The 68,417-nt window shown below is 51.3% G+C and overlaps 1 protein-coding gene and 2 long non-coding RNA genes across 8 annotated transcripts; 2 read left to right on the top strand and 1 right to left on the bottom strand.

Moving 5' to 3' along the window:
• Positions 1-22,140: 22,140 nt before the first annotated feature.
• On the bottom strand, positions 22,141-43,049 carry LOC109494848. Of its 3 annotated transcripts, XR_002149945.3 has the most exons (4): positions 42,687-43,049; positions 23,660-23,915; positions 22,963-23,071; positions 22,141-22,592 (listed from the first exon to the last, which is right to left on the bottom strand). It is a non-coding gene; the product is annotated as an uncharacterized LOC109494848 (long non-coding RNA). The 3 variants fall into 3 exon arrangements; XR_002738428.2 differs by having other exon boundaries at positions 22,141-23,071; positions 42,687-43,043; XR_002149944.3 differs by lacking the exon at positions 22,963-23,071 and having other exon boundaries at positions 42,687-43,040.
• LOC123382268 lies at positions 38,532-40,682 on the top strand. The gene is made up of 2 exons (XR_006590385.1): positions 38,532-38,992; positions 40,500-40,682. It is a non-coding gene; the product is annotated as an uncharacterized LOC123382268 (long non-coding RNA).
• SALL1 (spalt like transcription factor 1) lies at positions 42,543-58,859 on the top strand. Of its 4 annotated transcripts, none has more exons than XM_019819744.3 (4): positions 42,543-42,561; positions 43,580-43,672; positions 52,695-56,128; positions 57,271-58,859. In XM_019819744.3, the coding sequence occupies exons 2-4, from the start codon at positions 43,597-43,599 to the stop codon at positions 57,709-57,711; spliced, it is 3,951 nt and encodes a 1,316-aa protein (XP_019675303.1). In that variant the 5' UTR covers positions 42,543-42,561; positions 43,580-43,596; the 3' UTR covers positions 57,712-58,859. The 4 variants fall into 4 exon arrangements, with proteins under 4 accessions (XP_019675303.1, XP_023100916.1, XP_044902026.1 ...); XM_023245148.2 differs by lacking the exon at positions 42,543-42,561 and adding an exon at positions 43,156-43,303; XM_019819745.3 differs by lacking the exon at positions 42,543-42,561 and adding an exon at positions 51,348-51,716 and having other exon boundaries at positions 43,536-43,672.
• The last annotated feature ends 9,558 nt before the right edge of the window (positions 58,860-68,417 follow it).

The following is a 68,417-nucleotide window of genomic DNA, read 5'->3' as shown; positions in this document are numbered from 1 at the left end:
TATATAAGTGTATATATAAGTATATATATACTTATACATAAATACATAAAGTACATATAAATATTATATGTACTTATATAAATACTTACATTTAAATATATACTTATAAATAAATACTTATAAATATAAGTATATACACTTATATTTTATATATATACTTATATAAATACTTATATATATAAATATTTTTTAGGTTTATTCATTTATTTTGAGACAGAGAGTGAGGGAGGGGCAGAGAGAAAGGGGAGAGACAGAATCCCGGGCAGGCTCTGTGCTGTCAGTGCAGAACTTGATGCGGGGCTCAAACTCACAAACTGTGAGATCATGACCTGAGCCGTGATCAAGAGTCGGATGCTTAACCGACTGAGCCACCCAGGTGCCCCTCCACCTTATATATTTAAACTCCTTTCTGAACTCGGACATGACAGTTATTGTTTACCCCCTTTTGTTTTCCGAAGAGAAAATTGGCACAAAAGGGCTAAGTCTCTATGTAGTTAGAGTTTGGACAGAAACCAGGCATTAATCTAAATGCTTTATGTAATTTCCTCATGGAAAACTTACCACAGTCTGTGAGGTAGCACCATGGTCTGAATGTTTGCATCCCCCCCCCCCAAATTTATACGTCAAAACCTTAATCCCCAAGGTGATGGTATTGGGATCTGGAGCCTTTGGGAAGTGATCAGGCTGTAAGGGTGGAGTCCTCATGAATGGGATTTAGTGCCCTTATAAAACAGGCTCCGGATGGGGCACCTGGGTGGCTCAGTCGGTTAAGCGTCCGACTTCGGCTCAGGTCATGATCCCACTGTCCGTGAGTTCGAGCCCCGTGTCGGGCTCTGTGCTGACAGCTCAGAGCCTGGAGCCTGCTTCGGATTCTGTCTCCCTCTCTCTCTGGCCCTCCCTCATTCATGCTTTGTCTCTCTCTGTCTCAAAAATAAATTTAAAAATTAAAAAAAAAAAAAACAGGCTCCGGAGAAATCCTCTCTGTCACTCTGCCACCCCCCTTCCAAAACCCCTGTGTTTATTGCAGCGCCAATTACGATAGCCAAATTATGCAGTCAAATGCTCCACCACTGAGCTATACCCACACAATAGCCAAATTATGGAAGTGCCCATCGATAGATGAATGGATAAAGAAGATGTGATACACACACACACACACACACACACACACACACACAATGGAGTATTATTTGGCTGTAAAAAAGAATAAAATCTTGCCATTTGCTACAACATGGATGGATCTAGAAAGTACAATGCCAAGCAAAATAAACCAGCCAGAGAAAGACAAATCTCAAATAATTTCATTCTTATGTGGGATTTAAGAAACAAATCAACAAAGGGGGGGGGGGGAAGAAAGAGAGACAAACCAAAAAGCAGACTCTTAGCTGTAGAGAATAGACAGAAGTTACCAGAGGGGAGGTGGGGGGGGAGGGGTGGAATAGGTGATGGGGATTAAGAGCACACTTATCACAATAAGCACTGAATAATATACGGAATTGTCAAATCACTATATTGTACACCTGAAATTAATATAACACTGTATGTGAACTACACTGGAATTTAAAAAAAAGAAAGATTTAAAAAAACTCCCACAAACAACAGTGCAAAACAAAACAAGGCTTCAAGAGGTTAAATAAGTCAGTGCAGGTCCCATTGGGTCCCCAAGTCTAAAGATACCAGCACCCCTACCGTGTGTCTGGTTCCAGGCACCCGCCAGTTAAGGGGAGACTCCAGTCACCCCGGGGACCGGACCCCACTCAGTGGTGCACAGGAGCCAGCAGCCCCACGCATGGGTTGATGACTTAGGCTTGAAAAGCTTCCTGTTTCTTGGTTCCTCCCTCTTGGCAAGAGAGAAAGTGTTGGCACTTTCTGGTGCAGACCAGTGTGGAGAAAACATTGAAGAAAGGTGTTTGGCCCAATTCTCTTGCTGTTCTGAGCGAGTCTAGAGTCAAGCGTTGGTTAAAGAAATGGGAGTTTAAGGTCTTCTTTGCTCCAGCCCAAATAGCAATTTCTAGTGGTCTTCTGTCTGGATGACATCCTCAGGGAGCTAGGGGCCTGGTTTCTTACTAGTCATCAGATTAATTATCAAATGGAACTAGAAAAGGAAGCCAGCACACTGTTCCCCCTCTACCTCCTTTTACCCCCATGGAACTTTCTGCTGGTGGCTAAAGGTCCTCTCTCCCCACAGGACCCTGTGTATTGCACTCCGGTGTCTAGGTGCTCCTCGATGCCATTATCACATTGTACAAATTGCATCACCTAGCAAGATGCCTCTTCACATGATCAAGGGTCTGCTCCCCACAATCCCCTTCATCTTCCTTGATTGGTGCTTTTCCAAGGATAATGTAGATAAAACATGACTGACTATTACAGAATAGCTATATCCTCTAGAAAGCTTCATTCTCTCCATGGGGCACTATAAAATTACAAATTATTGACTAATGGAAAATGTATCAATTGGTGATCACTTTCAGAAAATCTCCTGGTATAGGTGCCGATTCACACATGTACCCCAATGTTCATAGCAGCGCTTTCAACAATAGCCAAATTATGGAAAGAGCCCAAATGTCCATCAACTGATGAACGGATAAAGAAGATGTGGTTTATACATACAATGGAATACTACTCGGCAATGAGAAAGAATGAAATTCTGCCATTTGCAACAACGTGGATGGAACTGGAGGGTATTATGCTAAGTGAAATAAGTCAGTCAGAGAAAGACGGATATCACATGTTTTGAGTCAGATGTGGAACTTGAGAAACTTAACGAAGGACCATGGAGGAAGGGAAGGGGAAGAACAGTTTCAAATAGAGAGGCAAACCATAAGAGACTCTTGAATGTGGAGAACAAACTGAGGGTTGATGGGAGGTTACGGGGGCAAATGCATGAAGGGCAGCGAGGAGGGCACTTGTTGGGATGAGCACTGGGTGTTGTATGTAAGTGATGAATCATGGGAATCTATCCTCAAAACCAAGAGCACATTGTATACACTGTACATTAGCCAAATCGACAATAAGTTATATATAATAAATAAGTAATAAACAAATAAATAAAATAAAATTTAAAAAGGAAAGAAAAGAAGAAGAGAAGGGAAGGGAAGGGAAGGGAAGGGAAGGGAAAGGAAAGGAAAGGAAAGGAAAGGAAAGGAAAGGAAAGGAAAGGAAAAGAAAAGAAAAGAAAAGAAAAGAAAAGAAAAGAAAAAGAAAAGAAAAAGAAAAGAAAAGAAAACATCTCCTGGTAGAAACATGTCCCACTCTCCTAAGACTTTTCTATGAAAAAATTCAGTTGGAAACTCTTCTTCCTTTGTGTGTGTGCCTGTGTGTGTTGTTGGTGGTGGTGGTGTTTGTTTTCCCATTTCTTGAATTGAATATTCAGTTCATGTATTTTCTTTCTTTTTTAGTGTTTAGTTATTTTAGTTTTGAGAGAGAGAGAGAGCACAAGTGGGGGAGGTGCAGAGAGAGAGAGAGGGAGACACAGAATCTGAAGCAGTCTCTAAGCTCTGCACTGTCAGCCAGAGCCTGATGTGGGGTTGAACCCATGAACCGTGAGATCATGACCTCAGCTGAAGTTGGACACTTAACTGACTGAGCCACCCAGGCGCCTCATCAGTTCATCTATTTTCAATCTTATGTTTTGATAAATCCCTTTAAGGCTATAAATTGTTCTCTGAGTACTGCTTTAGCTGCATTCCTTGGGCTCTGGCCTGTGTTGCCATTAATTCCTAAATAGTGCAATCACTTCAGTTTTGGCTTCTTAACCTAAGAGTTTACTTGGAAAGGTGTTTTTGCATTTCTAAGAGGGAAAGTTTGCAGCACGTTTTCTAGAAATGTTATCCACTGTAAATTCTAGAACCAGCTCCATCTCCTTCAGTTATTCTTTTCAAGTAGATTTCATAGCTCTTAAAATTCAAAGATCCAGTAAGAGTCAAATGGTATTATCCCAACCCTGTAAGGTGGAGCTGGTGTCACCCGCATGCTAGATGGATGAAGTCCGTAGGGGATAGGTAGTTTTTCCAAAGCCACAGAGCAGAGAAAGGACACGCCTTAAGACCTCTCGGCGCGTAGTGGAGTGCTTGTCCCTGCCACATTCATTCAGTCCTGGCCCTGGCGAGGGCAGTGATGAACAATATAGACTAAACTCTCTGCCCTCCCTGCCTTTGCTTGGGGAGTTTACTTTCAAGATAACACGGCCATAGGTGTGAAAACAGGGCATGGAAATAGGAGAGGATCACGGAGCACAGAGGAACCACCGCTGTAAAGTCAGAGGAACGAGTCCTTGTCTACCGGGGTCCCGGGAGTTCTTGCAAGTTCCCTTCCCCACTTCCTTGGGGGCGCTCACGGTGGTAGCAGTGCTCCACACGTTGCTTCTTTCCAGATCCCCCGAGACCTGCCTTCTTCCTGCCCTCAGACGTATGCTGGGCACCTACCCCTCCAGCCACGCTGCTGGGAACTTGTACCCAGGATCTCTGTGTAATCCTGACACCAGTTTTATGGACGAGCACGCCAAGGCTTAGACAAGCTAACTCACCCAAACTTGGTATCTGACTCCAAGGTTTTCTGACTCCAAGGCCAATGCTTATTTCAGGACCCCCCCCCCAGGGTTTGGGGTTTGGGGTTTTTTAGGGTTTTTTTTCTTATCAGAAGGAGCCCACGGGGAAGAATCTTACCAACTTGCATGAATCTTGTTGTTTCTACCTTGTTTCTGACATCACTTTCATCATGTCAACAGTGGGATAATCATCTTCATTGCTACCGTCCCATGAGCACCCAGGGGCTGTGCTACACACAGGATGGGGGTTAACACAGGGATTCGGGAACGGAGGTCCTGGGTTCAAATGCTCGTTCTGCACCTTATCACCTGGGGAGGGTGGCATTGGGCTTAAGCCCATACCCGGTCTTGCAGGGGAAGTAAATGGCAGTCTGGGCCAAACCCAGGTCTGTTGAACTACAAAACTCATGTTATCCTGCCTCCCCGAGGCTGGTCATGGCCTTCAGAGTCCTTGAGAAAAGAATTCTGACATCCTGAGGGTCACACAGCGCTCTGTAACTCTTCGGGCCCACGGATGACATTAAACGCGCCCGAAGAGTCCAAGGCGGTATCGGGAACACATTTTGCGATCGGCAGGCGACGAGGAAGAGAGGAGACGTGTAGACACGCTGGGACTCCAGGTGGACCCAGGAAAGCAGAGGCCAAGTTTTCTCGCCGGACAGAGCGTTCCTGCCCGGAGGTCAAACGACTTAGGGAAGGTTCCCGGGTAGCACAGCCTGAGACAGGAAACTGAATGCCTGGGATTTGTTGGGGGTGTGCACAAGGAAGGGAAAGAAGCAAGCTCTGGGGAAATGAAAGGGCCGAGCAAGACTGTGGTCTGCAGCCCGTGGAGGTGAGGACTCGGAATGGTCTCTGTGTTTTCCACCACCTGAAAGGATTTGCCCTGGAAACGCGTGAGGGCTGCTTGAGGTCTCGTCCTGAAAGGTTTCCCCATCCTCAGCTCCGCCCTCTCCTCCAATAAGAGAACAGGATTTGTATCCACAGGAAGAATAACTCAAGCCCCGCCCTTCTTGCAAAGCTGTGCTTTGCTCTTGCTTTTGAAAGCCATTGAGTCAGAGACCCCCAGTTCGGACCCCTGAAGAAACAGGGGGTTGGGAGAGTATCATCCGATCTCGGCCCTCAAAAAGTTCAAAAAGAGTGTCCAAATGGCACAGGGATCATCTCCCTCAGAAGACACAGAAACCTGGAAGGTGGATTCTTTTTTAATATGTTTTTTTTTTTCAACGTTTATTTATTTTTGGGACAGAGAGAGACAGAGCATGAACGGGGCAGGGGCAGAGAGAGAGGGAGACACAGAATCAGAAACAGGCTCCAGGCTCTGAGCCATCAGCCCAGAGCCCGACGCGGGGCTCGAACTCCCGGACCGCGAGATCGTGACCTGGCTGAAGTCGGATGCTTAACCGACTGCACCACCCAGGCGCCCCTGGAAGGTGGATTCTTACAGACCTCACCCTGGGATGGTCAACTCCTTCCTCTCGGGAAGGAAGAGTCTGACGCAAAGGCACAAGAATCTCCTTTCACGCAAAAGCAGCATCTGTAACAAACAGCTGGTCTCTTTTTCACTGCCCAGGGAGAAATGATGACCCGCAAGAAAAAGCAGCCAATATTTTTCCTTGTTGTCCTCCCCCCAGCATGACACAAAAGGCATCCTTACCACCCAAGCTCCGTAATTCTGCTTGACTTGGAGCCTCTTATCATGCAAGCTTACCTAGTGTTCCAAAAAGGAGGGTCTGGAAGAGAAAATGGCATTCTTTCTTCTTACAAAAATGGCTTTCCCATTTTTTAATCAACAAGCAGGAACCGTCTTCTAATGCTGGTGTGTTATTTCCTGAAATTGTACATAATGGGTTTAGAAAAGGTTTTGCGGGGGGGGGGGGGGGAAGAGTTTTGAAGTTTGCTAAATGCCCACCATCTCCATAACCGCTCAAACGAGGCTATTTTTTTTTTTTTGGTAATGCCTTTAAATTAAATATCTTTGATAATAAATGCAAATCAGGGAACAATAAATTATAACTTCTAGGCTGACCGGTGACTAATTATACATATTATAATTAACTCCAGTTTCCAACACAAGGTATTTATCTTAATAATCAGCCCATATACATTAGCATATCTTAAAGGGGTTTGTAAAACAGGCATCTGAAGATCCATCTGAACTTCCTCCCTCGGACTATGAAAGGGTGTAGATGCGAAAGAGACGAAATTACTTTAAAAAGAAGTTTGGGCTAAATATAAGTTGAGAAACTCAGATTATAGGCATAAAACCCTGACTTAAAAATATTTATCCTAAATACACCCTCTGAGCATCACCAAAGAGCCTTCAGATTCTAAAAATCTACAATTTCCACGAATCCTGCTCAATGTAGCCTTAACCCTGCAAGCCTCTTAAAATACCACCAAAATTTGGGGTTTTAAGATTTGAACTTTCTCGGAGGAGACAGATTTTTCAGCAGCCCCTGACCATGTTCTTTGAAAATCGCGGAGGAGAACCCACTTTGGGTGGGGGCAGGACAAAACAGCCGCCACCGATTTCATTCCGATGCCTGCCTTCCGTTCATTCTAGAAACTTAATTACTTCTCTGACCGGCAGTCGGCTGAGCTCTTGGGATCGTAAACAAGGCAAGGAGGGCCCGCCTGGGCTCTCTGAAGCCCAGTTATCTGCCAGTTTTTTGTAAAATTCGAGTTCTGCTTTCTAGATGGGCTACGGAGTTTAAGGGTTCACTCTAAGTGTGAGGGAGAAGAGGGGTCCGAGGTGCTCCCCGTCTCTGCCTGCAGCCTGCCTTTCCTAAAGACGATGCGAGCCTCCTCCTAGGGCTTTTTCTCCGGCGGTCAGGAGTCTCTGGGGTGAGCAGTTAAGCCTTTTGATACAGCTGGTAATCCCAGCTCTGGCCATTATCTGTGCATTTTCCAACTGTCCCTGGGTAATTGTCCAAGCGACTTAGACAAGTCGGACCAGCCAAAGGCACCACGAAGGTCAAACCGCAATAGAGCATGCCCTGATTTTATCCAGGAGATTGATGCGCAAATCACCTTGATTTCGATTTGGCACGGGGGTTATAAAACGCACTTGCAATCACCGATAACACGTAAGATCAGGCCCAAGCGTGGGACACTGTATTTTATACCCTCTGTGGAGTTTTCCCTAATGCAACCATAAATCAGCCCGCAAAGCAGGGCGTTTGGTCCATGCTAATAGAGACAACAGCGAGAGACCCAGGGTGCGTGGGGGAGGGAGACATTTTTGGAACTTGGGATGAGCTTGAAATCCTTAGCGTGCATAAGGGCTACCCACCTGTAAACTTCAAGGGGGACAGGGAACAGAAGGGGCCTCAGGGGAAGCCACAGAGGAAATCGGGGTCACCCAGCGAGACGTGCGTGCACAAGTCCACTGTGCGTGCGTCGATTTATATCTCCGAGCACTGGAGCAGAGATTCAAAATTTTGAGGCAGGAAAAAAAAAGGAATGAAAGAGAAGGCAAAAATCTTTCTAATGCACGCATGTGAGTGTGGAAAGGAGAATAAAGTATTCTAAGCAGAAAAAAAAAAAAAAAAAAAACAGTCCAGAGCAGAAAACCACACAGATTGTGATAACGTTCAGCAATAACTACCAAATCCTGCCTCTGGTATCTTTCCTGCCCGCCTCCATGAAAGGCTAGCATCAAATTAATTTAAAAAAAAAAAGGGGGGCACAGATTCTGCTTTTTAAAAACTTACCAGCACCCGTCACTGTAGTTTATAGAACCATATTATAAAGCATCCTGACTGGGAGATTTCACTGGTCTTGCGATGTTGAACTCAGTATCAGAGAAAGAAAGAAGTAACTTGTCCTCCAGACCCATCTCTCCCTTGGCATCGTGGCTAAAGTTCAGCCCCCCCAATCTGCTTATAGGAATTTCTCTGCTCCCCAAGTCTGCCTCCCCTCCCTGATCCCCATCCCCTCCCCCCATTCACCTGTGGGCGTCCAGGCCAGCAGATACCTGGCCTCGCTCTGTGCAGGGCATGGGGGGTGACGAGGAATGGGGGGGGGGGACGTCGCAAGGTCTACCATGTCTGATGGGGAGCTATATAGAAAGAAAGAGAAAAATCCAGATTGGAAAAAAGACACAGGGATGTAATTACTTGCATTATTTTTTTTTTCTGACATTTTTATTCTTCTTGAGCTTCAAGACATCTGCCTCCGTGTAAAGCGAGTTAAGAACACCTCTAGTGAAAACGATTCCTCTGCTTGGGGTTCCACAGTCAGCAGACTGAATTTGCGGGGAAGATGGACTCCACTTAACACAACTAAAATTCCCTTAAATTCGAAGCAATGCTCCTTCCAATCCTGCACATATTTAAGCCTTTTGTAAAGTTTCACATTTGTATTCCTGAACTGTTTACGAGTGAACACGATTAGGGGTGGAAATTGAAGATACTAGAGAAACCCAGAGCCCTTGTACACTTGCAAATAACCCGGAGGGTGGCACTGGCCGAGCAGGAAGCCTATTTTTCAGCAGACGATCATTCCACGTTTTACCTTTTCTTTTAATTAAAGTGGAAAACACACACACACACACACACACACACACACACACACCCATACACACACAGGCGCGTGTGCACGCTGTTTCTTTTTCATCCGTCCTTTCTCTAGTGATATCCTATCAAGGAAGGAAAATAAGTTACCAAACAAAAAATTTGTACTGAGGTTAGAAAGGGGAAGAATCCTACAAATTCTTAAAACTCCGAGGCTTGAAGGTAATTTCTGTGTCTGATACCTGGCTTCATCGTCCCCAAATGAAACTCTCCTGGCTTTGTACAGATTAAAACAATGCAAAACAAAACAAAAAGATAAGAATGAAAAAGGAAGCTCCCTGCTGCACTTTGCCCATGGTCACCATGTCAACCCTAAATAACCAAAGAAAGAAAGAAAGAAAGGGAAGAAGGGAGGAAGAAAGTTAGAGAAAGAAAGAAGGAGAAAAGGAGAAGAGAAGAGAAAAAAGAAAAGGAAAGAAAAGGAAAGGAAAGGACAGAAAAGAAAAGAGAAAAGGAAAGGGAAGGGAAGGGAAGGGAAGGGAAGGGAAGGGAAGGGAAGGGGAAGGGGAAGGGGAAGGGGAAGGGGAAGGGGAAGGGGAAGGGGAAGGGGAAGGGGAAGGGGAAGGGGAAGGGGAAGAGAAGAGAAGAGAAGAGAAGAGAAGAGAAGAGAAGAGAGAAGAAAGGAAGGAAGGGGTCATATTCTCCTTCCAGGAGGCAGAGGCTGTGCTCAGTGATTACAGAAAAATCCAAACCCCTTTCGTGCACAGGGACTCTCCTTTCTCCCTGCCGCTCTCCTGCACAAGGGGGAACCGTTTAGGGACATCTGCCCAACTGTGGGCAGGCTGGACCACCCCAAACCCACAGCCTTCTTACCGAGGGGTCCCTCCCCGACCCAGCCAAGTGGGCGCACAAAAAAATTCTTCCTTCTGCTTCCAGACAGCAGGGATCTTTCCGGACGGTGCCGCCCAGAGAATACAGGCAGAATCCCGACAAGCACAGGGGGAGCAGGCCCGCTGGCCCCGTGCTCCTGCCCTCGGCCCCCTGGGAACCCGGGCAGCCACGTGATCCCCCCCGCTGAGGGCCGGGAGGCTGACCTGCTTGTAAAACGTGTCAGCTACGGCTGGAGAAGGTGACAAGGGAAGGCAGGGGTGTACATCCTTCGAGGTGGTGGGTGGTGGGTATGAGGCAGGTTTAGGGCCAGCGGATGTGTGAGAAAGACCCTGGAGACCCCCTAATGCAGGACGGGATGTATTGTGCGACCCCCATCTTCTCATCAACGTCTCCGCGGGGGTGTTGGGGGGCCCGATCTAACCTACTCTGGTCCACTTACCGTGAGCCGTGAGGCCTTGGGAGTTAACGTGTCCAGGCCTCAGTTTCCTTGCTAGGAAAGGGGGTGTTGACCCTGTACTTAACAGTGCAATGCTGATGACCCGCCTGGACATCCTGGGGACTCGGCCACCTGCGGGCTCAGTGCCAGGGAGGCGCGGACTCCGTCCAGCACCTCCGCCCGCAAACGAGGGTACAAATAGGTCCTTTTGGCACCACTGAGATTAGGCCGGCTGGCTGAGACCCTGCTTGTAGGACACAGCTCAGCGCCTGGCACGCAACAAAGCCCAAGAGAGACAAGCTTGTTCGCATGCGTTTGCCTCCAGAAGTATCGTCCTTAAGAAAAGGCGGGCGGGGACTCAGCCTACTGGAGGGAGGGTCACAAAGACGTTCCTCCTGTGAGGGTCCCGCTACTGCAGTCAGGAGGCACGTCAACCCCCAAGGGCCTTAGTCAATGTCAGTTGCGTGCTTGTAAAGGTCACCAGATCAAAGGGGTGGGGGGTGGGGGCCAGGGCCGGCGAAGGAGCAAGAAAACACACACAGACTGTCTGGGGATGAGGCCTCACAACGGCAGGTATGGGGGGGGGGGGGCGGTCAGAGGAAAGGCAACTTTTGAGGAGGGCTCGTTAGCCGAGCGACTCGCCAATGGCCAGGGGGCCCTTGAGGCTTGCCTTCAACGGCCGGCGACAGAGTCACACACAGATTCCAGAAGTTGTACAGCAGAAACTGCATTGAGAGGAGGGCCCCGGAAGGAGCATTCAGTTCAGAGACGGTGACGACCCTGGTGATGACGCAAGTGGCATTTCTAACCCCATAGTTACAACCCAGACCGTCTTACGGTCCCAGCCGAGCTGAATAGAGGAGGCACCGTAAGGGGGCCTTAGAAACTTCCATCCTCCCGATGAAGAGTCAATACAGTCTCTTTAAGGATATTGTACTGAGGCTCTTGGATTTTTATTAGTAATTCAGAGGACTGGTGTGGGCGGGCGAGGACCTGGGGGAATTAAAGAAATGCACGCGGTGACTCGCGTGGATAGACACACGGATGTCAGTGCTGCACAGAATAAGCGAGAAGCTCCCACTCCCGCTGCTTCCGTGCTGCCCACGGAGGCAGGCCTGCCCGCCGGGTCCGGAGGGCCCGGACGTTCCAGATGCTTCCAGCTCTCCGTGCGAGCAGATGCTTGCTCCCATGCACGCTTCCTCTGCATCCATCAGGATGCGCGTGTGTCCTTCTCTCTGGCACCTTCCCGCCCCTCCTCTGTCTCTCTCTGGCCCCAGGATGCCCCACCTCCCACGGACACCATTCCTGATAATTATAGTTTATTGATTCTCCTGGTGTTTGTCGCCCCTGGCGTCGTGTTCTTCATCCGGCCGGGCCCCTTCTCGTCCATCACAGCCTGCATTTCTCGGGAGGCAAAGTGCTCAAGGTTCCAGTCCGGAGAGAGATTGCTGCTGCATCGACCAAGGCCGGGAACCTCTCAGAGGTGGGCCTGACCACCTCCCCAGCCCTCCACTCCCCTGCCCAGGCCCTGGGGGCTGAGTCGAGGGGGGCCGTCGACATAAGAATCATAGCAGTAAACACGTATTGACACTTACCGCGTGCCAGGCGGGTCGCCACTGCTGTGCACGGGCACAGTCTCCCCCTCCTCCCAAATCCCTCCTGTTCATCACCACGCATGACGCCGGCCCAGAGAGGTTCAGGGCTTGTCCCGAGTCACACAGCTGCTAAGCGGCACAGCTGGGATCTGTACCCCGAGCCTGTGCCCACAGATCCCCAGCTGCCCCCCACCCCCCGCAAAGCAGCAGGACCAATAATGTGGGTGAAGCAGATGGTGTGAGGTGAAGGGAAAACATCCCAAGATGCCAGTAAATAAAAAACAATGCCCCCTGAGGCTAGCGTGACTGGCAGATTCCCGCCCGTTGCCACCCAGAAAGAGAAGGTCCCCAGCCAGCTTGAGCCAGTGCCCCAGCTGCCGTCAGAGACAACCTGGCTCCCGAGCTGTTTACTTCTCGGCCATAAACAGGAAGGCCATAAAAGGGGCCCCTTTCGGTCAACCACTCAGGGGCTCCTCTCCCTCCTCCTCTTCCTTTTCCTCCTCCCCAGTACATGTCCCCAGGCAGAGGGAGTGTTTCCTTTCGACTGCTGCTACCTCCCAAGCGCCTTGAAGTGCCTTGAAGTGCCCCCCGTGGGCTGGAAAGTCCCTCTGTGAAAGTCACTCCTGAGTGGAGAACGGGGGAGACGCAGTGCAAGCCCAGAGTGCCCAGGGACAGGCGGTTCGGTGACAGATCGGCGGTGACGTCCCCCCGGTCTCCACCGGCCCCCCTGATCTTTTAAACTAACGGATGCCTAGGAATGACCCATTTCCTGGAAAGAGACAACTGCAATTCTTAAAGAAACCTGAAAGAAAGAGGCGAGGATATCCAGAGGTGAGGAGAGAAGCCACAAACGAGAAATCAGACAGCGGGTCTCAAAAGAATGTTCTCTATGACATGCTTTGCTAAGGGGTTCTGGAAAAAAAAAAAAAAAAGATTCCATGACAAGGCAGAGGGTGCATGTTGCCCTCGGAGACGCCCAGCACTCGTGGGATATTAAAGGTCTGAGAAGTCCTGCAGCGAAGGGGTTTAGACTTTGCCGTGCTACTCAATTTTCCAACTGTCTTTGATCACAAGATTCTATTTCCATAGATGGCTCATTTATTCTTTTTTTTTTATTTTTTAAGTAACCTCTATGCCCAATGTGGGGCTCGAATTCGCGATCCCGCGATCAAGTTCCCATGCTCTGCTGACTGAGCCAGCCAGGTGCCCCCAGCCCATTTATTCTCATGGCATTTCGTGTTCCCCTCTATGCTCTGGGAACCTCTGCGTTAACGCAGGAGGTCAGATGCTCTCGGACACGTGCGAGTCTCATCTGACCATGACTTCCCTTGTCAGAGCCTTAGTCTTAGGAATTATGGGTACAGGACCTTCTTACTCTTCACTGCCCCGCTCCCCAGGAGTAAGCTGAGCCCCACAGACAAAGCTGAAGAAGAGACAAGTCGGACGTCAATCCCTTGGCCTCATCAGCGAGCGGCCAGTTTGGGGTCCGAGCCGATCTCCAGTTTCTGGAAAGACTTGCTCCGTGATAGCCCCTTGTCTCTCTGGCTGGGTGACAACCCACCACATCCTGCTTCACCCCCCACGTTCACAGTGACAGTCAAGCTTCCAGATACTCATCATACGGAACAATTAGTGTTTCCTCAAGGACTATTCGCATGTGAGGATGGCAGGCTCGTAGAGAAATTTGAGTAACTCTGACGAGACGTTTTCTGTGTGGTTGAATCCCTGAAAACGTATGTTAGTCTCTCTACACCGGGAACACCCTTAACCCTCATCATCTTGCTGCACGAGACCTCTCTTCTCCAGGCTGCATCTGAATGCAGTCGTTCATGGCAGGTGCTATGTGGCCTTGAAGCACTCCGGGACTGCTGTGTCTGTTATAGCCCTATCATGCGGCACATACCTGTTACCAGCGTGAATTCCCAGTTGTCTTTCTTTTTTGTTTCTTTCCAAAAAAATTTTTTTTTTGATGTTTATTTATTTTTGAGAGAGAGAGACAGAGCATGAACAGGGGAGGAGCAGAGAGATAGGGAGACACAGGATCCGAAGCGGGCTCCAGGCTCCGAGCCGTCAGCCCAGAGCCTGACGCGGGGCTCGAACTCACGGACCGCGAGATCGTGACCTGAGCCGAAGTTGGATGCTTAACCTACCGAGCCACCCAGGCGCCCCTGTTTGTTTGTTTCCTAATGAGAGGTTGGATGTCATAAGATCTCAAACTGGTGAACCAAATCAAGGTCACTGATGCCTTGACCTCACATTGTTAAAAAAAAAAACAAAAACAAAAACAAAACAGACTTCAACAAGTTGCCTGTCTATAATAATTAGGATTTCACATGGAAACTCTGGGTTGACAGCCTTTCTTTTAAAAGATCCGGCAACGGGGCACCTGGGTGGCTCAGAGGGTTGAGTGTCTGACTCTTGGTTTTGGCTCAGGACATGATCTTACGGTTCACGAGATCAAGCTCCGTACCGGGCTCTGTGCTGACAGTGTGGAGCCTGCTTGGGAGTCTCTCTCTGCTCCTGAGTAGCTACTCTCTGCTGAGTAGCAGCCTCTAGATGAGACCAATATCTTCAGTTAATAAAGCCCCCACCCTTCCCTGGTGTCACTGGGAGACCAGGACACTTCATCCCAAGTCAACCACTAACCAGCTGTGTGATCATGAGCAAGTTACTAAACCTCTCTGTTTCTCGATTTGTCGTCTAGAAAACGGGAACAATGATAGTACCCTATCTATAGCAGTTAGGTGATGTCACGTTTGCTGTGGTTAAAAAAAAAAAAAACTAATCTCCAAAATCTTGGTCAATTAATATAACAAAAGCTCATTTCTCACTGAACGCTCTGTGTTCACTGCGGGTTGACGCGGGGCAGGGTAGACACGGGGAGATGCTCCAATCATTGTAATGATTCGGAGTCCCCCGGGCAGAGGCAATTCTTTCCTGTCACAGGCTTCCACCATCAGTGCAGGACCGTGAACAGGAGGAGAGGGGAGTGGAGTCGGGAATCACACACCGAGGGTAAAAACTTCCTCTTGGAAGTGACACAAAGGAAGCTCATTCACATTCGGTTGACCAGTGTGAGTCAGGCGGCCTTGCTGACTTCACAGGGGGCAGGAACAGGCAAAGCTAACATATGCCAAGGAGAAAGAGGGAAACCAAGGCAGATTTACTATAATGCTTCAGAGCCCCTCTCTTCCTTGGGCTCCTTCCAAGACCCTCTACCTAATTTTATATCCGTAACTTTTTCTTTCCCCCTTCCAAAGGACCTGCAAGATTGTATAAGCTTCAGAGCCTACAAAACCTCGACCTCCCTCTGAGCAGAAACATGTTTAGGAACCCGGATGGCTTCTCCAGGATCTCGTGCGCTCGCTGTTAGAAGTGAGTTAACCAGCAGACTTTGAAGACAGTGTCCAGCCCTGGGTCTGCACTGTATCAGGGTTGGACTTTATTATTATTAGGACAATAGTAAACACATAGTTCTGACTCATGCTGGACACACGCACACTAAATGTGCTGGGTAAGGAGCTCTACTCCATCAGGAAGTGATCAGTAACCAACATGGAGAGTTGCCATGATATTACAGCTAAGTAGAGAATGTGTGTGTGTGTGTGTGTGTGTGTGTGTGTGTGTGCGTGCGCGTGTTGGAAATAGAAACTCAGGGTCCACTGGCACCCATGAGGGGTGGTCCCAGATGACTTGTGTGCTCCGTGATGCTAAGTCAGGGACCCCTTAGAGGGGTGCGGCTGCCTAGGTAGGAACTAGAGACACAGAAGGCAAACTAATTATGCGGGCAGTCCCACCTCTGCAAACCGCCCATCTGGGAGGTCAGCCGGCAAACTTTGTTCCTCTTGGTATTCTAGGCCTGTGTGTCTTTGCTCTCAGTCACCCAAATAAAGCTTCCCAGCAGTCCGCTTCCGGCGGCCTCCACACCCTGCCCCCACACATTGTCACTGGCTCACAGCTGTGAGCCCTTTTTCCTAACAAGCTTTTCTGGTCAGACACAAGCGATGAAGAAAGGGCCTCTCACCAAGCCGCGGAATTCTTTGCCCGGTGTGTCCTTCTATGTTTTTTTTTTTTTTCACCCTCCTTTCCAAGTTCCTTCTTGCAAGGCAATGCTCGCGTTTGTCCCATTTGAAAGCAAGAGAGAGTAAAGGAAACTTCCCCACCCTAAGTCACAGGAAAAGCCCCATCCAAGCTGCCTTGTCTCCAATTACTGGCTGAGTGTCCTGGGCAGGCCCCTCGGTCTCCCCGAGTCTGTTTCCTCACCTGCCCTGCCCACACCTGATTAAAGTGCTTGCTACGGGTAAAACACTGTATAAACGTCACGGGGTAAGGACAAAGGTACCACAATTATTTCTGCTTGGATTTCTCTGCACCAACAGTCACGGGTTTTTTTTTTTTTTAACATTTTATTTTGTTTTATTTTCTGTTATTTTTAAAGTTCATTTATTTTGAGAGAGGAAGTGCAAGGGGGGGAGAACCAGAGAGAGCGCGCGAGAGAAATCCAAGCAGGTTCTGTGCTGTAAGCACGGAGCTCCATGTGGGGCTTGATCTCACAAAGTGTGAGATCACGACCTGAGCCCAAATCAAGAGTCAGACACTTGATCGACTGAGCCACCTGGGCGCCCCCACAGTTATGGATTTCTTATTGCTGTACAACGAATTAGCACAAATCTAGTGGCTTGAAAGAGCAGGCATTTAAAAAAAATTTTTTTTTAATGTTTATTTATTGTTTAGACGGAGAGAGACAGAGCATGAACGGGGGAGGGGCAGAGAGAGAGGGAGACACAGAATCGGAAGCAGGCTCCAGGCTCCGAGCTGTCAGCACAGAGCCTGACGCGGGGCTCGAACCCGCAAACTGTGAGATCATGACACGCGGGGCTCGAACCCGCAAACTGTGAGATCATGACCTAGGCCGAAGTCAGACGCTTAACCGACTGAGCCACCCAGGCGCCCCCAAGAGCAGGCATTTTTTATCTCACGGCTCTGTGGGTCGGAAATCGGGCGGGCTCACCTGTGTTCCCTACGCAGGATCTCACAAGGCCCAAAGCAAGGCATCAGCCAAACTGGACTCTTCTCTGGAGGCTCTGGAGGGATCTGCCTCCGAAGTCCTGCGGGTCGTTGGCACAATTCCGTGGCTGGTAATTGTGGGTGTGGGGTCGAGTCCCACTTTGCACGCTGCCAGCCAACGTTGTTCTCTGCTTCCCTGCACTGTTCACATTCCCTCCCGCGTGGTCCCCTTCACCCTCAAAGCTGGCGAGGGGACTTCAGATCCTTCTGACTCTTTCAATCAAGGGCTCAACTGATGGAGTGAGGCCCACCCAGAGAACGTCCCCATTGCGAGGTCAAAGGCACTTGGGACTTTAATTCCACCTGCAGAATCTCTTCCCAAGAGTACCTGCATTCGGGTTTGCTTGAATAATCTGAAGAAGAGAATGTGGAAAAGGGGCAAGGGGTATTTTTCGAACTCTGCTGGCCCCAGGGTGCTTCTTAAACTGCATTTCACGATGGCGAAACGATGACAGACATTCCGCCAAGAAACGAATTCATAGTCCAATCATCATGGAAAACACGAAGTTAAATAGTGATATCAGTGCCGTTGGTGTCGTTTTAAGTTTATTTATTTGGCGTCCACACTCCTTCCTCCAAGAGTGAGGTCCATGGAACTGGGTACCTCAATCACCCTCACCGCCTCAGAGGCGTTGCCCCTGAACTCAGTTTGCCCTGGGTTCAATGTGGAAAGCGGGAGTGAGATCCACACTTACAAAGACCAGAGGGAAGAGACATTGAGGGTAGCAATCCACTGAAACCAGGCATCTATCTGTCCATTGCCCTTCCCAGCTGGGCTTCTCCCGAAGCAGAGAGGAATGCTTCTTCTTGGAAGGTGGATGTCCCTAGCAGGCAGCCCCGCCCCCTGCTGCCCCTTGTCCCCTCCCCTGGCACTCCCTTCATGACTGTCCCAGGGCCGTTAGACCAGGGACGGTTGAAGCCAGACCTATGGCCACTCTATCTCTTAACCCTGTGCATCTGGGCACAAATTTTATATTACGTCCCCTGACATCAACTCCAAAATAATTTTGGTTTTCAACCCCATTCATTGGTAGCTATATGCCTGAATTCAAATTATGGTCCTTATTTTCCCTCTAAGGATCCCCTGGCCATCTTTTGGGTGGACAGCAAGTATGTTCCGGGCACTCTAATAAATCACAACTTCAGGTGGAAGGTTGTTCTTGCTGGAGGCAAGTGATTAAGCATCTTAATAGTGCAGCAAACTTATCAACAGACTCACCAAAAAAAAAAAAAAAAGGAAGCGATTTTATTCTCCCAGCTTGTGTTTCAGGGTATTTTACTACCTGCTTGCTGTCAAATGTCTGTCAAAGATTTTTGAAGCCCAAATTTGACTTTGAACAACCTCAAACGGTTTCTGTAATGCACCCTGCATCAGGCCCTATAAACGGCCAAGGATTCTGCCTGCACGATCTAACTATCCAGTTCAATATCACCATGGCGCCTAAAAGGTTTTTAACATAGATATTAAATATATCCATATCATCGCTTCGGCGAGAGCGTGAGCTGTGCATTTTCCTCTGGGATCTTCCGGGCTATTTGCTGCTGACATACACTATTAAAAATAAACCTACCCCGAGGAACTAGTCATTTTACACGGTATTAGGACTAATGTTATCATTTAAGTAGCTGTGGAGATTTGCCAACTACAGAGGCCCCAGATAACGATGGAAACATGATCGTGTGAGATAATCTTCTGTGCGGAAATGACTTTCATCATCTGTAATATGTCGTTTAGACGCTTATTTAAGACTTATACTATTGAACAAATATTGATGCCTTCAACAGAATAAGAAACATCAATGCCATGGTTAGATAAAGCATCAGTTTCACTTCTGGGGCCTGGGACCAGACTGGGTATGAAATGTCCTGGAATCTGTGTAGTGAGGAGGGGAAGGAGGGTGGAGGGGAGTGGAGGGGAGGGGAGGGAGGGAGGAGATTCACTTCAGTCCAGCCACCTTCCTTTTAGACACATGCCAGGCACTGACGTGTGCAAGTTTAAGGAGCCTGCCCAGTGATCTTATAAAGAAGGCAGTATTTTTATCCCCATTGTACAGATGAGGCAAAGCGATGGTCAGCAGGTTTTCCTAAACCGAAGTTCAAGCACAGTCACCGCTAGGATGCGGCAGAACCGCGATCTGAATGTGGTTCTGACCCCAAAGTCCACACGCACCATACGAGCACTGTCCCCGCCACCGGCCGAGGGGCCAAGACTCTGACAGCATTCTCACCGCCCCCCATGGGGCAGAGAAGTTAGCTCATGGTGTAGTTCAGCAGCCAATCAATATTTTTTGAGCGTCTACGACGAACTAGGCACTGTGTTAGGCACAGAGCGTACAGAAGTGAAAAAGGCCTGAGCCCTGTCCCCCAACCCAAAAGTCAGATGTCGCAGTTTGGTAGAAGCAGGTGGATGCCCATGTTGAATGCCTGCACGGCTTGGAAAAAGTCAGTGCCCGTGCTCTGTGCCTGCACAGCTTTCTAGCGCTTTTGATGGACTGGATGGACCTCTTCAACGCCTATCAGACTCAGAGCTTCGCAAGCGAGGCTCTCCCCATCACAACAGGCTCGGGGCTCCCAGAACACATTCATCCTCCACACGTACAACTAGTTTCTGTCGTTTTCTGTTGTGCGAAACCACGTCACCCATCCACTGTCTATGTGACCCTCCCGTAGCCCAGGAAAGTAGGTGATATTCGCCCATTTTACAGATGGAGACATTGAGGCTGGGGAGAGGTAAAGTGACTTCTCCCAGAGCACGCAGACGGAGGGACACAGTGGAGAGTACACTGCCTTCATCCCGCCACGAACCCCCACGGTAGAGGATCACATTAGCTGAGGCTTACGGCTTACCAGGCCCTTTGAGGCCATTTTAGGGCGACGAACCCAAGGCCCAGAGAGGTAAGTCACCGGACCTCCAGGCCCTCCTAACGAGGTGAGCCTTTTTGAAACAGGCAGCTCGGGTTCAGCAATGATTGGCCAGGTCCCCTTTGGTCCGGTCGCCACCACTCTGGGGACAGGAGCCTTCTTAAAAGGCCTAACAGGGCAGAGAGCTAGCTCTCTTCTTGTCCTTCTCTTCCTCACTTTCTCTGGGATGCGGGGATCCCTGCGGCCTCACAGGAGCTGGAGCGATCTATTTTTATGTGGACAGGACACAGAATTTGCAGGAGGGGTCCAGGCCGGGGGAGACAGAGGGATGATAGGAGACACCTGAGCTGGTTCTGGGGCGGGCACCGGCCTGATGGTGTCGCCGCTGGTTAACCTGCACCGCCGGCCTGACGGGATTTGGCCAAGTCAAGCCCTGTCTCACTGCTAGTCACTTCTACCTGCTGCATTTGCATATACATATGATATCCGTTATCCTAATTATATCTATTTTCCCAGGTATGGAGAGACATACCCCAGAGTTGGGGTGCCCATTAGCAGATCACACGGGCCTCTGCAGCTGTGTTTTGATCAGTGGAAAAGGTTCCCTGGCATCGGAGAACTGAAATCACCTTTTAGGGTATGACAAGCGCAGCCAAGCGTCTCGCAAGTGAAAAATCAGAGGTTTCTCCGAGGAAGGAGTGAGAACGACCACAAAGAATTAAAAGGAGAATACCCTTTAATGGTTTCCACTGTGAAAGCTCAGTCACGCTTAAGGCCTGCCATCCATCAGGCAGCGTGGCACTGGAGGGCCTCGGCAGCCCCCATACTCGCTTCTGGAAGGAGGGGGCGGCCGCGGGAGCCCCCAGGGGAAGCCCAACCCGCCATTTTTCCAGGCTGGGCTCCAGCAGGGAGGCCGTGAAGGTGAAGGGGCCAAGCATGGTTGCCAGAGTATTATGGATCCTGATGTATTCCCATCTGCCTCCGATGACTTGCAAAGGCTCTGCAAATCCTTATGCAAATCAGCAAAGCCGTCTTTTAGACCCTGAGGCTCAGGGACTCTTCACAAGACCACTGCGGGCTCCCACCATGGACTTGTATGCCCACGCTCCGGAGGCTTCCTTGGGGGTCTTGTGTCTCTGTGTCGCACATGCGGCTTATGGGTCAATACCTCAGGTGGGAAGCTTTGAGTCCTTCGTAATATGCGGCATGTTCCTAAGCTCTCTCCTATCTCACTCTTGACGACTCTTACAAGCAGGTTTGTGACCCCAACTGCCCTGGGCCTAAAGGCACTCAGAGACCTGCCCAAGGTCAAATGGCCAGGCCGGACTGAACTCTGTGTGTAACCCTTGTGCCCTAACTTCGAGTCTGGTGCTACTCCCTCTATATTTTCCTGGTTCAGATATTGCATACGAAGAATGGTGGAGGACAGGGGAAGCCAGGAATCGGGACAGGGGATTCTCCAGATCATCCCCAAAGGACCACACCGCAGAGGGGGAGCGGGGCTTTGTGGATTGAAGATGCTCCCCGGGTGATCATGAGGTGTTCCACCAGGTCCATCGGATTGAAAGGTATTAATCCATTCCTTCCTTCGACAAATATTTACTGAAGACCTACTATATGCCAGGCATCGTTCCACACAGCTTACCTTCAACGGGAGGCAGACAGGTATCAGCTGTGTTAAGGGCTCTACCAAAAAGGAAACAGACTGGCCAGGGCAGTCTCCCTGAGGAAGAGCATCTAAGTCACAGCTCCTTCTTCTAGAGCACGAACAAGTCCTGTGAGAGCCGCAGGGAGAGGCTCCCGGCAGGGGTGCAACATGGCAGAGGTTCAGGAGCTTCTAGAAAGGGCTGAGTTTGAGAAGCAAAAAGGAGGCGGGCTGGCTAGAGCAAGGTTGTCAGGGGCAGATAGTACGAGATGAACTTGGAAAGGGCAGCAGGTGGGAGCCCACACAGAGCCTCAGACGGTTTTTTAGGTAGCCTTTAGACTACCCCCAAACTTGTAGCTTAAAAATAAGGTGTTTTTTTTTCCAGGGCGCCTGGGTGGCTCAGTCGGTTAAGCGTCTGACTCTCGGTTTCAGCTCAGGTCATGATCTCCTAGTTCATCAGTTCAAGCCCCACGTCAGGCTCTGCGCAGACAGCATGGAGCCTGCTTGGGATTCTCTCTCTCCCTCTCTTTCTCTGCCCTTCCCCCACTCATTCCCCCCTCTCAAAATAAATAAACTTTTAAAAAATAAAGTGTTTTTTCATTAATAGATTAGAATAGCATAGTATATTATATGACAATGCAGTGGTTCTTAAGCTTTAGAATGTATCAGAATCACATGGAAGTCTTGGTAACGTTCCAAGAACCCCCCATAGAGCATATGTGGGGTGGGGCCTGGGAGTCCGCCTCTCCAACAAGATCCCGGGCGACACCTGCTGCTGGTCCGGGACCACTCTCTGAGCACCACGATGCTAAGACTGTTCCACCTCTATTCTGGGCAAGTTTTGGCTTTTGAAACCCTTGTTTCAGTGATGTGCGTGTCCATGTGTCCCAGATCCTGCTATAAAATGTGTTCTTTTAAGAGCGGGCCATACTTTCAGAAGCAGAAAGCCCCTAGATGAGAAATTGAGGACCTTTCTTTAGAAATCCTCATCCTTCGAGGGTCCCATGAACCCTGCTGGGAAACCGTGGCTTCCCTGAAAGTAAACAAACCAGCAAAATACCTGAATGAAAACCAAACATAAATGAAAGACAATCTATGTGGAATAGGAAATAGGGTTCATTCACAGCCTCACCTTGGCCTTGATTTGTCCTACCAAACCTTCTAAAATATTTGGATATAAAGCCCAGGTTCATGCTTGTCCCCTATCGCCCTGGCTCCTGACTTCAGTTCCCCGGGGGCGGGGGTTGGGGGGGGGCACTCTGGCTGCTGGGATCATGTTTTGCTGTCCTGGGGCCATCCCCACAGTGTCGCCATTCTGCAGAAGGCCCACCAGGGTTCAGTCCTTCAGAAGCAAACCCGCTCACCTGGTTCACCCTGCGGCTCAGGGGGTTTTCCACACCCACCTTGACTGGTTCCTCTGTCATCCAGCCCTCCTTCTCCTATAAGCTTCACCGGTTCCAGGTCCCCACGGGAAACTGGGGCTCAGTCCCAACTTCTTGCTCCTGGCCAGTTCTGACACCAGTTATGAAAGCATGTCTCATCCCCATTCAGGAGCAGGCCAGCCTCGGGGGGGAACTTGAGGGCCTCTCTCTGAAAGCCCAGTGGAAAGGCAGCCACCTCTGCAACCTGCGCTGTCTGGGTCGGTCCAGCCTGCTGTGACAAAGTGCCACAGACTGGTACCCATCGTGAAGGTGAGTAGGACTGGCTGGTTGGAAATACCCAGAGCACCCGGAAGGCGCGGCATGTACCGGCAGATGTTGGATCTTAGGGACAACTCGGGTTTGATGGCTGTGATTCACATAGCGTTCTGGGGAGTACGCTGGGTTGTCAGAGCCCAGGCCGGGGACAGAAACACCGAGAAGCCTGCAGAGCCGTTCAGGAGGAGCTGACCTCCCACCTCACCTCCTCTCAGTGGCCATTTCTTCCCATCTATTGGCCCCTTGTGGCACAGCTCGGTGCGGGCCGGCCACATCTGTGATGGCCTCCCCAGTCCCCGGCTCCCCTCTCACAGGCAGCCGGCTTGCACCTCTCTCTGGCAATTCGGATTCTGCCTTGAATGGGGGGGGAGGGGCGGGGGCGGGTATTCATCCCATCACTTACCTGCCACGGCGGCACAGAGCCAAGTCCGGGACGTGGCAGAGATTCTGCAGAAGCCCCCGCGCAGGAAACTGCCATGACGCCTGGTGAGTGTCACAGCTGACGTCCCCAGGAGTCCCGGTGAAGGCTCCGAAGTTGTGTGCGCATCCGTCTCCCTGACCCGTCTCTAGTCTCCTTGAGGGCGGGGACTGCGCTGCGTCCATTTGTCCAGCTCTGTCAACCACCATTTCCTGAGGGATCCCGCAGCTTCCAGAGAATCCTCCAGAGGAAGAGGGGAGAGGAGAGAGAACTTGAGTCTCCTTGGGAAATTCCAGGCAGAGCCAAAGTCCCCAGACTCACAAAGGAAGTGCCCTTCCCCCACCCTCCCCTCAATGCCACTAAGATAGTTGTGATGGAATCCATGGGACCACCCTCCCGGAACTGCCCCACTCCCCACTGGGAATCACTTTGTAAGTACTGCGTGGCTTCTGACCATAGGTGACTGGCCAGGGATTGGCACTGAGCCACACTGGACCACAGACAGCCCTTTCAGGGATCCTTGAAATGAAAACTGAAAAGGGGGCGCCTGGGAGGCTCAGTCAGTTGCGCGTCTGACTCTTGATTTTTGTCTCAGGTTTGGGGTTTTCTCCTTTCTCTCTCTCTCTCTCTCTTAAAAAAACAAAAAAAGCATCTACTATCTTGGAATAAGGCAGAGAGCGTTCCAGGCAGCCGCATTTCTGTCCACGAGGGTATGTCAGAAGTGGAGGAAGCCGGTCTAGTGGACAGGAAGGACAGTGAGAAGCAGAACATGAGGGGAATGTGTGGGGAGGCCTCGTGAGCCCCTCGTGTCATTGGTTCCCGAAGTCCGCCTGCACCTTTGCCGAGGTACTCCAGCCCCTACTCAGTCCCTCTCCTCCTTACACAGGGTCCACTTGGACCTCTGTCGCTTGCAACCCACGGCACCCCGACGAACGGCGCAATCCCGCCCTGAGAAGTCTCTCCACCGGGGAGCTGTCACGCCTTCGGCGAAGTTTCTTCTCTGCCCTACCTTCCCCCTTCCTCCAAACCACCCTTCCTCATGGACGGCACCAGTGACTGCACTGGGAGGCAAGCTGTGTTTTAAAACGACGTTGACAAATAAAACGAGCCTATAAAGGCAATGAGAGGTGGCTAGGAGAGCTCCAGGGCGGGGTGTCTGCGAGAGAATGTGCGAGCCATAGACTGGTCGGATTCTAAAGTCCCGGCTGGAAAGAACAATGAACAAATAATGTGTCTTCGTTCTTTTAATACCGCTGCTGTGTAGCGAAAGCATTTATTAACTAGAGAAGGAGATAAACCTGATCACAGGTATCAGTATGGGAAATCTAGTCACCAGCCTGGGTCCTCGTTATAAATAATGGATATTTAAATGCATTGCTATTCCCTTTAGTGGACCACGGGCAGCTCCCTAATATCTGTATCTCTCCTCCGTCATCTGGGAAAGGCCATGCGGTTTGGGGTTTGCGGCCATCTCCAGGGACAGGTCTGAGGTTAATCACACTTAGCATGTGTTTTAGTAGTGCTCATGTGACCCAGGTCTGGCCAGTGAGACTCCAGGAGAGGTTTGCCAGAGGCTTCTGAGAAAGTTCTTTCATGTACTTGAGAGAGAGAGAGAGAGAGAGAGAGGAGAGGACAGCCTACTCTCACTTTCCCCAGTGGGACATGAACGAGGGAGCAAGGAGCCTTGAGGCCCGTGACTGTCACCCTGTAGCCACAAGGGGACCCAGCCTTACAATGAGACTGGCACGGGTCCCTGATGTCATGACTGAGGCTCTGGATTAACCCACTCTGAGAAGGGGAGCTACTAAATTTCCTTACTCTCAGGTCACTTGGAGTAGACCATCGTGTGACGGTCAGCCCTGAGCTCATCCTCATCGATGGAAGGAAGTCCGTAACGGGAGGCAGACCGCTCAGTGGTTAGCAGCTTAGTGTCTGGAGGAGGAGAATTCTGAGGGCCAATCCCAGCTCTGCCATTGGAAGCCCATGGAAACTGAGGAATTTGCCCAACCCTTTGAGCCTCAGTTTATTCATCTGTACAACGGGGCCATCAATGTTCCTGTGGTGGTTATTTGCCACGTTGGGCTATGGAGAATCCAGTCCTCCCCGCCACCAACCGACATTCAAACCTCCTTTTGGGGACTCCCCAATGGGCATTATTGGTGCTTGAAAGGCAAGATCTTTTGTTCCTCCCCTGGCCCGGCCAAATGGCAAGTCTTTTTTTTTTAATTTATTTATTTAGTAAACTCTACTAGAACCCAATATGGACCTTGAACTCACAACCCCAGGATCAAGAGTCGTATGCTCTATTGACTGAGCCAGCCAGGCCCCCCAGATGGCAGGTCTTGATGTAAGCCCAGCATATCCTGATCGAGTGGACTCGGAGGGGATTGGTCAGCTGAGCCGGCACACGGAACAGCCTTCCCCTGCTGCCTGGTCCTCTGGGATCCACCGCGCCCCTGCCCCTTGCCGCAGCCTTGTGTTTCAGCCCTCCAACCACTCTGGAAGCCCCAGTGTCCTTCCCATAAACTCCGTCCTTCTGGAATAGCAGGTTGGCTTCAGTTGATTGCAGCCAAGAACACTGCCATATAAAAGGGCCTTCTTTGTAAGGCTGCTGCAAAGCCTATAACTGAGATTGTACTTGTAAAGCGTTTCAGTGAATGCCTGGCTCAGCACATGTAGCCATTGAGATTATTACGGACTCAGATGGCCCCATGAAGGGATGATCTGAGTTAAACACAAGGTTTTAATTGACCAAAAAAGGGTACACAGAATCCTAGTTGCCGAATTGGCAACCTTCCCTCCACACGCAGGCTCTGGCTGCTTGGGGTCTCCCGCCTGCCATATTCACCATGAATTGGCAACACTCGGTGAACACAACAGAATGAAGGCACAGACCATCCGAAGGCCAAAATACCACGCAAACAAGAATGCGGAGTGACGACTTCGGCGACCAGTGTCCTTTACCCAGAGTTTGCTAGCCGTAAGTGAAAACCACGTTACAGCCTCGGGGCCCCACGGCCAACAGACCGCCTGAGGAAGCCAGGGCAGCGAAGGACAGGGCTCTAGGGCAGAGGTCAAGACCAGATCTGGAGTTCAAACAATCATCCCACCGTGGGCGCGTTCTGCGACCGCTCTGCCTGGCCTCCTGGCCGCCAAGCACGCTTTGAAGTAGGAGAAGAGGCTGCTTCTTACCTGACACAGGGTAGTAGGAGTCAGGTGAGGGCATGTGACTTTACTTTGTAATCTGGTATCTCCCAGGCATCAAGTGATCCCTTGCCACCAACAGCAACGTCATCAACGGCATCGTCATCTCCCGCCTGACATTCATAGAGCCATCGCTAAACCCCAGGGACGGGCTACACGTTTTATACACATTAGTCCAATAGATCCTTCCAACAACCTACGAGGCCAGGTACTATTATAGTCATTAATAGACTGAGACTTGCAGAAACTGAGGTGCTTGACCTGGCCCTTAGCCACTCAGCTGTACAGCCCGATCGCCAGGAAGGCCCCTCTCCCCATCACCCCACTCACCCCTCCTGACTCATTTCAGGCAGCCTTATCCTCCACAGACCTTTCTCTCCCTGCAGGCTGAACAGCCACCGACAGAACTTTTGCTAAAGTGCCTTCACGTTTTTACTTGTAAGATGGGTTTTATGCCCCGGTTGCGGCCGATGGCAGATCCTGTCTCTTCTACATTATTAACTCTCATGTACATGCCGTAAACATGTCCCCTCGGGGCTGATGGCAATATATTGATCCAGACTGTTTAATCCCACACGCCAAGTCAGAGGAGCGGGTACGCGCTCTCCCCCGTGAGTGTGGCCTGGGGGCTCCAGGCGTGTAAATCTCCCCGCACACCCCACGGCCGGGGGGACCCAGAAAATAAAGGATTATTTATGAATGGGATCCTCAGGTGTTCCGCCCCAGATGAATGGCTTTCGGGCCCAGCGAATCAAGGGTGGAAAAAGGAATCACGGCCACACCACTTTGATGAGGAAAACAAATCAGAAGACGCATGCATCTTTCTGAAAGGTCACTGTGCCTGCAGACCTGGCTTGTCTCTGTGGGGGCACAGCATGGCGATCGGAGGGAGGAAGCCGTAAGGACCAACATGTATACTGTCACCATGGGGGGGGGGGGAGGGCAGCCGCAGCCCCCAATACCACACTGGGGGGGCTGTACTGCAGCCCCTGAGTTTTTCCTTTCTCTCCCCTTCCTCCAGGGAGGTGGGACACAGCCGATCAATAAGCCGCGCGGATGGAAGCGCCTGCAGCACGGTCGTTTCTCAAGTCAGACCCAGATGGCACCTATCACTCGCCGTAAAAGGCTGCCAGAGACAGAATCAAGGCTCATCCCGTCGTGGGGCCCGCCCGTCTCTGCCTCTGTGATAAACGTCTTCTGCCTCCCGCACGAGCTTGCGGCAAAGAAACCATTTCCGGGATGCAACACGCCGCCTGCCTGGCACCTGCCCGCCACCTGCCCGCTGACGTTTCCTTGTGCTGTGAAACAGCTTTCCCCGGGGGTCCCTGGCGCTGGCAGGGCCATCCCCAAGGGTTTCCCCCCACCGCCCCATTTTATTCCTACGCGTTGGCAGGAGAGCAGAGCCCCCAGAGCCTGCTGCCGGAGGGGTTCGGGGCAGCTTCCCGCTGGAGGGACCCACGTGCTGCCGAGAGGCATTCCAAATTCAATTACTCCAGGGAGGCCACACCTCATTAGGCGTGCCTCGGCTTTTGGAGAGGAAAAGGTGTTTTTCTGCCAAACGAGTTGTCTAGCGTGCGTTCTTCTTCTTCTGTCTTGGGGGACGGGGGGCGGGGGGGTGGGAGCCAAGTCTGGCTGTTGCAGCCAAGGTGGCTCTAAGCACTTTGCTTCCTCCTGCTGATCCGAGCCAGAGAGAGACGGGCAGTGGCCAAAGCGCTCAGGGCCTAGGTCTGAAATAGACGGCACAGGCACACACCCAGCGGGGCTCTTGGCTCCCTTCCTCCCTCCACGTGTTGGACGGGAAAACCAAAATCCCCCCTCCCGCCCACCCCCGACCCACAACACCCTCACTGTACCCACAGAGGGGTAAGGTGCGGGGATGGCCGGGAGCTCGCTCCCACCGGCCTTGGTTTGAACCCACGGCCCCAAGAGGCTGTTGGCCTTGAAAGTTAGAAAAATAACACACGGACGGGGCACCTGGGCGGCTCAGTCGGTTACGCGTCCGACTTCCGCTCAGGTCGTGATCTCGCGGTTCGCGGGTTCGAGCCCCGCCTCGGGGGTCTGTGAGCTCTCTGCCCCTCCCCCGCTCATGCTCCGTCTCTCGCGCTCTCAAAAATAAATAAACATTAAAAAAGAAAGAAAAATAACGTGAGATTTTTTTTTTTCTCCTCCCACTCTGCAGTCAGCCGAGAAGCCTACGCAAAAGCATTCTCTGGAGGAGGCGCCCTCTGCACCAGGGTTTCTTCAACCTCAGCGCTATGACATCTTCGGCCCGGTGACTATAGTGGGGACCGTCCCAGGCGTTGTTCGGCAGCATCTGCGTCTCCACTCCACTATGTGCCAGGAACACACCCCAGCCACGACGACCCAAAATGTTCCCACCGGCTGCCAAATGTCCCCGAGGGTGGAGATTGCCCCCAGGAGAAACCCCTGCCTCCAGCAAAGGGGCAGAGGTGCGAATAAAGCCCGGGTGTCCGGGATCTGGGGTAAACATTCCAGAGCCCACACAGCTGATACCCACGTCATTGCCAAGAGAACGGACTCAGGAGATGTGAAAGGGTCTCATAAAACAATCAGCAGCAGCCACCTTTGCTGGAATGGCAACAGGACGTGTCAAGGGCGGACCAGCCGCTCAACACACACCATGTCTAACAAGTATTAGAGGTTATTAATGCTGGTGCCACGCGCTGGTGACTCAGAGTCACGGGCAGCCAGAGCCACATTTTCACCAAATATGGCAAACGCGAGCTACCGTGGCCAGGCCACCCTCGATGCTGCAGGAGCACACGGGAATGAGCTTCTGGCTCCTTCACAGGTGCGGTGCCGGAGCGGGGACATTTCTGGACGCTGGACGAGCTGGACCTCTGAGCCACGCTCCTTTTGGAAGATCTCGTCTTCATCACCCCATCCCTACCACGCTTGGCATTAACGTTTGCCGGCCGCTCACTGAACACCCTCACTACGCAGGGCAGTCCGGGGCCCCGGAGGCACCTGTATCGCCTGGGAGCTTGTTAGAACATCTGGAACCCCAGGCCCCACTGCCGACCTCCCACTGCATTCCAACAGGATCCCCAGGTTGTTTTTCTTTTCTTTTTTTTTTAACTTTTAAAAATGTTTTTATTTATTTTGGAGAGAGAGAGAGAGAGCACGAGGAGGGGGGTGGGCGGAGAGACAGGGAGACGCAGAATCCGAAGCAGCCTCCCGGCTCCCGGCTGCCAGCACAGAGCCTGACGCGGGGCTCGAACTCCCGAACCGGGAGATCATGACCTGAGCCGAAGACGGACGCTTCCCCGACTGCCCACCCAGGTGTCCCCCTCCCACCGCGGGTTATTTCTGAGAGCACCGAAGGCTGAGCCGCTACTCTCTCTCGTAACAGTACGGGGCTGCTAACATCTGTCAGCATTTTAGAGCATGCACAGATGCCCTTCACCAGCCTGTCTCTCCCCAGATCCACTCATTCAACAAATATTTACCAAACACCTACCATGTGTCCCGCCCTTGGGGAGCCAACAGTCGGGCACTCTTGCCAACACCCCCAGACAGGTGACTATACAGAGGAAGTGACTTGATTTACGTGGATAATGACGCTCCACCAGCTCACCTATGAGCCTGGGGGTAAGATCCTGCTACCAGTAACCAGAGCAGAAGGGTTTCAACTCCAACACCCTTTTCCTCAATTCTATAGCTCTTTCTTCTACACCCGTACTACTCTTCAACTACAGCCATCAGGGCAAAAAGAAGAAACAGAAGTTTCTGCCTGTCTTAACTACTCAGTCATACCGAAGGCAGGGTTGGGGGCTGGGGTGGGGGGCACTTGGCTCGATTGCCAGCTTGCGTCCTGAGCTCATCTAGAGGGGCGCCTGGGTGGCTCAGGCGGTTGAGCGTCTGACTTTGGCTCAGGTCATGATCTCACGGTTCGTGGGATCGAACCCCACATCGGGCTCTGCACTGACCGTGTGGATCCTGCTTGGGATTCTCTCTCCCTCTCCCTCTCCCTCTCCTTCTCTCTCTCTCTCTCTCAAAATAAATAAATAAACTTAAAAAAAAAGGAACTCATCTAGAATCAGAGACAGTTTAATTCATGGGGGTAGATTTACTTAAAGCTCTTCAGCAGCTGCACAGTTCTAAATCAAAGGCATTTAAAGACCATCCATAAAAAACAAAAAAAAATACAAAGCAACCACAGCTCTGTTATCTTAAATCAAAACAGAGGTCCAGATTGTGCCCACGCCATGGACTCCAAACTCCTGTCCCAAGTCCCCTCCTCACCTGAGCTTCCTAAAACTCGAGGACGTTTTTTTGTTATCACTTTGTTTCATTTGGTTTCGTTTACTTTTGTCCTCTCATAAAGATGTCATGAGACCTGGCGTGAGGCACCCAGTGGCTCCAAACCCCTGTGATTCCAGGGCAATTACTCAAGTGCCTCGGTTTTCTCATCTGTAGAATGGGAAACATGGGAACGGCTTTACGGAGTTCCTGGGGGGATTCGGGAAGCTAATTAATGTGAGTACGGCGCTCAGCCCCAAGCCTGAGTCCTGGCAAGGATGCGACCGTGGCGGTTATCTTGTCCCTCCCTTTTTTTCCGAGAACATTCCAGCAGGTGGCTGAGGGCCGATGGATGGTGCCTGAGGAGTCTTTCTGAGGGATCCTCCAACATGCTGGGTTGAGCTGGAAGGGGTATGACGAAGGCAGAGCCCCATTCAAATGCAGAGGATGGAACGCAACTGAAGGGCTGTTGCTGGGGCGTCTGGGTGGCTCAGTCGGTGGGGCGTCCGACTTGGGCTCGGGTCACGATCTCGTGGTTCACGAGTTCGAGCCCCACGCTGGGCTCTGCGCTGACAGCTCGGAGCCTGGAGCCTGCTTTGGATTCTGTGCCCCACCTCCGCTTGCCTTCGGTCTCTCTCTCTCTCAAAAATAAATAAACACGAGAAGGGCTGTTGCTGCCCTAGATGCCTGAAGTAAAGCTTGCGGCCATCCCCAGCATGTGCTCTGGGGACCTTCTATGATGTTCAGGAAAATAAAAAGATTGCGGTGAACGTCTCAGGTGCAGGATGGGGCCGTACAAGTCATAGAGACACCTGACATTCTTCTGGTTCTCGAAGCTCAGGGAACTCCCCACTACATGAGCCTTAGATCCCCCTGAGACAGAAGCTGAAAATGCCAGGCATCTATTCCCCCAGGCTCCCTTGCAGCTATGCAGCAGCCCCCAAATGCCCTGCCGAAGACTTTGACTCCGGACCCAAGGCCTGTAGGGAATCCAGTCTGCTGAAGACGTCACAGGAGTGGGAACTACAGCCAACGCCCAGAAGCTTCTATGGCACCCAGCTTCTGCAGGGTCAGCATTGGGACTGCTTCCATTGGTGAGAGTGAGATCTCAGGAGCTCTTCTGGAGACCAGATCTAGACAGGCTGAGCCTGATTCTCTTGCCCTCTTAAGGAATCTATGAGCACCCCCCCGAGCCCCTTAAAAAGTGATTTGTCTGTTGAAATTAAAGGGTCTTTTGCTGAAGCTAAGAACACAGAGGGAAGCACCCCCCAGCTTAATTTCTGGTCCTCGATTTAGCTTGTAGAGGGTCGCAAGGACACGCTGATCGAGAAAGCCCCACCGCCGACCCACCTCCCCTGTCTGCGTGAGTGCGTCCCAAGATGGGAACTCTGGGACACCCACGTCAAAGTCAACTACGGTGTAACTAGGGTGTTGATGAAAAGGCAGGGCCCTGGCCCTCACTGTGTACATACTGAATTAGAATCTTTGCAGCCGCAGTCCAGAACGATTTTGAGGTGGTACAACTTCGAGCTTACATTTTGTGTGACTCTGTTTTCTGTTGCGTGTTTCTTCTTCATCATGTTTTTCTCGTAACATGGTTACGCGGTTGGAAAGAGAAACCTCGTTCTTCACCCGAGATGGTCCTTCCTGACAACTGCGTCGCGGCATCTCGAGCTAATCCTCCCGTCAGCAAACTACAAGTCAGCGTGAATAGTGTCCGTCCAGCTTCAGATTCTGACCTGGCATTCAAAGGGCTTTTTGTTTCTGGGTAGAATCACAGAAAAAAAGTCACGACGACTCCAAAACACCAGGAAAACTTTATGCTTTTTCCAGGGTCAAGGTAGTTGGCTCAGTGCCAACCCCGGTCCCAGAACTACCCAAGCAAATACTTGTTCCCAGATCAAACGTGACCAAGCCCCGAAGACCTTAGAGGGGTCGAGTGTTTACATACGACAGTGGCGACTTCCATTTCAATGTCTTTTTAAATTCCTTATCTCTACCGTGCATTTCCAACATGTTCCAAAATGAGAAATCTCGTTTTTCATCGTTGTGGAGATACGACTGAAGCAAACCGAGCCGCACATGTGTGAGGTGTACAATCTGATCCGTTTTGAAATGTGTATGTAACTGTGCGACCGTGAGGACAATCAAGAACATGAACATATCTATTACCCCCCAAGTCTCCCTGGACTCCTCGACAGTCTCTCCTTCCCTCCCCCTCTGTCCCCAGGCAACCATTCAACCGCTAATTTGCTTTCTGTCCCCATAGATTGGTTTGCATTGTCTAGAATTTTACAGAAGTGGAATGATGCCCTGTGTACTCGTTCGGTTCCGGCTTCTTCGTCTTCCTCCTTTTTTTTTTTTTTTTAAGTTGATTTATTTTGAGAAAGAGAGGGTGAGCAGGGGGCAGAGAGAGAGGGAGAGAGAGAGACAGGATCCCAAGCAGGCTCCACGCTGTGAGCACAGAGCCCGATGTGGGGCTCGAACCCACGCACCGTGAGATCATGACCTGAGCCAAAATCAAGAGTCGGTCGCTTAACTGAGCCCCCCCCCCCCCCGGCGCCCTGGTCCTGGCTTCTTTCACTCAGCATAAGACTTTCGAGATTCAGCCACCTCACTGCAAGTATCAGTGTCTAATTCCTTTTTACGGTTGAGTAGTATTCCATTGCGTGGACCTTCCACAATTCGTTTTACCCATTCAACTAGAAAACCCAATCCAAAAAAAAAGGGAGGTGTTTAATTTCTCAAATCCTCCTGAAAATAGAATAAGGAGGAGGAGAGGAAGCAAAGGGAAAAGGAGCACACTTTTCCGAGCCCGTCCCTCCTCAGGATGTTTGCGACTGCTCTCTCCTCGGCCCAGAATGCTCGTGTCCCCAGATCGTGGCATGGCGGACCCCTTCCCCTCGTTCCTGACTCGGTGTGAAGGTCGCTTCCTCGGAGGCCTTCCTGACCCCCACCTCTCCCTCCCTGTTCTGCCACCCAAGTCACTCTTCATCCTGGTATGCGGCCTTAGATTCTCCAAAATGCTTCCCAGTCTTGGATTTTATCCAATCTATCTTTTTTTTTTTTAATGCCTATCCCCTTCCAGAATGTGGACTCTGGAACACCAGAGACCTTCCCCATCTGTTTTCAGAGTTTGTTTATTTATTTGTTTACCTTAATTTTTGTAAGTTTCTTTATTTTTGAGAGCGACACAGAGAAAGAGACAGTGAGCAGGGGAGGGGCAGAGAGAGAGGGAGAGAGAGAATCCCAAGCAGGCTCTGCACCGTCAGTGCAGAGCCCGACGCGGGGCTCGAACTCACGCTGCCTCGAGATCATGACCTGGGCCGAAAACCAAAAGTTGGACGCTTAACTGACTGAGCCACCCAGGGACGCCTATTCATTTATTTTTTTAATATTTATTTATTTTTTTGAGAGAGAGAAAGAGACAGAGAGGGAACGTGCGCGAGAGGCGGAGGGGCAGGGAGGTGGACAGAGGGTCCAAATGTCTCTGCGCTGACAGCAGCGAGCCCAATGCGAGGCTCGAACCCACCAACCGGGAGATCGTGACCTGAGCCAAAGTGGGTCGCTTAACCAACTGAGCCACCCAGGCGCCCCTGGTTTATTTATTTATCTTCAGAGAGAGAGGGCATGAGCAGGGTAGGGGCAGAGAGACAGGGGAGAGAGAGAATCCTCTCTCTCCGGGCTGCAGTGCCTGACTCAGTGCTCAAACTCACGATCCGTGAGATCGTGACCGGAACCGAAATCAAGAGTCGGACGCCTAACTGACTGAGCCACCCAGGCGCCCCAACCTTCTCTTGTCTTTCCACAAGTCTACCCTTCATGCCTAAAGTACTAACCGGCATAGGTAGGTGCCCAATAACGTTGGTTCACTGAATGAGTGAATCAGCGAATTGATGGGAAGGTTGAGTTGTGCTTTTGTAACGTTTTAAGGCCTTTCTCGTTTCGAAAAATCTCAGAACTCCTTGATACAGCAGTGACTTTTGGGAGGCCACCCACCAATGCTGGGAGCTACTCATAGATCAACTCAGAGGCCTGGAGGAGAACGGAAGGAGCAGCCGAGACATGGAGACCCATTTAATGCACCGGCGAGAAACCCAGCCTGGGCTATCCCCACCGCACTGGCTGGCTCTAAGTCTCCTACAAATCATCCGAAATGCTAAATCATGTTGAAACCCCTCTGACGGTGACCACCGGGAACTATGAAGGACACTCACGCATAATTTACATACTGCCAAGCTCCTAAGAGCCTCTAAATAAAGCCCCCGAGGGCCCCCGGGCACTATTTTTGAGGAGAAGGACATCCAGTGACAGATTAAATCGAGTCTGTTCCTTCAACACCAGAGAAAAAAGAAACCTCGCCGTCCCCGCGCTGACATCTGTGAATGTCTTAAGCTGCATCTGCTGTCAGACACTTCCCGAAGAAGCCGCGATTCCCCGGAAAACGTACACGTGGGTTACGGTCTCCCATTTTACAGAAGACGCCGCCACCACTCACGGGTATTTTTTGCTCAGACTTTCATTCTCGCTCTACATCTTAACCGTACAAAGTGTTTCCATCGCGAGGCAGAGGGGAGGGGAGTTCACGAGAGCGCTTTGCGTTCCGACAGTAAATGTGAAATTACCTTTGATCACAACAGGGTTCTCATACTGATAACGAGGTGGGGGCCGCAGCCGTAGAGGGTCGGCATCCAGACCCAACAGACACACACCTGGCGGGGAAGGACGACAGGGACAGGCCGATAGGAGGATTTCCCGCCCCGACCATTAGCTTTGGCTACAGAATGCTCTGTCACTACAACCATGCTCAATTTTTATAATCTGACAAAAAACGGAAAGCCAGAAAAGCCAGCAACACGAGGCCTGAGTCAACACTGCGCGCGGTTTATACCTTGCAAGGGGCCCAAAGAAAAACACCTGTTTTATTGTCTTGTTTTGTTTTGTGCCCGATTCAGAGGAGTCCACACAATCAAAACACAAATGTGGGAGCCAAATAAAACAACGCAGTGAATACAGGCAGGGACCTAAGCGACAGGCCGCATGCATGTCACTAGTGCTCAGGAACCTTCCAGAAGCAGGCGGATGATCTGTCCCTGGCCCACATGAACAATTCAGCTTGGGCTCATGCACAGCCTGCTCTAGTTTCAACTTTCGGTATTAGTTGCGAAATGGGAGACATGCCCTGAAACCCAGCACTGTTTTTACCCTTGCTCCTATGCCGTTCCATTCCCCTCCCCAACACTGAGCCAGGCAATAACACCCTCCCCGGAAACAAACACTGTGACTAACTGCCCTGAAGCAAGGGAGGGATTAACAATGTTTCTGTGGTCTCCCCCATGCCTGGCATGTTACCCTGCAGAGTAAATGAATAAAGGAATAGATGGGTGGATGGGTGAACGGGGAATGATCTTTTAACCCTCCCGTAGCATCCGATCCTAACAACGTGTAGGGGAATAACAATAATAGTTAACGCTTATATTTATGCTAATTATATGCCAGCCACTATTCTAAATCCCTCATACATATTAACTCTTTTAACCCTCAAGAGCTCTATGAAATAAGGACTATGATTATCTCCATTAAACAGATGAAGAAACTGCTGGAGGTATTTGGAGGTCGCGCGGCTCAAAGCAGGCAGAGCTGACTCCTTGCTGGATGCTTTGAATGAGACACCGTGCTTCTTCTCCATCAGCTACATTTGATGAAGCAGGAGACAGGAGGGTCGTGATCCTCCCTGGACCAAGCGTACGTACCCACTGTGTCCTCAGGACACGGTTAAATGACCGCCAGGATGTGAACCCCACCAGCCTGACTCCGATGCCCAGGTAGGCCGCGTGAATAAAGCCGGCCAGGGGCAGTTACTGGAGATCAAGCAGTTAAAGACACTGTCGAGGAGCCTGGGATAAAAGGCCAGTTTTCTTAGCGCTGTTCTCCCAAACTGGAGGTGCTGTGGGGTCCAGGAAAGAAAGAGAAAATAAAAACAAATCTGGAAAGTGGAGGCTGCCCCCCGACTCTCCCGAAACCATTTTGTTTGGGTTGGAGAAGGAGAGGCTCGCTGGCGTCTTCCCGTCTTCAGTCCCTGGGCGAAAGGCCACAGCAAGACCTAAGCAAAGGTTACGTCCATTCCGGCCTGAGCACAGTTCTGAGCAGGGCTGCTCAGGGACTAGAGTTCAGTACAAAACAGGTCAGAGAGTCTGGGGTGGGGAGGGGACGCTCAGGATGAAAGAGTGGAGGCCAGGCCAGAAAGAGAAAGAAATGACAGTGCGATCATTAAGAAACTTCACTGAGCTGGAAAAGGGGAGAGAAGAAGAGGTGGGTGGGCTATCCATCGCCCCCCCCCCTTTTTACTCATCACACATAGGGAGCCTGAAAGGATGCAGGTGTTAGCAGCGCGATGGAATTGAAGTTGCTTGTGGGCACGGGGTTGGGGGGGGGGGGGAGTCAAAACGCTGACAAGCAGCGCCCTCCAAGCAGAAGCACGTCTCTCCCTCACGGAGTAGAGAGAAAGCCAGAGAAATATCTCCCCGTGAAAGTCAGAGCGCAGCTGAGATCGGTAGGGTTTGTAAATTCCCGATAATGTGAGAGACAGGCCTGGCTCACAAGGCTGCTGGGCAGACTAGAGCCAGGACCCCAGGACAGTCCTGAAACCAGAGTTGACCATCCGGATTTCTACCAAACAGAAACCAAAAGGTGCCTTGCCCCCCCACCCCCCATAAACGCTGACCATCCCCAGGCACATGAGCTTTTTTGTAAAATCAAATGCACACCTCTTTGGAAATTGTTGATCTATTCTTGAAAGGGGCACATTGTGCTACAGAAAGTGGCAGCCGATAATTTTTTTTTTTTAAGTTTGTTATGGGAGATTGGCTACATTAGTTCATCTAGGAGTTCCCATTGGGACTTCTTTTGAGAGGATCTCCTGTATGAAGGAAAATGAGTTTCCTGGCAGACCCCCGTCACACCCCCCAAAAGCACAGAGTCAAGGGCTCCACAGATCTCACACCTATTCCCAGCAGATGACACAAGATCTCACCATTTTTCACTGGATCCAAAGGTCCTACGACCTCTAGGTTCCAGGAATTAGCTACACTCTATTCATTGCAGGAGGATGATTTCTTTTTTTATTTTTCACTTTGAGAAAACCTCAATGGGATTTTAACCGAAGGGAAGCAAAGGTTTTCTTTTTATAAATTCGATTAGTCTTTCCCACTTTCTGTACCTCGAGACATTTCCTTTGGGAAGAATTTTATACCCAGAGACCCCCTTAGCGAGGCACTGTTGCATGCGGGGCGCGGTGAATTTCAGCGCAAGACGCTGCATGTGGACGGAAAGCAAAAACCGCGGGCGCTTGCAGTCGCCAGCAAAGTCAGTTTGTGAATGCTGCCGTGGGGATGGCCCTGCCAGAGAAGGAAGATGAAGTTTGCCGCGGGCAGGCTGTGTGGGACCTCTGGCTGGGATGCGTGCGGGTGGTTACCAAGCCCGCCCTTCGCTCGCCACGGCTGACTTTCCCGCCGGAGCCGGCGCCGGGGCGCCTGGTCCCCGCGCTGCACCCGGCGCCGGTCTGGAGATAGCCCTTGGCTGTGGGCGGCGGGAGTCCCCCTGAAAGTGCGCCTTTTCGCCGCCGGGACTTAGCTGCTGGGGAGCGAGCGCGCCGAGTGCGCACTGCGTCGATCCACTCCGCCCGGACCGGGGGTACCCACCCGAGCCTGCTCCCCGAGGCCTCGGGTTCGAAGCCTCTCCCGTGGCGGAGGAGAGGTTGGGATTTGAGCAGCGGCCGTTCGGTTAAGGAAGGAGTTTCTGAAACTCTCAGGAAAGCGAAGTCCCGGGGCGTGGAAAATAATCGAGCCGACGGTGGGTTTTCCAAACTTGATCTTTGCTCTGGGACATTTTTTCTGCCCTCTCCCCCAGTGCTCTAGCCCCCACCCGGGGCAAGAGTTCTAAGGGCTAGGGTAACTAACTGCATCAGTCCTTTCTCTCTCTGCCCATCGCCCCCCAAAACTTTCAGACCAGAAAAATACAAATAACCCCTAGGAGTGGTTCCTGCGGGCGCGTTCAGGCGTCCCCATCCCAACACACACACACACACACACACACACACACGCACGCACACACCACCACCACCACCACCACCACCACCACCACCACCACCACTCCGTCCCTCCCACCTCCTGGTAGAGGAGGGACTGGGAACCTGATCTCCGGGCTCCTGCCCCAAACGTTTCCCCATCAATAATGCTGATACCATCGATGTGCCTCCACCCCCGCCCCCCCCCCCCCCCCCCAGCACCGCTGCCGCCTTTTCGCCGCTTTTTGCTTGACAGAAGAAAACGAAACCTCCCGTAGTGCCCTCCTACCCTTGGCCAGGGGCCCGCGGGGACTGGGGCCTGGGGCAGAGCAAGCAGGGGCACCCGTAGGGCACGGGGAGAGGGGGGCGTCCTTCTGTTCTGGGGTGCTCAACCAGCGCCGGCGGAAAGAGAAGGAGGGTCCCGGGCGCAGGCCAGGCCTCATTCCAGGCTCCATCCCAAACCTGGGGTCAGACTGGGCCGGCATAAGATATTTTTGCGAGTGGGAGAACCAGGCCTCGGAAAGGGGAGGCTCGACACCCTCTCCCCTGCCCAGGATCGGGATGACGCGGGGCGGTTCGGCGAAACCCCTTGTTTGGGGACTCAGCGGTGGCCCGTGGCCTTGGGGCACAGCCCTTCGGTCCACCAACCCACCAAGGCGTTCTAGGTCTTGGGAAAAGCGAAGAGACGCATTAGTAGAAACATGGCCATCGAGCCCCCAAAACGTGAGTTCGCCCACCTCGCCGAGCGCCTCCCCCGGGTGCGGTTCTTGTTGGCCCACGAGGTCACGACCCTGGCGCAGCAGCAGCCACACTTGGGGCCACCCCCCATTCCCTAGCGTGGATCAGCCCCTAAGTGCTAAGTCCTCTGGTGGAAAGGGCAAGTCCGAGCCCGGTCGGCCCGATTCGCCCAGCAGCTGCCCCACCTTAGGCTGGGGCGGCGCGACCCCCTATACAGCGCGCAGGTCACTAGGGTGAGCAAGGCGTGGGGACAGGCTCCAGCTGTGGCACCTCACTTGCACTCGCTGCCTTCTCTCGACCGGCTCAAAAATAAAAATCAACCCCCACTCTGTCTCCGTTTTCATTAATTTAATTATTTCTTTGCCTCGCGGCACGCGAAGCTTCACCCGCGCCCTGACATCGCAGCGCCCGCGTCAGCGAACCACGGAACTTGGGCCCCAGACAATGGCCCGTAATTGATGTATTGCCATCAACAATAAAGACCAATTCTCTCCCCGCCATCCCGACCATCCCCCCTCCTCCCATCCCCCCCCCCCCCTCCACCTCCCCTCTCAGCTCTCCCGGCCACAGAGGGAAAGAAAACAAACAAGAAATTAGCGGGGGACGCTGCGCACAGAGCGAGACGCCCGCCTCTACGCCGTCGAGGACGCAAAAGAACGAAAAAAGTTATTAAAGTTTGGATCCCCCCAATTAATTCGTCTCTGCTCGCCCATTTTTAATTAAACATCGCGAAGCTGCTTTGGCGTGCGCGTTTCGTTTGGTTGTTTGTTTTGGTGTTGGGGGGGAGGGAAGGCTCTCCCCCCCCCCCCAATCTTAAAACACAGAGCAAGTAACGAACACGTGTGAAGCTATTCCGGGAGCTTCCCGTGGCGCACGCGGCGCGCACTGGGAAGTAGGGGTTGCGGGATCGCCAGCTCGGCTCGGTTCCTGGCAGCACGCGGTGACCCGGAGGCCCGGACTTTCAAGAAGCCAAGAGTGTTAGAGACGGATGCGGCGGCTCCAAACGCGGGCATATTCGGAGAAACGAGTGTGCAAGTGCACATGTACGGACACATTAGTGTACCTGGGATACTGAGGGCTGGTGTGTGCGAAGACCGCCGTTTTGCAAGGGTGGGGGGTGCGGGATTTGCACGTGCTCCGGTACACTTTCCCGGGGGTCTGGGGAAAGCGAGCGGCTCGCACCCCAGGAGCACGCAGATCCATCTTTGCCGAGGGATCTCTTTAAATATTCAGTGAGAAATAATGGCATTTGAAGCACCACCTATGGAAACATTATTATCTTCATTCTTCAACATCAGCCCCACTGATAGCTTCGTTTGTCTTTTTATCAAAATCTACTGTAACCAACAGGACCTGGGGAGGAAAGGAGAGCGAGTGGAAAGGGAGTGTAGCCTCTGTGTGTGTGTGTGTGTGTGTGTGTGTGTGTGTGTGTGTGTGTGTGGTGTTTCAGGGACCGAGTGAGGGCAGAAGAGAGGAAAAATAAGAGAAGAGAAAAGGTGAAGAAAGGGCGAACAGGAATAAGAAAGAAGGGAGAAGTTACAGGAAAACAGAAACATTCACATTCACCCGCACACAAAAGATTTAGAATTAAAAAAAAAAAAAAAAAAAAAAAAGACCAAAGACCAACGTAACTAAGAGAGAAGAGTCATTTGGGGGAGAGCGGTGAGGGTCCAGAGCACCCGAAACTCCACTCGAAAGATTGGTGCCCACTTCGCGCGAACCGACTGTGGTGCTCTCCGGACTCCAGGGCGCTCTCGAACTGGGGCGTCCTTATGAGCCCTCTCCTCTCCTGATAGCGAGATAGGGCAGGGATTGTGTATCTGCACCCCCCTCCTCCCCCATGACTCAAACGAAGTTTGAGTTTGTCCTTCGGGCGCAGGACTTCGGAAACCTGGGAGCGAGGAGACCCTGAGGCGCAAGGGGAAAGAGCTAGGCTGAGCCGAGGACTGAGCCTCAGGTTCGCGGGCGCCCGAGCCCAGCGGCAGGAGTGCGGGACCCGGGTCCCGATTCCGGACCCCGGGGTGCGGGTAGGGAGGCTGCATCCCAGCCTGGGGAGATGGAGCTGGTGCGAAAAGTTTTGGGTGCCGCGCTCGGCAAGTGCCGGAGAGATGGAGACGAGCTTCTGCCGGGCCAGACAGCTGCGGACACCCCCGCAACCCACCCCCCCCCCACCACCACCACCACGCGCGCGCCGCCACCATTCCCGGCTCAGCACGGCCACCTGGTTGCCAGGAGCCTGGGGCGCGGCCCCCTCCCCAGGGCGGAGAGCCTAGGGGTCCTGGGGACAGGCTCTGCCCAAGGCCCGGCCGGCCTGGGCCGCGCCTCCCGAGGCCAGGGGCGGGTTGCAGCGTTCAGGGTAAGCGGCGGCCCCTCCCCTCCCCCCGGCTGGAGCTGAACTCGGATCCCAGGCCGGTCCCTGCTCTCCGCCCGCCCCGGGCTCGGCGGCGCCACCGCCGCCGCCGCCTCCCCGCGGAGTGACGCGCCCTGCAGCCAACCGGGGCAGCCGGGGGGGAGGTCCGGGAGGGGTCCTGGGCGGAGCCGGGCCGCCCCTTATCCCACGGGCTCGGGGCTGCTTCTCCCGAAAACTTCAGCCCTAATTGTCCTGGGAATGTCCGAGGTAGAGAAAGGGAGCGAGGGAGCAACGAGAGGCTGGAGGATCCGGGCCCTTTGAGAAGGAACGGGGTGGCGGGAGAGTTGCCCCTCCCCCCCTCCAAAAGCCCCAAACCCATCACGTTCCCAAACCTTTCCTCGGTCCTCTTCTCCGCGCCCCCGCGAGCCCGCGATCCAGGGGATGGAGAACTCGGGGCGCAGGAGCGCCGAGCCAGGCGGCGAGCGGGAGGGAGGCCGGGCCGCGGGCGGGAGGCGGACCGGCGTGGGGCTGGCTCTTCCCCACTCGCTTATTTTTTTTTTTTTTTATGGGGTGGGGGTGGGCTGTTTTCTGGTAGCTCTTAAAGAAACGAAGAAACACTCACGAAACGGGACTTCCTCCCCCCAAATCCCGCCACGGGACTCCCTCCCCCCGCGGTCCGGCGCGCCTAGCGCCGGAGTTGGGAAGTTCGCCGCGCGCCCGCAGCCTGGGTCTCCAGCCCCCGCCGCCCGGCCCCACCCCCCACCCGGGAGGCTTAATTCCGGGGAGGGCATGCTAATTCGGGTCGGCCCAGCCCGGGATGGGGGGGGGACCGAGGGAGGGGGGGCGCGGGCCCGGGCGCCGGGCGCGCAGAGGCGAGGAGGCAGGCCCGCGGCGGCCGGGCCGCGGAGTCCCGGGCGGTCGCGAAGAGGGTTAACCCAGTGTCGGGCGGCGCGGCGCGCAGAGCCAGCCCCGCGGCCGGCTTATTGGGCCAGCGCGCGGAGAGACAGGGGTCTGCAGCAAATCACGAACTAATTGATTAAGGCGAGCGGGTTTGAATAGCGCTGGCCCGGTGCCAATCGCCTTTCAAAGAGCCCCTCTATGATTAATCGCAATGCATTATTGATAATCATAATTATAGCAGGACACATGCGCGCTGCGCCCGGGGCCGGGGAGCCGGGGAGGGGGCGGGCGGGCCGGCGGGCGGGGGGAGCCGCCGCCGCCGCCGCCGCTCGATTTCCGTAATTTTGAGAAGATTTTTTTTTAGTAATTTTTTATTCTGCCCCAGCTGATGTTTGAGCCAGCATGTCGCGGAGGAAGCAAGCGAAGCCTCAACATTTCCAATCCGACCCCGAAGTGGCCTCGCTCCCCCGGCGAGATGGTGAGTGCTCCGGCCCGCGCCGCGGACACACACACGCACACACACGCACTCGCACTCACACTCACGCACACCCGGACCCACGCACACGCGGCTGGTTTCCGCGCCCACCGCCCCGCCGCCGCCACCGCCACCGCCGCCGCCGCCGGGTCCCTGTTCGCCTTTCCCACTCAGCGTATTTCTTTCTTTCCTTCCTTCTTTCTTTTTTTTTTTTTTTTTTTTTTTTTTTTTTAAATTTCTTTTTAAATTTCCAATTTGCCTGCGCCGGGCTTCCCTCCCTGGCTCGGGGAGAGCAAACACTTCTCCCGGCAGGATCTTTCCGGAGTTGTTGGGTCTTCCCGGGTAGGGGGTGGGGGGTGGGGAGGAGCTCGGCCAGGCCGGCCCGGCTCCTCCGGCCCGGCTTTTCCGGGGAGCCGCGGCCGGGGCCCGGGGAGCCGGCTGGACGCGGGGCGGGCGGAGGTCGGCCGCGCGGGGCCCCTTGCGCTCCCCGCGTTGCGCCCGGGGCCCCCGGGCAGGCCTCCGCCGCGCCGGCCCTGCCGCCCCGCGGGAAGGAAGTTTACTTGGTGCTCCGGGCTGAACTCCCAGCGTGGGGGAGCCCCCTTGTGCCGCGCCCCCCCAAAGCGCTCACACTTCACCTGGGCCGGCGCGGCGGAATGGGGTGACTTTAGGGGCTCAGAGCTACCAGAAGACGGGGACCTGTGTCGGGGCGCCCGTGCCCGACCTGCTGGGGTCGCGGCAGGGGTGGAGGGTGCTCTTTGCTGCTGGTTCCTTCCGAGACACAGTGCAGGCGGACGGGGGACAGTGTTGGGGGCCGGCTACCCAAGTTTATCCCGGCGTCTTTTCTCCCAGTACATGCACCCCCTGCCCAGCCCCGAAGAAATCTCTAGATTGGGTGTGCTCCCGCAGAGGATCGTGGTACCCCGTGCTTCCAGGAATCGTAAGGGTCTTTTTCCAGGGCTGGTGGGGGGGGGGGCTCTCCGGCCAGAGGAGAACACCCCCTCCCCCCCGAAACAGAGGCATTGGCTTTCTCGGGTGGAGGCGACAACTGCGGGGTCCCGAAGGGAATGAACAAGTCTAGAACAAAGTTTGTGTGAGAGCGCTGAGGCCGAGAGTAGGAGAGATCCCGGCAGGGGATTTAGGGTACGGAGGGAGGACACCTCGAGTCCCTCCTTGTCCCTGAGGGGGGTTCACTTTAGGGGCCTCCGAGTTCCCAGGCCCAGCGCCGCAGGCGAAGGAGCGGCGCCCGGTTCGGTCCCCTGCACGATGCTCGCCTCTCGGCCGCGGGAGGACGAGGGCAACCCCGGCGGGGGCTCCGCGGCTCCGGCTGCCACTCGGAATGCTCAAGTCCCGGGCCGCTTTTTGGGGTATGGAGGAGGGAACTGGACCCGACAGGGCTCATAAGTGTGGCCTGGGATCGGCACCTCTGTCCACTAAACTCTGCGGCCGCCCGGGCCCCGCGGTCCCCGGGCTCCTTCCCCAGAGGCCTGCTTCTCAGCAGAGCTGGGGCTCGGGGACCCGCGCAGAGCCGAGGCAAAGTCGCCGGGACTCCCACTCCCGGCACCCCGGCTGTCGGGAAAGGAGACTGCTGGCATAGGGGTCCCTGTGAGAAATTGGGGAGAACTGCGACCCGTTAAGAAAATGGCTTTACAAAGATTTGCACCCCCCAACCCCAGTACTTTCCCCAGCTTCAAGCCTTACCCGAGTCTCTGCGATTTTAGTCCGCTGAGCTGAGCCCCCGAACCCCGCTTTCCACTCGAGGCCAAACCGGGGATGCGAGGTAGATCGGGGTGAAATTTACCCAAGGCCGCAGCAACAGCTCCGAATATTTTCCCCGGTTTTCTCAGCTGGTTGCTTCTTCTCGCCCCCACACCCACCTTTCCTAAAGTTTCTGGTGAGCCCTTCCGCCCCGGAATACTGTTCAAGTTCCCAATATGTGTAGGAAAAACCAAACGGGAGGAGAAGAAAGCGTTTTTTTCGGGTTTGGTTTTGTTTTGTGTTTTGTTTTGTAAATTTGTACCGATTTCACACATTTTCAAAAAGGGAGCCAAAGACTCGGGGCTTCGGGCTTGGGGAAGAAATGATGTCTGGTACATCTTTGCCTTTTCGCCTGTCGCCTTCTGAATCCGGAATTTTTAATAGTTAAGGCTTCTCATAAAGCGATGGCATAAAAGGAGGTCACTACCTCTTACCATTATTATTTATTAGACTTTTTTTTTTTTTTAGTTTCTTTGAGCTTTGAGGTAAGTTAATTAAGTAACTGAATCAAGTTTCCTTTTCTTTTTTTCCTCATTCTTTCTTCCTCCCTCCATCTCTTTCCTTTTTCTTCCTTTTTTTTTTTTTCTCCCCTAAAGCTGATTCATTGTCCTAAGAAGCAGTAAAGTGTTAGGGGCACTGTGTCCAGAGCCGCTCTCCTCTCTTTCTCACCTCTCTCCACCCCCCACCCCTTTTTTCTTCGGTGGTAATGGTTTTAGGTTATGACTGTTTTTACATGGTTGAACAATAAGTTTGGGGGAAGCTGCCTAGAGGGTAGATTTTGTAATAGGGTTACAGGATTTAGTGTGTTGTAAGAATATTAGTACACAACTAATCCTTCTCAGCGTCTGACTTACAGGAGGGCCTTGCACACTCCCCATCTTTTTATTTGGGTGCAGTTGAGAGATAAACGGACTTCAGAGTAGATGACATCTCTGGGAGTTCCCTTTCAAAAGTCACCATCTTTCCCACAAGGAATTCAGCAGTGTCTGTTCATGTCCCCACACATAACACACACTTGAAAGAGTTGATGGGGTTGGAGTGTTGTGTTTGGTTTGTTTTGGTTTTTGGTTTTGTTTGGGGGTTTCTCTTGTCACATGTATACAGGTTCCTAAATTTTTAGAAGACAGTGCCTCACTCAAGCATGAGTGTGTGTGTGTGTGTGTGTGTGTGTGTGCATGTGTGTGCACGCGCATACAAAGAAAGCCATAGCCATGCTCAACAGCCACACGGATAACTCCATCAGAACAAGTTCAAGAAAACAAGATTACTTGGTCAGTCTTCCAGTGTTCATGTTTTAATTCTACTTGGGTGCAGCTGTAATGCCACAGACACCCTACATTAAAGTTGGGAATTTTTCTATGTCTTATGAAACCAGGATTGTGGCACATATTAACTTGTCTTTTAAATAATATTCAGCGAGCCTGGAATCATTTGCAGAAAGATGACTGCCACTGGAAAAATTATGTACTGAGATAAATCATTCTTGAGGAAGGGGACTATTAGAATCTAATGATTTCTATGTGGGTTCTTTACTAAGCTCTGGGTTTCAGAGGGGTGTGTGTGTGTGTGTGTGTGTGTGTGTGTGTGTGTGTGTTTTGGGGTTTTCTTCTTTGGGTGGTGGTTCTGAGATTCAAGTAACTGCAGGGATGGCCCCATTCAGACTCCATTCATTTATTAAAGTATTGTGGCGCTCAGCTTTTTCAAGGAAAAGAGAATATTGGAAGAAAGATAAAAACCTCACGAACTGGAGATAAAACACTGACTCATATAAAGTATCATAAACATTCCTCTTATTTATATTAATAATGAAATTCTATTATTTACCAAAGTAATTTACTCATTGTGAGCAGCTTAATGGCAACACATTGATTTCTGGGCCCAAAAGGTTACAGAGAACTATAATTAATTGCTTTTTTTTGAAAAACCGACACCTGCAAGATAAGGCAGTTGGAAAGAATTCATGGGTAATCAGGCCTATTTTAAGTTTGTGGCATAATGGAAGATTCTGGGTGAGAAAATGCAGTTTTGGGGGGATTTGCTTCGGGCCGCAGATACTTTCTAAAAATGGCAAAACCACACACAACAAGCAAAGTGTAGTGGGGCACGAGAGACTGGATGCAAAAGTAAATCTGTGATAGTGAACAGCTCATGGTTTCTTGTACATCAAGTTTCTCCTATGGTTTATAGGTGCAAGTGCCAATTTGTAGGTTATTCTTTGGGGACCTTATTTCACTTCTGCGTTTGCAGGTAGCAGTTCATCTCCACCCAGAGCCCTTTAGAAGGCAGAGACCCACATCTCTCATGTGGGGATCTCAGTGCGAGTGCGAGAGATCCGCCCCGACTCGCAGTTTGCTAAGTTTGTTGAAATGGTTAAAAGCCAAGCTCATAACCGGAACAAAGTCCTCGTGCGGTCTTAATTCGGTGTTTCTGAGACCTGTCCTGGTACAGCCAGCCACGTCGTCCAAAATATTCTTCGATTACCAAAGCCGCAGTGATTTAGCAGTTTAGCAAAGATGGTAAATTATCCTAAGCCCCAGCACCCCTCCCCCCCGGCAGAAAAAAGTGTGTGTGCCAGGCTTTACAAAAGCTAATGTGTCGAGCTGTTTTAACCTTTGCTAGCCTCCTCCCATGCAGAGGTGACAAGGTCCAGATCATAATATGTCCTTCAGTATCTTCCCAGTGACCCCCAAATTCAGTCTTCCTGGTCACTTAGCAGGAAGTTAGCAGTTTATTTTAGTTTCACCTTATCAGCTTGGTGTCTTTTCCTAACCTTATTCCCCTGTCACCCTCAGATGCCAGACCCCCAAAGGGGAAGATTGACAGGTAGTTCCCATAGCTCAGCTTTACCCTCAAACAACAGGGATTTAGTTTCTTGTGCCTTTGCCAATGTTTATGTAGTCAAAGTTGAGATCTCGCCTTAAGGAGTCTCTCTTTTTACGCGTCACTGGAATAGGAAAGCCACAAAGAAGTTTTTGAACAAAAACCCTTGCAACTGGAACCCCATCTAGCGTTCAGTTTGATTCATCCGAGGGGAAGACATTTTCCCCCAACACAGATTGTGTACGTTAGGTGGGCTTGTATCACTGTTTAAAAAGGCGTGTCTGGACCGTGTTGTTATTTTTTCCAGAGCCTTCGCTTGTAGCCTTCCACTCAAGGATCCACTAATCCCGGCCAGAACACGGAGGGAATTGAAGCGGGCCAGTAAATGTGTCATTTGGTTGCATATCACACAGAGGAAACTTCAGACATTACGGAGAATATACAGAGCATATGTGGCAGTGTTTAAAATTTCTGTGGCATCTTGAGCTGGACATTCAGGTGGAGGCTTTTCCCAGATCGGTGCAGAACAATAATGATGATGATAAAAAGGTGAAAGACCAATCAGTCAGAAACGGTGCTGATGGCCTCTCCAAATGGGTCTCCGGGAAAGAACAGCCTGTTAAAATTATAAGCTCCACAATCCCAATCACGAGGGGTTCCATTAAAAACGTTAATGTGATCTTCAGGTAGTGGAAAGTAAAGGGAAGGATCTTTTCTGAAGAGCTCCAAAAAAGAAAACTAAATGTGGTAGAATAGGGTTGTTTTGTTTTGTTTTGTTTTGTTTTTTTCCTGGCTTGGCTAAACCTTGCCGTGTGGGGCATAGTTTTATTTTTGTTTTCACAGTAGACAGATACACTGGAACACTTCCATTTTCTGCCTCCTGTTCTGCAATGTTTGGTTGAGATGATGAAAAACTGACAAATTTGAATTGGGGGTCAAGTACCTAAATAGTACGAGAACTGCAACATCCGGGGTTTTAGCATAAACTGAATGGAGCTACAAGTTCACCCCCTTATCCTCTAAAAAAAAAAAAATCCCAGAAAAATGCCAGAGATCTTTGTGTGTGTGCATACTCAGAAAACTACTACTTCTTAAATTTTTCCTTTGTGACTGGGATCATAAAATTAATTTGGATGCAAAACCCATAGAGAAGGAACTGGAATGTTATTTTCACCATAGCACAGGGAACAAGGCAACTGTATTTACTACAATGGGATCACCAGTTGCAATCCTGTGTAACAGATTATTGAGAAACAAGATAGTAGCCGGTCAGAAAAATGAATTGGAACACGTGTGTGTGTGTGTGTGTGTGTGTGTGTGTGTGTGTGTCTTACAACTTAAAATACTCCCTTTGGTAGTTAAAGATTCAAACTAGTCCTCATGTTTTGTCTTTGTTGCTGTTGAGCGTCTTTGTTGGAGTTCAGTTCAGAATGCAGATACATTTAAAGTTAAGAGCTATTACAGTACAGCGACACCTGCTTTTGAAATAAATCAAAATAGATACCCAGAATTTTTTTTTTTTTTTTTTTTTTTGGTGTTCACAAACATCCGGAAATTAAATTAGTTGACTCGGCAGTGGAATCACATGTCAGCTTATTAAAATGTTGTGAAAATCCAAGCTGAAACATAGGCAGCTTTTTAACACCGTCTTTCTTCGAAGCAAGCAGGCATGTTTTTAAGCACCTCTGTTTTCCGTCCAGTTAGCACGGCCCGAAATACAAAAATGTTCAGGTTGGAAAAACTTGAAAATTCTCAAGTGAGTCTTGAAGCAGCCCAAATGTAGGATTCAAGCCCAGGAAAGTACTAATCAGCGAAATCCTGTAGAGTAAGCTTCTTTTCGTGTTGTCGATATGTTATGAGAATATCAGATGTTTGCAAGTTATAAAGAATTAAAATGCCCTTTAATCGTGAACACAGATGTGCTAAATATTTGAAGGCAACTACGCTGTAATGTGTACAATTGATGAAGTCAGTTTTCTGATTTCCCATGCTAGCTATTGAGTCCTGAATCTGTCATTATTTGTCTAAGCCCAGCTGACCAAGCAAAACTGTGTTTTAAAGTGGCTTTATGTTTTGATAAATGTGAGCTGGTTGAAAAGTATTTTCCACTGAATGCAGAGCTTAATAGAACATGCTGACATAATAGTTTTAATGCATTTTGTTGAAAATGTGTGAACAAACAGAATAGCTTTTGTTCCTTCATAATTGGCCGTAAAAGTAGATGGAAACATAACCATTACATATGGAAATGTGCAAAGAGAAAGAAATAACATTTCTGTTGAATATATTAGGAATTGCATTTCCTAGTTTAAAATAAGCATCTGAAATGGATGCATCATTTAAAATTGGTTGTCAAAATAAGAAGCTTTAAACAGAATTTTTGTCACATTATTTTTGTCCCAAGTCAAGCGACGTAACTGCAGCGAATTTCCTTTAATATTTTGTTTACATTATTTTAAGGCAGGGAGAGAGACAGAAAGTGCTTAAAACAGCACCTTGACTGTGCACAGGAACCCGGTGCCAATTAAGATGATTAAACATTAAATTAAAACTGAATCATTATTGGTATTTTCTGCCACAGCCAAGATTTGTTTGGTATTGTTAGTGCATTTTGCTGCGTACCCTTGTGGAGATTAAAAGATGGGTGTTATTAGAAAAGCTAGCTTGTTGAGTATAACTTAGCTACTCAGATAACACTCACAGTGAATAAAGTGTGCCTGCATTTGGCATACTTCACCCGGGTTCCTCATCAACTCGGGCACCACGCAAGGCCAATAGAGTTAAAGGAATTTCCAGAAGTTAGTATTTAGGTATTAATTGTATTTTCCGGAATGCAAAACTACTGAAGCTTTTTAGGATGTTTACTACAAAGAGGCAAATGGCTGACCCTTAGGAGCTGCCTCTGACGTTTACCGAAGAAGCAACATTTTGAGTTGGTATTTATTCATATTTGCAATTAGTTTTTTTCTTTCCCCCCCTGCAAGTTTTCTTGGGAGATTCAATTTGGAAGTCATGGAAACTAACTATTATCTGATTCAGTTCTGCAGAAAAGCATGCAGGGAGGTAATCCTTGAATTAAACAGTTTTTTTTTTTTTTTCACAGCCTTCGGAGATGACCACACACCATTTGTACAACAGAAGTTGGTGTTCCCCATGCTGGGCAAACAATAAGGCTCCATCCTGTCTTTGAATAGGATGTTAGCTTGCCGTTGGAGATTTTTATGTTTAATTTACAAATGGATCTTAGAAGAAATCTGAGCAACCAGTGGAAACAAACATGAAATAAAGGGATTTTTATAATGAAAGGTTCAGGACAATCTGTTAAACAATTGATAACACCGAATAGCCGACTGTTTTTAAAGGCATTCAGACAAGGAGAATGGCACAGCATTTGCAAACTCGAAACCAAGAATTATTTCCTCCCTTCCCCTTAACTGCACATCCTTCTATAAGTTGATGTTGAATCAGAAATGTAAATCTTCTGCCAGTTTTTTATAGATACGGAGAGCACTCTTGATGAAATATTTAGAGGCGTAACGTTGCCATTTGAAGCACAATGGCATATATAAGTTGAACGGTGGAATGGTAGCCAGGGTTGCATTCTTTAATTTTAAAAATAAACATGCCACGGGTGATATATAGGTGCCAGGCAGGCCTTGTAACGGATTATGATCACTGTGTTTCTCTTCGGGGTGTGTGTGTGTGTGTGTGTGTGTGTGTGTGTGTGTGTGTGCGCGCGCGCGCGCGCGTGTGTGTGTGCGCGCGCGTGTGCACGCGTGCGTGCGCGCTGCTTTCTTGTTTGTATTCAACTGGGTCTTGAGCAGCCTGGAGGATTTGTTACTGGTGTGGCTAAAGCGTGTTTGTCACGGGTAGGCCTCGGCTCAGGTTCTAGGTAGGGGCTGGAGGTGATTTTTAAGTTGTCAGTCCTCAGCTTGGTGATCCGCATTTCTCTCTCCCGTCCCTTGTCAACAACTGATTGGAATCTGAATGACTACAAATTAGTTTAGTGACAGAACAAACTGTCACAGATATCTCTGAATCAGTTGAAAATGAATAAGGTTGACAGAAACTCAAGAGCCTAATAAGTCCTCAGAATGGTTGCTGGACCCTCTCTGGATGAGTAGACAATAAGGTGTATAAAATATTGGAAATCAATAGTGGCCTATGGAATTGCATTATGCACTGATGTCTTCAGTTCGCAGTATTTTATATTTTGATGGATTATCTGAAGACCGTGGCTATCTGAGATGCCGGATGGATAGGGATTCCTCCACACCCCTAAGATTTAATTATGAACGTTCTTGGGTAGTATCGACTGCTTTTCCAGGGGCAAGAGTGTTGAGTTTGGAAGACAGAAAACAATGGATCAACCTCCCTCTTGTTGCGAAGGCGCGGGTGACCCTGTGTGGCCCGGCCCCCTTTCTAACCCTGCCCCTTTTGATGTTTGCAGGAGACGCAGAGAAAGGTCAACCAAATCGCACCACCAAGAGCAAGGACGCCCACGTGTGTGGCCGGTGCTGTGCCGAGTTCTTTGAGTTATCGGATCTTCTCCTCCACAAGAAGAACTGCACTAAAAATCAATTAGTTCTCATCGTCAATGAGAGCCCGGCCACCCCGCCCGACACCTTCACTCCCAGTCCCCCTCCCGATAACCCCGACGAACAAATGAATGACACCGTGAACAAAACGGATCAGGCCGACGGCGGCGACCTTCCGGAACACGGCGGACGCGACAGGGAAGAGTCCATGGAGGTGGAGGCCCCGGTGGCGGCTAACAGAGGTGGCGGTGGCGCCCTGGGGGGGGGCGGGAGCGGGGTCACCCCAGGCTGCAGCGGCGGCCCCTCCACAGGTACCTCAGCGATCACAACCTCTCTACCTCAACTCGGGGACCTGACGACACTGGGCAACTTCTCCGTGATCAACAGCAACGTCATCATCGAGAACCTGCAGAGCACCAAGGTGGCGGTGGCCCAGTTCTCGCAGGAGGCGAGGTGCGGCGGGGCCTCCGGAGGCAAGCCGGCCGTCCCGGCCCTCATGGAGCAGCTCCTCGCCCTGCAGCAACAGCAGATCCACCAGCTGCAACTGATCGAGCAGATCCGTCACCAAATATTGCTCTTGGCTTCTCAGAACGCAGACTTGCCAACATCTTCGAGTCCTTCTCAAGGTACTTTACGAACATCTGCCAACCCCTTGTCCACACTAAGCTCCCATTTATCTCAGCAGCTGGCGGCGGCAGCTGGATTGGCACAGAGCCTCGCCAGCCAGTCTGCCAACATCAGCGGTGTGAAACAGCTGCCCCCCCTCCAGCTACCTCAGAGCACTTCTGGCCACACCCTCCCACCCAACAGCGGCGCTTCCCCCAGCATTAACATCTTGGCGGCAGCGGTGACCACCCCGTCCTCGGAAAAAGCGGCTTCGAGCGCCGGCGCCTCCCACGCCAGCCACCCCGCAGCCTCGGCATCGTCGTCACCAGCTTTTGCAATAAGCAGTTTGTTAAATCCTGCGTCCAGTGCACTTCTACCTCAGCCGGCCCCCGCTAACTCGGTTTTCCCCAGCCCTTTGCCCAACATCGGAACGACTGCGGAGGACTTAAACCCCTTGTCCGCCTTGGCCCAGCAAAGAAAAAGCAAGCCACCAAATGTCACCGCCTTCGAAGCGAAAAGCGCTTCGGATGAGGCGTTCTTCAAACACAAGTGCAGGTTCTGCGCGAAGGTCTTCGGGAGCGACAGTGCCTTGCAGATCCACCTGCGCTCCCACACCGGCGAGAGGCCGTTCAAGTGCAACATCTGTGGGAACAGGTTCTCCACCAAGGGGAACCTCAAAGTCCACTTCCAGCGCCACAAAGAGAAATACCCTCATATCCAGATGAACCCCTATCCCGTGCCTGAGCATCTGGACAATATCCCCACGAGCACCGGCATCCCGTACGGCATGTCCGTCCCTCCGGAGAAGCCGGTCACCAGCTGGCTAGACACCAAGCCGGTCCTGCCCACTCTGACCACTTCGGTCGGCCTGCCGTTGCCCCCGACCCTCCCGAGCCTCACACCCTTCATCAAGACCGAAGAGCCAGCCCCGATCCCCATCAGCCATTCTGCCAGCAGCCCCCCGGGCTCAGTCAAAAGTGACTCCGGGGCCCCCGAGGCGGCCACGCGAAACCCGGGCGGGCTCGCAGAGGAGGCCGAAGGGCCCCCCGCGCTACCCTCCGGAGGCAAAAGCGAGGACGGCACCGTGGCCCCCAGCTCCGCCCCGGCAGCCAGCGGCAGCTCTCTGAGCTCCCCGGCGGTGGCGACGGCCGACGGTGGCCCCGGGAGGGCCACCGCCTTCACCAACCCCTTGTTGCCGCTCATGTCTGAGCAGTTCAAGGCCAAGTTTCCTTTCGGGGGGCTCTTGGACTCGGCCCAGGCATCAGAGACCTCCAAGCTTCAGCAGTTGGTAGAGAACATTGACAAGAAGGCCACTGACCCCAACGAGTGTATCATCTGCCACCGGGTCCTCAGCTGTCAGAGCGCCCTAAAGATGCATTACCGGACGCACACCGGGGAGAGGCCCTTTAAGTGTAAGATCTGCGGCCGGGCTTTCACCACGAAAGGGAACCTCAAAACCCACTATAGCGTCCACCGTGCTATGCCCCCGCTCAGAGTCCAGCATTCCTGCCCCATCTGTCAGAAGAAGTTCACGAACGCCGTGGTCCTGCAGCAGCACATCCGAATGCACATGGGAGGTCAGATCCCCAACACCCCAGTCCCCGACAGCTACCCCGAGTCCATGGAGTCCGACACGGGCTCCTTCGACGAGAAGAATTTCGATGACCTGGACACCTTCTCCGACGAAAACATGGAGGACTGTCCTGAGGGCAGCATCCCCGATACGCCCAAGTCCGCGGACGCGTCCCAGGACAGCTTATCTTCTTCGCCTTTGCCCCTAGAGATGTCGAGCATCGCTGCTTTGGAAAATCAGATGAAGATGATCAGCGCCGGCCTGGCGGAGCAGCTGCAGGCCAGCCTGAAGTCCGTGGAGAACGGCTCCGTCGAGGGGGACGTCCTGACCAACGATTCGTCCTCGGTGGGCGGCGACATGGAGAGCCAGAGTGCGGGCAGCCCGGCCATCTCAGAGTCTACCTCTTCCATGCAGGCTCTGTCCCCGTCCAACAGCACCCAGGAGCTCCGCAAGTCCCCCGGCGCGGAGGAGAAGCCCCAGAGGGCAGTCCCGAGCGAGTTCGCCAACGGCCCGTCCCCCACCCCGGTGAACGGTGGGGCTCTGGATTTGACGTCCAGCCACGCAGAGAAAATCATCAAGGAAGATTCTTTGGGGATCCTCTTCCCTTTCAGAGACCGGGGTAAATTCAAAAATACTGCTTGCGACATTTGTGGCAAAACCTTTGCTTGTCAGAGTGCCTTGGACATTCACTACAGAAGTCATACCAAAGAGAGACCATTTATTTGCACGGTTTGCAATCGCGGCTTTTCCACAAAGGGTAATTTGAAGCAGCACATGTTGACACATCAGATGCGGGACCTACCATCACAGCTCTTTGAGCCCAGCCCCAACCTCGGCCCCAATCAGAACTCGGCGGCGATCCCCGCCAGCTCGTTGTCATCTCTCATCAAGACAGAGGTCAACGGCTTCGTGCACGTCACGCCTCAGGACAGCAAGGACACCTCCACCGGTCACGTCCCCTCTGGGCCTCTGTCCTCCTCTGCCACGTCCCCAGTTCTGCTCCCGGCTCTGCCCAGGAGAACCCCCAAACAGCATTACTGTAACACGTGTGGCAAGACCTTCTCCTCGTCGAGTGCCCTGCAGATTCACGAGCGAACTCACACTGGAGAGAAACCCTTTGCTTGCACTATTTGTGGGAGAGCTTTCACGACAAAAGGCAATCTGAAGGTACCTCACTCTGTCTGTCCCTCACACACCCCCCCCCGCCCCCACCCGCCCAGCCAGCCAGCAGCCCCCATAACCACGCAGGGAGAGGGCGTTCTCGCCGGTGCACCTGCCGCACGTGGCCCACCGCGGCCAGGCGCCCGCGCGGGTCAGGGTCGGGGCAGGTGTCTCGGGGCGGGCCGCAGCCTGCTGGACGTGAGAGCACATTGAATAATTTGGTGCCCCAGCGAAGCAGCTGCCCATCTCTTGCTGTCTCGCTAAGTGCACCAAATGAATTGCCTCACCTACCGAGTGCGACAGCCCGGCGTTGCCATGGGGTATTGATTAAAGACCTCCACGTGGCCTGCGAGCAGCCCGTATCACTTAATAATTACAGTCCTCCTCGGCGGATGCATCTGTTTTTCACAAGTATGCAGCCCAGCGTGGCTCGCTCTCCTAAAAACCATCACGTCACTGCTCGGCTAAATGGGTATTATGATAATTGATTATACATTTCCTCCCGATATGTGTTGGAAATAAAGCAAATATGCTTAGGTTCTAGAGCAACAGTTGAGTGCTCTCACTGTGTACATTTTTTGTTGACAGAGTATCTCTCTAGAGATCGCTGCCAGTAATGTGAGATGAATAATTACTTTCTGGCTCTTTCTCGCCGCGCACGGGCCCTGCGATGGGCAGTCTGCGAGGGGTACTTTCTTCCCATCTGCAGAGGACGTTTATAGGGTAAAGGGTGTCAGATACAATACTTACCATTGCAATGAGAGTGGACATAACAATTCTAACCCTGAAAGGAGCTATCTGCGACAGACTGGCCTGCTGGAGGCCATTATAAACTAAATACGGGTAATAGAAAAAGAGTAAGTAAGGCCGGCATCTTTGCCCAGGAAGAGGGAAGGCGGCCCAGGGCTGGGGAGAAGCGAGCGCGTTATTAGGAGGCGGCCGGAGTGGACAGGTCCCGTTACCTTCTCCACTATCTGGCGCTTAATAAGAATAGACATGCAGGCCACTTGCTTTGTCGGGTGTTGGGATATGAGTGGAGACAGATTCAACTATTAAGCTTCTCCCTTCCTCTCTCTCTCTCTCTCTCTCTCTCCCTTTTTTTTCTTCTTTGCCCCCTTCCCACCCCCGCCCCTTTGCCCTCCTCTCAGGTACACATGGGCACTCACATGTGGAATAGCACGCCTGCACGACGGGGTCGGCGGCTCTCTGTGGATGGCCCCATGACATTTCTAGGAGGCAATCCTGTCAAGTTCCCAGAAATGTTCCAGAAGGATTTGGCGGCAAGGTCAGGAAGCGGGGATCCTTCCAGCTTCTGGAATCAGTATGCAGCGGCACTCTCCAACGGGCTGGCGATGAAGGCCAATGAGATCTCCGTCATTCAGAATGGCGGCATCCCTCCAATTCCTGGAAGCCTCGGCAGCGGGAGCAGCTCACCTATTAGTGGGCTGACGGGAAATCTGGAGAAGCTCCAGAACTCAGAGCCCAGCGCTCCGCTGGCCGGCCTGGAGAAGATGGCCAGCAGTGAGAACGGAACCAACTTCCGTTTCACCCGCTTCGTGGAGGACAGCAAAGAGATTGTCACAAGTTAAAGCAACCCTGGCTGGAGAAAGAACAACCCCCTTCCAGAAGGAGACCCACTGTTGCCTCCTCCCCCCCCCCACCCCTTCCCTCCTGGTTCCCCCAGATCTATGAACTACAACATGATGAAGACATTCTTTTGTACTTTGTTCAACTTCTAGAGTTATAAGAAAGCTTATTTATTAGTGATATAACCTTGCTTTGCAAACAGAATGCAAGCGTTAACTTTGGTCTTCTGTATTTTGGACTAAATACTAATTGACTAGAGCGCTGTAACATTTATGGCAATCACAAGTTGCCCTGCTAGGCGGTCTTAATCTGGCATTAACTTATTTTCTATATCCGGTTTAATATGAATCTGGTGTTAATGCAATGCCTCAGTGATGCATTAGATCTCTAATAAAGTCTGTATATAAATGTACACTTTGATCCTGCTGGGAAATTTTATCAGCAAACACATTGTCTAATCTTTCTAAACAAATTTAAGCAAAGGACTGGAAGTACAGACTGATCAATGTGGTTCTTTGAAAGGTTTGGGGTTTTTTTGTTTTGTTTTATGGTTTTTTTGGTTTTTTTGGGTTTTTTTTTTTTTATTCTAAAATTCAACCTGCTTTTTTTTTTTTTTTTTTGGTAGATTTAACCATTTCCGTTTTGAACTGCGATTTGTATTGTGCTTTTTACTTGAGTCGTCCTCAATGTTGATAAGTTTCTGTACAGTAATAAGCACGCAGAATTCTTTAGAGAAAATACAAGTGTTGTTTTGGTAGTTGAAACTGAGACGTAACATTTTGCCTTGTAGGTATATTCACAATAGAAAATTTGTGCTGGAATTTCACAATGCTGCTAAGTATAGCATCTTGAACAACCTTCAGTGGAGAAAATGTAGATGCTCTTGTATATACAATAAGAAATATCACTTTCATTAAATTGTACATACGTTCCTTACAAGAGCAAATGCTTCTTCTTGATCAAGAGAGCAGGTATAGTGTTCGTTTATTTTGTATTAGGTATGGAAGGAAAAAATTGGACTGTTACATGCACTTTCTTGGAAAGTTGAAAGGAAAGGGGGGGTCCAATTTCTTTAACATTTAATACTTACTAACAACAGAGATACTGTAATTTTACTCAAGTAATCAAATACATTTTTTTTTGCAACAGATAAAACAAAATACTGTGTCTGTGTTTTTAGAGTGCATTTCTATGTAGCCAGGGCCCGAAATGTATTTTAACATTTCCCCAGGCACTAGTAAGTAGTGTATGTGAGTGTGTATCTCTCTCTCTCTCTCTCTCTCTCTCTCTAAATAAGGAATTGTAAAAGGCGTCACAGAAACAGGTTTGCGTGACCTGTGGATTTTTTTTCTTTTTTCTTTTTTTCCTTTTTTCTTTTTCATTTGGAGGATCTCAGTATTTTCCCAGTTCTCTATGGCTTGTTTGGGCACACGGCTCACACACACCCCCACTCCCTCCCCCCCTCCCTCCCCCCCCCCCCCCCAGAAAAAAAAACCCAGGAAAAATGAAATAAAAAGTGGTTACGTTAACCGGGACATGTGGCCCATTTAGACTTCAGGTTGATTTCAAGTATGTTGATTTCTCTTCCTTTGATTCAGTTGCTTTTTTCAGGCAGGGAGAGCAGCGTTGCCGGAGAATTCCCGATGGGGGGTGGGGGGCGAGTTATATAATCTGACTCTGAAACTAGGCCTCAACCCAGAGAGGTCAACATGTTCTTTAATTAGGCTTTCAAACATTTAAACACACATAAGTATTTGAAAGAAAAAGTCCAATAAGATTTGAGCATTTCATCATCAAAATTCAATCGGATTCTTCCTCTCTCCCTTTTATTATAGGGGAAACATGTTTTCTTCCCGAGCACTATTTTGGGGTGAGCAAACGGACAGGGTGGAAGTTAGTGTCTACAGGGGTCTGCGATTTGTTTCTTTCAGGGAGGTGGTGAGCCGCCTGCAGCCGGTGGCCCTGCGCCCAGGTAAGGGACACGCTTCGGGTCGCCTCCCACTAGAAGTCTGCACTGGGACGCAGGCCACTCCAAGCTGTGTGGCTCAGCTTGGGGGCCCAGGCCAGGACAATGTGGGGGCGGGCGCCCCCAAAGCAGGAGAGCGTGCGGGTGGGGCTGTGCCCAGAGTCCGGGTGTGCGGACATCTGCCCGACACTTCACCGCGCGAACACTGAGGGACTGCGCCTCCGCGGTCCCGGCCACGCGCCCCAAGACAGACGCCTTTGCTCAAGAGTGGGGACGCCAGGGAAGGCCGCAGTTCTGGCCAGAAGCTCTTGTCCTACGCGGGCCAGAGGGGACGTTTCCGTGGCGGAGGGGGCGTCCTTCCCCTTCCCAAGCCTGGGCGCGGCGACGCGGGGGCGCCCCGGGCCGCGTGGCCTCAGGGTCGGGGCGCTCCTCCCGGAAGCGGCCCCTGCGCCCCGGGCCGGCGCCTGGGGACAGGCTGAGGGGATAGGAGCCGCGGGCCACCAAGAAGGGCAGGCTCGCAGTGCCCCCTGGGCGCACTGCGCTGCGGCGCCCCTGCGCCCCTCCCTCCGCTCCAGGGGGTGGGAGGGCCGCGGACTGAGCCCCGACAACCGTCCCAGGCGCACGCCCGCCGGCGGCCCCCACTCGCCGCCCCCCAGCCCGGGACTCCCACCCGCCCGGCCGCCCGCGGGGTCAAGGCCCTGAGCCACCCCGAGCTGCGCGTCCGTTTCCGCGAGGCGGGCGGTCCGGCCCGGGAGCAGGGCAGTTGTTTCTTTTTCCCTGCTCACCACCATCCTCCTCCCATCTAGGTTTTCTGGAAGGGAGTTAAGGGGAGCAAAGGCAACTTTTTGGTTAGACAGACTTCCCCAGGCAGCCGAAGCCCTTAACGGAAGGTCGGAGCCCTGGGGTCCCGGTCTCTCCACCCCCCCCACCCCGCTTCCCTGCGCCTTTGTCCCTGCCTCTCCATCTATCGATCCATGGACTATCTCTCTAACCTATTGATCATTACCTGCCCACTCGCCTTGCCCTTCATTTCCAATTCATTTCCAAATCGAGGATCGTCCTCAGCCCTCCTGCCCCCTCACTCTGCCATCACTACACTTGGCCTTTTGGCTCAGCCCCGCAGAAGAGAAATGGATTCATATTTGTAAAGCAACACAGTTTCTTTTAAGGCGGCCCACGATAACGCGCCGCCACACCCCGCCCGCTGCCCCTTCTGACACTCGAGGTGCGTGGAGGCAGTTTGGAAACCAAGGGGGACCGAATTCCCTGGGTTGCTACCGCCCAGAATGGTGATAGCGAAGTTCCCAACATTTTTGAACTAAAAATATTGACTTTGGTGACATGTGCCCCCCCACTTCCTTCTAAAAAAAAAAAAATGTGAATTGGAAAAATATAGGAAAGTACAGCGAATAAGGGAACAAACCGCCTTGTGCCCATGGCTCAAATTTGCAATCGTTAGCAACTTGTCCGGTTTCTTCTTCTTCTTCTTCTTCTTCTTTTTTTTTTTTTTTTTTTTACTATGCTTTTCTTTTTCTCCCTGTGTCTCTCTGTGTCACTGTCATTCTCTTCCCTTCTTCTCTTGCCCTTTCTCTTCCTGTGTCGGTCTTTCCCTATATCCCTTTGTGTTGTGTTTCTTCTTTCTTCCCCCCTGCATGTGCACTGCGCTCCCCTATACACAACACAGACACGCACGCGCGTGGGCTTCCTTCTTTGTGGCAAATATTCTTGCAAGAGCAGTTTAGTGATTGACAAGGACCTGGGGAGGAATAAGGAAGAGAGAGACCAATCACAGACCCAAGCTGCCCAAGACACCCCCCGGAGCCCAGGGGCTGTGTGGGAGTGGGGTGGAGTCAGGGAAGAAACAGGTTCCCGCAGATCAGTTAAGAGACACCTGAAGCTAACCCTCAGTTTTTGATTTTCCTATCTCAGTCCTCATGGGCCAGGTTTAGTCGAGCGACTTTCATAAATTGGGGGAAAGGGGGACAGGGGACAGTTGTTGGTTTGTTTTTTTTTTTGAATTAGAAAAAGGGTTCATACAGAAAATCCGAAATGATTTGCAGTTGACATAAACTTCTCGCCGTAGATTATTTGCTTATTGTTTTTGGCGTGTTGTGAATGTCAAGAATGAGAGAGCCTAAAAGGGAGAAAAAAAGGTGGGAGAAAAGAAAAAGGTCCCACTCTTAAAATCTAGCAGCCCTGCTAGAAAAATAAAGCATCGGAACCTTAACTAAGAGTCACACACTCTACCCCGAGTGAAACAAATGTCAGAGGGGTAACAAAGTGGGAAAAAATGCAAAGTGAATTTCAAAGGGTTGCCCAGTAAAGCGCAATCTGAGATTCACAGAAAGTGGAGACGACGGATAAGACAGGAATTAGGTCATCTCGTCCAGACCCCAGGAAATATGTTTAGATCAAAGCCTGCTCCGTTAGAATAAACAAAACAGGGCCCATTGGGCCCTACCAATATTTTCATGTCCGTGCTAAGAGCTGCTAATCTAACTGGCTGTATTTGGTGACAGGGGGGGTAAAAATCACAACTGTAAAAATGACTAAGTAAAAAAAAAAGTCCTCTCAACTATAATAGGAAGATAAAGATTTAGATTTGAGCTAAAAAGTAACAAGATCCAGGCCCCAGATCAACACAAACTTCCTGGAATTTTCGCCCTAACTAAATTATCTAATCTCAAACCTATTGTTTGTCCTCTCACCGCCCCCCCACCCCCACCCCACAACCCATGCAACCCATGCAATTGAGATGATTTACATAAAAAATTGTTAAATTTTAACTGTGGTCTAAAAGCATGGGCAGGAGGCTTTTGGGTTCACTTACTTTTGGGTTCACTTACTTTACATTCCTTAAGGACCTACCCCCCACTAACCCCACTGTCGCCTGCCCCCACCCCAGGCAGTTGTTGGGGGTCCCATGCTGGCCTTTATTGTTATGGATGGTTCTTTAAGGCCAGTCTTCTGAGTGTGGGCTCTTTCCACTGAGGGCTGATAGACAGAGCTTCTGTCATAGAAGCCAGGCTTGGGGCCACACCATTCAGCAGCCCCTCATATTTTAGCAGCTAAGCCCAAGTACTGTGTAAGGCTTTCTTTCACAGCGGAGTTGATCGCCTTAAACCAACTGCCAGGGAACATTTGATAGATAGAAACATCCAGAAACGGGACAGGAAATCCCAGAGAAGGAAAATTCACCCAGGCTAAATCCTGGGTTGTAGTTCCTTGCTGAGCCTGGTTTCCTCTTAACTGTTTAAACATATGATTTGGCTCTACTTGTGTTTCTACATCCATCTGAGCTCTCAAGTTTAACAAAGACTCAGGGACCGCCTGTCCGCCCCCTCTAAAGCCAGGACGACGGGGGTGGGGCGTGTGACAGGCCTTTATAAACACCACCAGCAACAGGCCGTCTTATGTGTGGGGCCTGTGGCCACTCACCTTGCAGAGGGCAAATGCAGGATCGGCTTGTTACTTACCATCCGTGGAGGGCTTTGAAAGACCGTGTTAGAGGTCCCACAAACGAATCCTTCCTTGTAAGACCCAGGGTCGGACCCCATCCAGCTTGCCAAGTGCAGCTGAATATCCCGATGCAGCGCAGGTGATGAGGGCCCGGATGCGGAGAGGTCAGAGGTCCCATCATCTTGGTGTAACCACAGCCACATCCAGTATGAGGCCTGGACAGTCACTTACAAACGTGGGTACACATGTACACGTGGCAGGGCCCCACTCCTGCTTGTAAGGGCCAGCAGCCTGTCTCACTGCTTCCATATTCAGAATGTGGGGGTGCTTCTACGTGGCCACCGTCACCAGATGACAAAACTGAGTCCCAGAGAGCAGAGAAGGGAACACCTGGACCCTTCACTTGGAAGGAACACCTGGACCTGTCACTTGCTTGATAACCAGCTCCAGGGTGCAGGTCTGACTTGCCCTGCTCCGTGGACCACTTTCCCCACCTGTGCCACGATTTCCTTCAATATTTCCAGTAGCTTCCATCGGACTCTTTACCACGTTCCCCATTTCACATTATCAGAGTTCCACTTCTCCTCTTACTTAGCTGATGATTTCATTTAAGTTACTCCCTTTTAAAAACTTAAGCATGTTTGTTTTCGAAGGAATAGGAAACACCGAATTCGACTCTCTTCAATAGTCTTTCCAGTCCCGTGCAGGAGAAATCTTACCATTCATATCCACTCAGTGCTGTGCCCCAAATCCGAATAGCACCAACACATCCAGCTACTCTGTCCTTTCCTAATTTTCCAGCTGTCTCTTGTTTTAGACAAGTGTGAGGTCTGTGGGTCTTAGAGGGTTTTTTTCCCTGGTCGCCAACCCCACCCTCTGCTCGTCAGCACGCCTTGGCACTGGCCCAGTGTTTCTCAGACTGTGGGCTGGGACCCGCGAGTGCATTATAAAATCAGTCTAGTAGGTCGTTATTTTTAAAACGTAGTTATTTTTAAAATGTAATAGGATAGGGGAGCCTGGGTGGCTCAGTCGGTTAGGCGTCCAACTCTTGATTTCGGCTCAGGTCGTGATCTCGCTGTTCCTGAGTTCGAGCCCTGCGTCGGGCTCTGCACTGGCAGCACAGAGCCTGCTTGGGATTCTCTCTTACTCTCTGCCCCTCCCCTGCTCGCTCTCTCTTTCTCTCTCAAAACAAATAAACATTTCAAACATGTAATAGACTAGAAACTGTCAGGACACATCACACTGGAGAGTAAGGGTACGTAAGTAGTGCCCTACTCATTTCAGATGTGTGTGCGTGTGCACGTGCGTGGGTGGGCTAGGACACGTTGACAAACGCACTCAGCATGGATTGCCATCAGAAGAGTTGGAAAGCCACTTACAAAGGCCCTGGGAAATTCGGTTCTCCCCTCTCTTTCTCAGCTGAAGTCACAGCACCAGGGGCCTTAGAGGAGACCGGCAGTCAGGGGTGGGGTGAGGAACAGCGGCGTAGCCTAGATGTTCTCTGCAATTGCCCATCCCTTGGGCAGAGTTTCCTAGCTGCCACTCCCGCAAGAAAAGAGAGGCTAGCGGCCAGGCTCACGGGCCAGCCTGTGCGTGTTCCCCTCCTGGGCCGCTCCCCATGGAAGATGTTAAAAGCATTTTTGCTGTAAAGGGGATTTCTCCCTAAAGGCGCACAGGAGTGCAAAAGAGAAAAACCAAGGCTGAGTACTGAAGCTTAATTGGTGTGCGGGAAGATCCCTCCCCCTCCTTCCCCCATTAAGATCTCTCCCCCCACCAGTGGTCATTGGGTCCTGGCTCTCGGGTACCTAAAGTCACTTCCCTTCAGTATCGTGCCATTTCTGAGCATCCTTAGTCACTGGGCTCACTGTGCGGCTTACCGTGGCCTAACAGTATGTGGTCCTGAGCAATCGTCCCTAGAAGAGGCCTTTCCAGAAACACCGCTCAGGTAGGGAGGTTGTCTGTGGACTTCAGCAGAGATCTCACACTTTTTTTACAATTTTTTTTAACATGTATTTATTATTGAGAGACAGAGAGAGACAGAGCATGAGCAGGGGAGGAGTAGAGAGAGAGGGAGACACAGAATCTGAAGCAGGTTCCAGGCTCCAAGCTGTCAGCACAGAGCCCGACGCGGGGCTCAAACTCATGGACCGCGAGATCATAACCTGAGCTGAAGTCGGACGCTCAATTGACCGAGCCACCCAGGCTCCCCAACAAAGATCTCATTCTAACAGACACCTGCATGTACCTGTGAGCGCGCACACATTGACCGAAGTCTCCAGAGCTAGGAGGGCCCGGGAAGGTGCTTCTTTGTATAGAAGTGAGTCTGAGAGCTGGGGCCTGAGTTATTGATATTTATCCTTCCCAATCTCAGTCCAATGCTTCTAATGTAAATTCTAATAAAAAGAGTTGCTATGGTAGCTCACAGTTATGGGCACCAGTTTTGGGCTTGGCCACTTGGCTGGCTTTGGCCAGTCACAGGAGGCAGATGTGATGGCGTGAGTTCCAAACCCGAGGCCTCAAGATGGCCGCCTACTGGTTCCCTTTGCCTCTGCATCAGAGCCAGAAGAACGTTCCCACCGAAAAGAGTAGAGTAGAGGCGACATGGAGCAGAGCCACCGCCCCCCCCCCCCACCCGCCAGGTCCAACCTAGATCAGCCAAGCCCCCGCCTGCCTCCGTGCCTCAGTGAGCCCAGCTGAGCAGAGCCTACCCACACATCTGTGAGCATAGGTGGGTGTTGCTTTAACCCGCCGCCGACCTTACGGGGGGTTTCTTACTAACCATCGCTGGGGCCGTCGTTAGCCATTTTTCTGAGATGTATTTAGTAATTATGAAATGTTAGCTATCGTTTTAGGTGGCTTACTTGAATTAACTCATTTAATCCCTGTAAGGACGGCATGGGGTGGGTCCGATCGCTACGCCCATTTTATGGATAAGGAAACTGAGGTACAGAGAGATGAACTGAAATGTCTAAGGGCACACACCTGGTAAAGGGAATTTAAACCCAGACAGCCCCGCTCCAGAATACGCATGCTTAGCTTTTAACCACCATGCCACCTTTTCACCCTGTCTCAAATCCTTCCGCCTGCCAGGCCCAGAATCATAAAATAAATAAATCAGAATCTCTGCCGCCCTTCTCTTCTTCTACTCGGTTCACAGGTCTCCGGAGAGGCAGCCTCCTGCAGGATTCACAGGCAAGTGCTCTGCTCCCCAAACACCTGCTTTTGCTGGGAGAACCCTCTTAACCAGGGTCTTTCATCGTCAGCGTGCAGTGTAGACACAAATAGCAGGCATCCACACTAATTGTAAATCCACACGCTAATTCCGGTACCTCCCCTCCGTGAGCACTGGATGCTTTAAGCGCGTAATAATCATTCTCTCCCCTATAAAGACCTTGTTAATACTTACAGATCAAAATATTGTTGTATCTTTTCCACAGAGGAAATGATCCATCCACCTAGCGGCGTGGATGGATCCTCTTTCCCTCCCTCTTTCCCTCTCTCATGGGAAAACAAATCAGCTGGCCTTCCGTTTCCTTTGCAGACACCACAAATCACGCAAACTTTCATGGGGCGGCGGCAGAATTTCATCTGATTTAGCACAGGGAAGAAACAGTTTGCAGGCAGGTGTGGCTGGTGTGTGCTTGTCTCCCTGTGCAGAGAAGGGATGACGTTCACGCTGTCTTACGTGCACACAGCTGGATTTGAAAATCGCCGGAAGATCAAGGGAATGTTGAGGGAAGCGGTTAAAATTTTAGGAGGAGGGTCAGGTTTTCCTGATGGGAACGTGCTATGGGTGTAGAGAGGACAGGAAGGTTGGGGTTGCTAATCTTCCTCCCCCCCCCGGGTGTCGACCCCCTGACTGGCTGGTGTATTCGTTTCCCAGGGCAGCTGTAACAAATAAAACAACAGAGACTTATGTGGTCACAGTTTCGGAGGCGGGAAGTGAGGCAAGGTGAGCCACGTCCCCTCTGAAGGCCGTTGGGGAGAACCTGTTCCATGCCTTTCTCTTAGCTTCCGGTATTGCCGGCCACTTTTGGTGTTCCTTCGCTTGGAGACGCGTCACTGCGATCTCTGCTTCCAACGGTACACGAGCCACATGATGCTCTCCCGTGTGTCCTCACATCGTCTTCCCTCTGTGCGCCTTCTCTTGTAAAGACACTGGTCATATGGAGTGAGGGGCTGCCCTAAGGACCTCATCTGATCCTGATTACATCTGCAAAGACTATTTCCACGTAAGGCCTCACGGGCAGATACCCAGGGCTAGCCGGGAGGCATCGCAGTAGCCCGGGTGAGGCACAAAGAGAAGCTGAGAGGAAAAACAAGGTGGAAGGAGCCTTGGGTATTTTTGAGCAGACTTCACAGCCTGGAAAAACCACAGTTCTCGGAGCTAAAAAGTCACCCAGAGGCCCTGGGTCACCAAGTGGAGACTCACAGGCTGACTTCGGCCTGCATATGTGTTTTATTTGGCCCGCGAGGCATATGTAACAAATTTGAAAGCATTGCCAGCATTTGAAAGTCAGGAGATCTCATATAAAAGTTCAAATTTCCAGATTTTTTTTTTTTTTTTTTGAATGTCAAATGATCTAGTGTTCTCGCCTTCCCGCATTTCAACAATTGGCCGGCACAAAGGTGTGACTGTCCCGTTTGGATGGAGCAAACCTGTTCTGGGCTTTTCTTCGGTTCTCGCTCACACAGCTACCAGCCCGCTGGCCTCTGCACATACTTTGACTTTTCTGCCTCGATGTGGTCCAAGCAGCTCAATTTGTAAGTGAAGAAAGGAAGGCCCAGAGACAGAAGTGCCTGGGCTGCTGGTGAATGCCACGCAGGTTAATCCTTGGGGGGAAAGGTGGAAAGGTAGAAGAGCAGACCCCTTCCAAGTAAAGAGCCGGAGATATCGAAGAGGGTAAACCACAGCAGAAAGGCATTTCGGGAGCAGGGATCCATCAGGAAGCAAATGTTTGCGTTCAGACAGGCCCCTGGATTTCCTGCAGACATTCTTGCTGGAAATGCTAGGTGGAGAAGGGGAAAGAAAGAACACGATGACTTTAAAAGGGGCTGCGGAGGCCAAAATAGATGTCCCCGGTCACCCTTTGCACGCCAGAGGCTTTGTGCTTTGCAAAGCGCGTCCGCTTGTATCGTTTCCTTCAACCCTGCAGGACGGAGCAGATGGCAACAGCATTCCCTTTAAACAGATGGGGAAGCCGAGGTCTAGAGAGCTTACAGAGACCTTTTCCAGGGTTGTATCCAAAGTGGCCGAGAACTACTTCAATCCAGCTTTTCTCC

The sequence above is a fragment of the Felis catus genome, chromosome E2 (assembly GCF_018350175.1).
Source record: "Felis catus isolate Fca126 chromosome E2, F.catus_Fca126_mat1.0, whole genome shotgun sequence".
NCBI classification, from domain to species: Eukaryota; Metazoa; Chordata; class Mammalia; order Carnivora; family Felidae; genus Felis; species Felis catus.
Note: the sequence above shows the minus strand (reverse complement) of the source record. Positions and strands in the feature narration are given on the sequence as shown.

Coding starts and splice junctions, on each gene's coding strand:
- SALL1 (XM_019819744.3), top strand. CDS start 43,597: ATGTCGCGGAGGAAGCAAGCGAAGCCTCAACATTTCCAATCCGACCCC. Junction 43,673..52,694: donor CTCGCTCCCCCGGCGAGATG/GTGAGTGCTCCG, acceptor TGATGTTTGCAG/GAGACGCAGAGAAAGGTCAA. Junction 56,129..57,270: donor CGACAAAAGGCAATCTGAAG/GTACCTCACTCT, acceptor CCCTCCTCTCAG/GTACACATGGGCACTCACAT.